Raw genomic sequence first — 69,521 nt, forward strand, 5'->3', positions numbered from 1 at the left:
AAAATAATATTACTACGCCAGCATGCCCTTTGAAAAACAATACAACGAACAAGATGGACTGTCAGTGCAAAAGAAACTTCTCGGGAAATAACATATCAATTTCTAAGTAAGGTCTTATTTTAAAATATTTTGTTAGAAGATTTTTCACTTAATTCAATAGTTCTCATTAAGTCATTAGGTTTAACTTCTTGAATCTACCTCTGTGGTCTAGTGGTAGAAGCTCAGCTTCATCACCCGGATCACCAGGGATCCCGGGTTCGATTTCCAGGTAGGGCCATCAATTTGTGTTTCTATATTGCGGTTCCAAGTTAGGTTAGGACATTAAATTTAAACTTTTATCTCGGTTTGACATTATATAAAACCCAGACAGTATTTCGCTTCATTTTTTATGTCACACAACATCTAGTTCGTATATTGTTTATCAAAGGCTCTGTTCATTTTTCCATCTTGAATTCTTGAGAGATGTGTCAAAAGTCAACACCCGTTGCCTGGTTACCGGTCTTAACCAAGTCTTAGCGGAACCCCACAGCAGCAATCAAGTTTATCACCCGATCAAGGGAGTTAACCCCGTGATTTAGCATGGTGGGACACTCACTAAGCTTAACGGTCCAACACGTAACCAAACCGAGGTATTTTTAACCTAACCGAATGGCGTGAAATTAGGCCTTATCCTAGATATTTACTCGCGTATAATTTTAATCCCGGTATAGTTATTCTCGTGTAACGTGATGTTTGGACGAATTCACCCTTAAATATATTTGTTTGCCTTTTGAATCGAAGAACATGACAGACATGACATGAGCATGGGGTACAAGGGAAGCTGGTAAGAATTTCTAAGAGAAACCGCAGATCAAAGCAAATACTTACATAATTATTATACACACTCGCGAACAATGAAAAAGTTCCACCTGCCATTACCGTTCCATAGGGCACTGGAACGTTTTCATTGCTCGTGAGTGTATAATAAAAATCACAGAAAAAATGCTCTGTGGTAATAATTTGTAGGGGGCTCCAAGTTAATACCTACTTATACCTAACGATCCATAACATTAAAATCTAAGTCTAATCGTAGGTATATTAACTCAATAACAGGACAGGGACCGGACGGTACCCGAGTACATAATTAAGTAAAGCAGTACTTACTTATTTCAAGACCTTGCAGATATACCTAATAGTGAATAGTTATTTTCTTTAAAATACCTTCAGGTTCCTACAAACATTTTGCACTCATTGACCTATTTTCTCTTGAGATAAAATGAAATGAGCTGGATATAGATTTAAATGCTTTACAGTTTACATTATTTAGCTAATTTATAAATTTTGCATAGGTTTGCAGGCAACAAATATAATTCAAGTAATTACTCAAACAGGTTTAAGTTCTAGTTCGCTCACAAAAAGTAACCATGTAAGTAAAATAATGATGACACTTAAAACTCCAATCGTTTTACTCTATCCATCATGCATATTTTAAAGGATACCGAGAGCTCTAAGCTTGGACTACGTACGTATCGTGCGTCTGTTCCTGTGGTTCAACGGCGCGTGGCCGGGGGACGAGCTCGGGGAGCATGTTCCACTATTCATCCGCTACCACAAGTACCACGTGCTCGGCCAGTTCACGCTGGGCCTGGCCGGGGAAGTCAACTTCCTGCGCAAGTTCTACAAAGATATCTCCTTCCTCATGCTGGGACACGTTTATATTACGACTTTCTTGACTTTGGTTACTCTTGTAAGTACTTACAAGTGGCATTTAAAGAGTTCATATCGACTCTAACCAGCTCTATATAGGTAGAGCCAATGTGTGTTTATTGATTAATTGTTTGACTTAGGACTTATCTCCAGGTGCGGTCGTCATTACCACATTTTAGAGAATACAGGAACATCATAAAGATTTTTCTGACAGAATTTCATTTGTGCTATCACAAGCATAAGGGAAAATATGAGGCAAAGGTAAATTCAAGATCTTATAAATATTAATTTGTAATTAGGTAGCTAGGTACTTATTTGTTTGCACTCACTGTGCCCTCGCTACGAAATGAAATTATTGGAGGTAGTGTATGTTGTAGGCAGTTAAGTTGATCAAATCCTTACTAATATTATAAATGCGAAAGTAACTGTGTCTGTCTGTCTGTCTGTCTGTTACTCTTTCACGCCAAAACTACTGAACGGATTTGAATGAAATTTGGTATACATACGGTCTGGACCCTGGGAAAGAACATAGGCTACTTTTTATCCCGGAATTCCCACGGGAAAACTTTTTAAGGCGAAGCGAAGCGCGCGGGAACAGCTAGTATTAAATATTACTAAATCCTTAAATAGGTACTAACTTAACATTAGCTTAACATAAATTTTCAGTGTTTTAAAAATAATATATGCTACATGTCTTGCGCTACTCCTCTGTATGAAAGGCTAATGTTCCTGCGTCATCTACCTATATACTTACAGATCTGTGCGTTCTGGGACTGGCTCTCTTACTGGTTCGCGCTGTACCAGATGGCGCTGATGGTGCTGGGCATGACGCTGTTCAACGCGCTGCCCGTGTACAAGAGCATCCAGGCGGGCGCGTTCACCACCACGGACCTGCGCAATAAATCACTAGAGTTCGCCGTCTACTATACAACCCCACTATTTCACTGCTACGACCACTTTTACTTAGCTACAACGCTCAATTTGTACGTGTCTTACTTAACTTCATGTAGCGTCTGCGCCCAGGACTTGCTCTTGTCTTTAATGATATTCCAGATTATTGGTCACATTCAAATCCTAAATAACAGTATTGAAAATATTCCAATTGCAAAAGGATTGAAATACAACATGGAGGAAAATACGGAGGTTGGCATGAAGTTGATAGCAATTATAGATCATCATCGGGAAATAGTAAGGTTGGTTCACTTACTTCTAATTATATAGTTACCGACCATATTATGCTCATTACCCGTGCCAAATATCTATGTTATGTGATATGAATAGCTTCAATCAATTTCAGGTTTGCTGCTAATATATCTTCATTCTTTGGACCCATGCTGGCCATCAACTATATGTTTCATCTGGTCAGTGGATGTATATTACTTTTAGAATGTTCACGACCCGTAAGTTTGTATTAAGATTACGTTGTCGAATAATTTCTTTGGTTGGTCGTTTCAAAATTCTCGTTTAGAGTATGATCTTTTTCAGGATCCTGAAACCCTGGCTCGCTTCGGTCCTCTCACCGTTATTGTATTTGGAGAATTAATACAAATATCTGTGATATTTGAAATCGTCGGTTACATAGTAAGCACACACACATGCACTATTTGAGCACATGCAATATTTCAAAGATTGAAAATCATTTACATATACAATACCATTTGAAATTAAATTAGTGTCGCTTACAGTTCACTGGCAAATAAAAGAAATCATCATTAACTTGCGTATACTCCTCTTCATCCTTATATAGAGTAAGTAAGTATGTAGTAGTAAGTATATGGTTGTGTGATCGTACAGAGCGAGAAGCTGATCGACGCGGCGTACTGCATGCCGTGGGAGAGCATGGACGTCAGCAACCAGAAGACGGTCAAGTTCTTCCTGAGCCGCATCCAGACGCCCATCCAGCTCACCGCCATGGGCATCGTGCCCGTCGGCGTGCAGACCATGCTCAAGGTACATTCATACACAACCATTTTTTTTTATCTGCATATTTTAACACTCGTCCTCTGATTTAGTTTGATACGCTCAGGTGCAAAACCATGCCTCGTGCACAAAATAAGCGACTTACACATTTTGGGTAACATAAGGGAGTCTACACACCAAACCCGCCGACCCGCCGACACAGCCCGGCGGCTTGGTGTCGGCGACTTTGTTTCAAGAATCATGTCGGCGACTCGTACCCGCGCGTGCAAGTACTAAAAAAGTTGTACTGATTTCTTGCCGCCGACACTCACCGACACAGCCCCATGACACATGTTGGCGGGTTGGCGGGTTTGGGTCGCCGACACCAAGCCGCCGGGCTGTGTCGGCGGGTTTGGTGTGTAGACTCCTTAAGGCACTATTAAGGAGTCTACACACCAAACCCGCCGACCCGCCGACACAGCCCGGCGGCTTGGTGTCGGCGACTTTGTTTCAAGAATCATGTCGGCGACTCGTACCCGCGCGTGCAAGTCGGCGGCATGGCCGGCGACTTGCGTACGCGCACGCTCAGTTGCCCGCCGACACTCCACGTTCGTACACACTGCAATCACTAACTAAAAAAGTTGTACTGATTTCTTGCCGCCGACTAACTCACCGACACAGCCCCATGACACATGTTGGCGGGTTGGCGGGTTTGGCTCGCCGACACCAAGCCGCCGGGCTGTGTCGGCGGGTCGGCGGGTTTGGTGTGTAGACTCCTTTACAAATATATTTTTTTGTTGCAGATACTGAAAACAACTTTCTCTTATTTCGCATTACTGAAATCAATGAACGAATAATGTCATTCTTCATATATAGGTTATATATCCAAACTAAACTTTTTTTTTCAATAATTCATATGTCATGTACTCGTAGCTCATGTACGAATGTAAGCCAAATTTTATAGATCATTAAATATACATACTTAACCGGGAACCTGCTATCCTTTCTATTTGTATATTTATTTTTCCTGAGTACTTTAACTAAATAAACTAAAAGAGGAGTCAGGATCATCGTGGCATATCGTCCACCAAGACAACTGCACCCTGCATTGGATAGTACCGCTCGCCAACTGCTTCGCCGCGTATAAAATACTTGAGTGGATGAATATCAAACTGCCATATGTCACGTCCACGCAAAATTTGGGAAATGGAGGTTTTTGTTTTCTCTATTATTTAATGGTCATAGAACTTGCCCGTGATTTAATCAGTTGACTTGTGACCTTAAGAATGTATTTTAATAAACAAATCCATTATAACACTCATAGAAAGGCGTAAAAGTTAATAAACAGTTTGGACTTATAGCAGTTTGATATGCCCATACAAGACTTATGCTGTTTTGATATGAGTCATAAGGACTTATAGTTGTTTGAAAAATACAAATATCATGGGCCAGACTCAGTAAGACTAATATGGTCTATATTCTATTAAATACAATGAAGTTAACCAACCAAAATTTATCGGTAGAAGAGTACCTACCTACCGTATTATATTCTAGCCGATACGGCCCTGTGTTTACTACGAAAATGCTTTGTGATTGACACGTGGGTTGGAAAAAAAAGAGTTTTAAACTTACTTCGCCATAGTTTTCTGTCGTTTTTTTGCTACACTCTTCAATCTGTTCCTTTTCCGAGCTTTATCAGGGTCCACAATCACAATTTCCTCAACATTTTCATTCATATTCGTTATAAAACACTGGGAGCACACACCACAGCCTCGAAATTCTCACCAAGACTGACGCCATGTTGAAAAAATTACGCTCTGTGATTGGCCGGAATGGACTTGTGAAAATTTGTAATGCGAAACGGTTAGACTTAAAAGGATTTGAAAAAAACTTACTTTTTTAACGGCCTTTTTCTCATGGATGCCTTGCACTTATTGGAACTTGAAGGGCATAGGCAAACTGACATTTCAACGGAGAACACGACCAAATCAAAAAGTCAATTTTTCGGGTAGGTGGACATATGGCAGTTTGATATTCATCCACTCACTTATACTACGTCTTCTTCAGATTCAGATGGGGCCCTATAATTACCCCTAGCATAATGACGGGTCGAGAACCTATTTAATTAGGCACCTACTTGTATATTTATTAATAAATTAGAATTTTACTCATGTGTATATTTTTTCCTACCAATTATGTTAATATAAAAAATTTAGTAACCACTACCACAACTTGACGAAAATTGCACATTAGTCAACTTATTACATATTCCTATAATCTTAGGACCGTTAACTCTGATAATGTTCAATAACATCCGTTGTGTTAACTGCTCGTTCCTTATTTAAATTAATAAAAAACATGCGATGGTGACAAGTGAATGTAGGACTAACCTAAAACTTTTATTTATTGCTTATTACTTAAATATATATTTTTATGTATGTTTGTACATTCTAATAAGCGTACTATGATGAAACATAACGCATATAGACATATAAAGGCTCTCACAGTCTTTGATAACCACAAAGAATAATAAGGGCTATTATTTCTTTGTGTTTGTAATTAAATTGGCACTAACTACGCAATTCTGAGTGGAGCCCAACCCAAGTAATAGTGTATCCATTGTGACCTTGTAAAGTCAGGGTCCAAACGAAGCAAGTGATACGTAAGAGGCATCTTCACCATTCAAATATTTTACACCCTGTCCTTGTACCGCTATAAAAAGAGCTGAGTAAGTATAAGTACCACTGACTGTAACTGATTGTCATCAATTTTTTTTAAATTCATTCCTTTTTTTTGGCAGTTACTTAATCAGATTACTAATCATTATACTAGCAAAAAAAAGTGTTAATAGTTCATATACTGCTGTGACCGCGGTATGCGTTCGGTGTTCGGATACCGACGCATCCGTTTCTGTCCGATGCCGAGTCGGCCGGTCGGTGGATATTTCGCTTTGATGGCGGAAGATGAAGTAGAATTGTTAAACACATTTTAGTTAAACACATTTATTTACAAAAGCACAATACAATTTACAGACACATAGATTTGCCAAACCGTGAGGTTTGTTGGCAGAAAATCCTCTCGTTTACAATGCGAAGTTTACATTGTATTGAGCAAGTATGTAAGTACACAAATGAACAATATAAGAAGGTACAGATCAATCATAATCATCTTGATAAGGCAGAAGATAGGTAATTGTACATGCGTAATGAGATTAATGAGTCATATAGGTATTCCATTGACGCTTTCATGGTCATCGGCTAGAGACCAATGATGGTAAACATTGGGGAGTGAAAACGGAAAGACCAAGAAGGCTGAAATGACGGGATCAATTCCCAGGTAGGCGGATATTAAAATTTGTGCAAACGCAGAAAATTTTCTAGGGTTACCCGCTTCTGTGATGCTCTGATGAAAGGATAAGTGTATAAATATTGATAAATCCTCAGAAGGTTTAAGTACAGTCCATCTATAAAGTTATGAAAATAAAGAGTGCGATTACGCAAAGACTTTTTGTCATTAACTTAAAGATACGACAGTCGATTGTTCCATGAATCCTTCTATTGGTGAAGTATTCGTGGGACAATCGACTGTTTATGAACCATTTAGAATCTGTCAATAGTATTCTCTGGGATAAAAAAATACTTTAAATACATTATAAATAACAATTAAATAACAATTGATAATTCCTTTTTAATTTGCCTATTAAGGTGTTTAGATCCATTAAATACCGGCTTAAGCAATTCGTAAAGATCTATTCCATTTTCAGGAATTTATAGATGGACTGTAAAATCGTGTTTCAAATAATTGTGCATGTTGGCGCTACGGGCTACGGGGCTACGATTGCTACGGGCTACGGGCTACGGCGTAGCGCGTAGTAGCAGTTTTGGTAGCTCGTAGTAATATGAAAATTAGTAAGTATCTAAATAATTAGTTATTCTTTTCCGTATTAATTTAACGATAATTCTATATCAATTATTACAAGGTACTAGGAACTGTCTTTAAAAATTTACCCTGATGTTCACTAACATCTGGCCCAGTGCATGCTTAACGTGGAACATGACTAAGCATAATCATTATAAATCACAATTCACATAAGGTTTAATTAGGTTTGGTCGTAGTCTCTAATTACAATTGAATGTACTTTAGGTAGCTAGATATGTGGCAACCCCAACGCAAATAATATGACCCTAAGACTCTTGGGTAAAAGACAGATGAATCACATTATAATTTATCAATACTTACCAACAATCTGTATACGTTAAGTTCTTTTTTTGTCAGGTAGTATCAATCATATATAAGCGATGGTATACATTGTGCTTCAATTCCAAAGAACGTTCCAATTCCAATTCTGATTCTGATTCTGATTCAGATTCCAGTGTTACCACTGCTTCCGTGGATGATAAAATTTATCTATTTGCGCTGCAATAGCCTATACGTGTCCCTCTTGCTGACTGTACATACAATACTTTTCTGCATAATTTAATATTGATACTAATAGGTATACGATAAGGGTCGGTGAAACATAAAGGATAAAGGCAGACAAAGGCTCTCACAGTGTTTGATAATATAATCATAAAGAATAACAAGGGCTTATTTTTTTGGTTCCGTACCTCTAATGGTAAAAAGTAAACCTTTTATGGGATCATTTTTTCCGTTCCTCCGTCGATCTGATTGTCTGTCACGATCACGAGCCCTTTTTTCGGGAACGCATGAATTGAGTTAAAATAATATATTTCTTCGTTTCTGGAAACTATGTAAAAATCACCTTCTATGTTAACGGAACAAAAAGATACAGCCATTTGTTTTCAAGAATCGCTCTCGTGTAAATCTAAATTCATAGGGTATTTCCCGGTAACCTAGATATATTTTTCGGCTTACTATACCCGTCGTGCGAGTCTCACACGCACCTGAAGGTTCTTAATTGTCACTGCGCAACTCCAGCGGAATCCTAGTAAAAACTTACCTACTCCTAACAATAAAATATAGCAGCTGGTGTATTATATTATATCTCATTCACATCGCATGCAGTTGATATTGCTATTGGTAGTTGATGGTGTATACTTGCCAAATTAGATGGGTTTATAGGACACTTTAAATGATGAAAAAATGTTTGAAATGAATTAGCTTCGAAATGTAGGTATATTGTCATTATTTATAACAGTTTTATCTGCAAAGGACCTCCCATGTGAATTTGATTCATACGAAAAGCTTTGACAATGTAAGTGCATAAGATACTCAGATAATATGGAAGTAAATAAAACTATCAATTCAGTAGTATATTATCTTGCAATAAAGAATCTAAATGTAAATATAGATAAAACGACATAGGAAGTCACAGTTTCAGAAATATAATAAATCATCTAGGCAAAACACAAAGGTAAAGTTCGATGGAGTTAAATTTCGTGATATCAATATCAATAGACATAGACACTGTAACTGTAAATGTTTTAAATATTTTATATAGAAAGCGTTTGCAATAATAATTATAGATTTGTGTACTTACATACTTACACGTGTTTTAAATAAAAATAATATATCCAGTGTACATAGTGTACAAGCATCGTAGCTACCGACATAAATAAACGAACTACATAGTTTAGTCAAAAGGTTACTGTACACACATAATTATTTATTTATAGGTAATATAATATCTTATATTTCTTTGTACATGCCACAATTCAATTTAATTAAAATTATTATGAAAGTTGATTATGATAATGTAATTATGTCTAATGGATATCTGTATAATTAATCAAAATGTTCTAGTAGTTATTTTAAAATAATTGTTGCATGCTTTTGCATACTATTGTGTATACCTACATACATATCTACATTTATTACCTATTTAGTTTTTGAAATCGAACCGTTGCTGCATACCGAATATTCGTTCGCTATAACTTGCCTGACACTAATAATTATTGTAAGAACAAATTTTTTCATGTTTCCCGGAAATAAATCCACTGCTGGGTACGTATAAAAAATTTGTTCGTCGTAATATGAAACCGGTAGAAGTTATAAGTTTGTTTCTAATGAATTTCGGGGTCGTGCTTTTAGGTAAGAAAATATCTTCTAAATCTTATAATTTGTAATTTTTTGTATACCTGCAAGTTTAGTAGATAGTACTTTTGGTGCCATTTTGTTGTTTGAAAGAATGTAATTTTTTAGTCATACGTTTAAATACCACCCATATTGTTCCATATGCATGTATAAACTTTGCAGTCCATACAGGAAATATCGTATATACTCGTACACTCGAGTGAGCCAACGTTCAGCCCGCCCCTCCATCCAGGTACATTTCCAGGAAACCTGGAGCTCTAAGCCTGGACTACGTGCGGACGGTGCGGCGGTTCCTGTGGTTCAGCGGCGCGTGGCCGGGCGAGGTGTTCGACGAGGCGGTCCCCAGGTTCATCCACTGCCACAAGTACCTCATCGTGGTACAGTACGTGCTAGGCCTCATCGGACAAATTAACTTCCTTTGGAAATTCAACAAAGAGATCTCCTTTCTAATGATGGGACACGTTTATATAACTACTTTCTTGACTTCGGTTACCTTAGTAAGTATTTTCCGACGGATTAGATAGGATGAGCTCAAGTTTTATATTATGGTTTATGCATACTTAGGAGTTCGACAAGACACATCCACTTTTTATTATGGAATCTAAAGACTTACTATATTGTAGAGCTAAGGAATAAACTAATCTATTTTTCACAGGTGCGATCATTATTACCATTTTTTCAAGAATATAAAAATATCACAGAGGAATTCCTGACAGAGTTTCATTTATATTACCACAAAACTAAAGGCAAATATGAGGCAGAGGTACCTACCTACATTTTTATTCTAACTACTTAACGATACAATTTTATTACTTAAGTATACGTGATGATTGGTAGGATTTGATCAGTGAAATATAGGCATATTTACTGGACGACGCGATTTTCAGAATCAAATTAATCTAGAATAACAATTCCTGAGTCACCCACTTTCAGCTTACTATACGTTTACCTTTTGCAACAGCTTGTATATTTTTTTACAGATTTGTGCATTCTGGGACTGGTTGTCGAGCTGGTTCGCTCTGTACCAGATGGCGCTGATGGTGCTGGGCATGACGCTGTTCAACGTGCTGCCCGTGTACAAGAGCGTCCAGGCGGGCGCGTTCACCACCACGGACCTGCACAACGTCACTGTAGAGTTCGCCGTCTACTTCGACATCGCCGGCTTCCACTGCTACGACCACTTCTACATACTCACCGCATTGAACTTTTACTTCTCCTACATCACCTCGTGTAGCGTCTGCGTTCTAGACCTGCTATTGTGTCTCATAGTATTCCAAATCAAACTCAAAACTCAAACTCAAAATTTTTTATTCATCGTACAAATATAAAATTTTCTGATGAACGTCAATTTTTACAAATTACTCTCCGTTCGGATAAGGGGGGGCTCTTTCTGTCTAAGGAGAAGAACGGAGGCAAGAAACTCCTGAGCCATCTTTTCAAAAAAAGACTTAAAACTAGTTGGTATACAATACATAATAAATCATTGGTCACATTCAAATCCTAAATTATAAAATTGAAAATATTCGCACGCCGGAAGGACTGAAATACAACGAAGACGAAAATATGCAAGTTGGAAAAACATTAATTGCAATTATAGACCACCATCGTGATATCGTAAGGTTTGTATTAGAGGATTAATTCTAAGTTGGTATTCTAGCATTTTATTAGGTTTGTATCTTCCAAATAACATAAGTACTGTTTCAGATTTGCTGCATCGATATCTTCATTCTTTGGACCCCTGTTGGCCATCAACTATATGTTTCATCTGGTCAGTGGATGTATATTACTTTTGGAATGTGCCCGACCTGTAAGTTTCCGGATAGAATAACAAATTAAATCGACAGCATCCTTCCCTTTGGTTAACTTTGTTACAAAAATTTGCTCTCGAGGTATACCTATTCAACGGAATTGTATTTTTCAGGATCCCGAAACCCTGGCCCGATTTGGTCCTCTCACTGTTATAGTATTTGGAGAATTAATCCAACTATCAGTAATATTTGAAATCGTCGGTTATAAAGTAAGGAAACTCACTTGGCTTAAGTAGATGAAAATACCATAGCTCTCAAAAAGATATTTCTATCCAATAAGTAGTTTAAGGTTTATACATGATTGTCATCCTCAACCGTCAGCCAGAAAATTCACTGCTGGACATAGGGCTGAAGACTCAGGAGAGTCAGGAGTGTCAAAACTCTATCCAACTAACGGCCACCAGTCTAAGGTCGCGTAAACCGTTCTGTACGCTGAGCGGTGAAAGATAAATGGATTAACAAATAATAATAATAACATAGAATTTGAGGTGAATATGTTGTGCACAGAGCGAGAAGCTGATCGAAGCTGTATACTGCATGCCGTGGGAGAGCATGGACGTCAGCAACCAGAAGACGGTCAAGTTCTTCCTGAGCCGCATCCAGACGCCCATCCAGCTCACCGCCATGGGCATCGTGCCCGTCGGCGTGCAGACCATGCTGAAGGTCAGTCATGGTGTGGGTACCTACTATGTACAGGGCGACCTACTTATAAATATGTCCCAGATAAAATCCCGCGTATTCCAAGTTTCAATCTACCGAAAAATAATATACCATTTTAAAAACCCAATCGATTTTTCATATAAACTGATTTTTGTTACAGATATTGAAAACAACTTTATCTTATTTTGCTTTACTGAAATCAATCAGCGAATAATGGACAATTCTAGCTCAACAACAGAGAATACACCGAAAACCCAAATCAAGAAGAAATTGGGAAAATTTAGAGCAGTAGTAGGTATTTGTACGGTTCTTGTGTGTATGTAACGTTGATTTTGATTGTCTCTCAAATCCAAAGTTTGTAAATAGAATTATCTTATTTCATAACTTTTTCATTATTTTACTAGGAAAAACTACTTAGGTACATACAATAAAAACATCGACGCAAACAGTATATGTAAACCACTTATTTAGTATTTTGATAACCTTTATCGGGACATACTTATATACACCAAATAACTTCAGCAGCTAAGCAAGACAACATGTTTGACTACTTATACGTAACATTTTTATCTGGACTACTATCATAATAGAACTAACAAGTAGGTAGTGAACTACTGGAATAGACAAATGTCCTATATTCTTGGAAGTATGCTGAAGTACCTGTATCATGGATATAAGTGTTGTATCATGTATGGGACGGGGCTACAAAGGTTCCTCACTGAATGATGTACTTATCAACTATGCCCTAAATAGGTTAACAAATGCACTAAGGGCAGTTAGCAATACGGTAACACGACACAGCACTCTGTTACTTAGTTTCTCGTAAGGTAGAGTGAGCCCCATGCGCCTATTGGTCTCTGTCTCTCCTGTCGTGCGAGTCATCCGTCTCATTGGGATATTGGGACTGGGAGTGATGATGGAATAGAGATTGCTCTTGATAAGGCCGTTATATGTGAACTCATGTATATGTAATCTTCGGTTCTACGGTAATCTACGCCGGTTGGCAATCGTAATCTATTGACATTTATTGGCGATTCAAGGAAGCAGAAGGAAGGATCTAATAATAGGTAAGTATGTAAACGATGTACGTAAGTATAAATTCATGTATTTATTCATGTAACAAACAATAATTATGACTATGTATTTTCATAAATTTCAAAGTATAAGTACTTACCTAAGTATATTTTATGTTTTATTTAAGGATATAATTTTTCAGCCTATAATTAATCGGCACTAATCGATTTCAGCAAAGCGAAGTATGACATAGTTGTTTTCAATATCTGGAAAAATAATAATTTTCATGAATTATATATTAATCCTTTTATTCAAACTGTGACGATTTGTTGCACTAAACACTAACTAAGATCTACCATAATGACATAGTCTCACCTTCCACCTAGCCCTAGCTATAGGTATGTCTAAAGGTACATCGTCAGGAGATAGGCAATCAGTGACAGGCGTTAATATATGTCTGGCCAGTAGTGCAGTAGTTCCACCACGGTGACCAGCCTTATGCAGTCTAGTGTCTGTCACCGACTCACAATGAAGCGAATTTATTATTTTGTATGGACTGTATGGTGCCTAGGCCAAAATTGGAAGTAAAAACTTCATTTCCAAGGGTACTTATGTTTCGGCTGTTGCGTGTGTGACTGTGGAGTGAATGAATGTACCTTTAGCATGGTCTGCACGCCGACGGGCACGATGCCCATGGCGGTGAGCTGGATGGGCGTCTGGATGCGGCTCAGGAAGAATTTGACCGTCTTCTGGTTGCTGACGTCCATGCTCGCCCACGGCATGCAGTACACTGCGTCGATCAGCTTCTCACTCTATACACAACATACTTTCAGACAATGTACATATGTAAATTATTTTAAATAACTCCAATCGAGAAATTGGTTTGGCTTGGCATGGGCTCTAGAGTCCTGCTGTGCTACCATAAAAAACTTTGAACGCTGTTTAACTAGTGTTTAAAACGAAATTTGACATATTTTGTATGCGTTTGAGAGCGCTAAACATCTGTTGAACACTGTCTATAGAGTTTGTTTGTCATAGAGTTTGAGCAGCTCCTATAATAGCATACAACATGATCAATGAGTCGACCATTACTTACTATGTAACCAACGAATTCAAATATTATAGATAATTGTATTAATTGTCCAAATACAATAATGGTGAGGGGTCCAAAGCGAGCCAGGGTTTCAGGATCCTGAAAAGTATATTTCAATTCAAGTTCTTCTTAAGTATCATGGACATTTTAAGTAGATATGGTTAGAAATGTATAGTTTTTATTTTACCTTATATTTGTGGATCTGTTAAGTATAAAGGCAACAAAGAGATCATAGGTGCTCGAGTTTCTTTACGCTACGTAACGTTTATTAACATGTGATATTTGTACTTCTGATCAAAATACTTACAGGTCGGGCGCATTCTAAAAGTAGTATACAGCCACTAACTAGATGAAACATGTAGTTCATGGCCAGCATGGGCCCAAAAAATGATGATATCGTAGCAGCAAATCTAAAACCAAAGAAATACTTACGTAAGTAGTTTATTTTACTAGGTAATACTTAAGTACTTAGATAGATAAGTACTATGAAATCTCAATAGCACTGAAACCCACCAACCTTACTATGTACCGGTGTTGATCTATAATGGAAATCAAGTGTTTACCAATCACACTATTTTCCTCTTTATTGTATTTTAACCCTTCCGGCATCGGTATGTTTAAAATATTATAATTTAGGATTTGAATGTGTCCAATTATTTGAAATACTATAAGAGACAAAAGCAGGTCTAGAACGCAGATGCTACACGCAGTTATGTAAGAGAAGTAAACATTCAATGCGGTCAGTATGTAGAAATAATCGTAGCAGTCGATTCCTGGTACAGCAAAGTAGACGGCGAATTCCACATTGTCCCGGTCGATGTCCCTGGTGGTGAAGGCGCCCGCCTGGATGCTCTTGTAAATGGGCAGCACGTTGAAGCTCGTCATGCCCAGCAGCATCAGCGCCATCTGGCACAACGAAAACCAGTACGAGAACTTGTCCCAATACGCAGAAATCTGTAAGATTACAATTTAATTTGAATTTGAGTTTTTACTTATATAGAAATGGGCAGAAAATGTGTGTATATAACATAAATATTTCGTGTATATCGGTAACATTCACTGAAGAGCGATATTAATTATTTATAATGTGGTTTTTTTACCTCAGCCTCATATTTGCCCTTTTGTTTGTGATAATATAAATGAAATTCCGTCAGAAAAGTATTTACAATATTTCTGTATTCTTCAAAATGTGGCAATGATGATCGCACCTGAAAAACATCTCAAATATACACTCACGGGCAATGAAATAGTTCCATACAAAAAATACCGCCACCAAACAACCCCAATTTTTTCAAACATTTAATTTAAAATTTGTTGGTTATATCCTGATGCTCTATTAAATGTACTTCAATGTTGCAGAAGGCATCATTAGGCTAGCCTTTTCCGTTACAGAGTAATTTGGTGTTTTTCTCAGTGGAACCTTTTCATTCCCCGTGAGTGTAATAACCATCAGGAGAAAATGTGTGTGACTGTGTGTGTATGTTCTCCCAAAAATACATGATTTAGACAAAACCTTACTTGAATTCTGCCCATACATCAGAATAACAAAAAAGTAAGTTAATTTTTGTCCCGGATTTCCCAAAAAAATTCCGGAAATTTATTGAAAGCGAGCCAACGCTAGAAAATAGATCACCAATGAAAACGTGAAACTTACAGGTACACTTTGTTACTTTATTATTTCGATTCGAGTCTGTACAGAACTGCCGAACTCAGTATCTCTCACCCATATTCATTAAGATTAATTATTTTAATTTCTTAAATAAGATAAGTTTATTAAATAACACTGTTTTCAGTACAAATAAAGACGCCAGTTAAACCTGAGTTACTTACTAAGGACACCGAAGTTAAGAAAGTTGTTATGTAAACGTGTCCCATCATCAGGAAGGAGATATCTTTATGGAACTTCCACAGGAAATTGATCTGAGCCATCAGATTGACTGTGAACTGGCCAAGAACGTGGTACTTGTGGTACCGAATGAAGAGAGGAACCTCCTCCCCGAACAGCTGTCCCGGCCAGCAGCCGTTGAACCACAGGAACCGCCGCAGGATCCGCACATAGTCCAAGTAAACCGCCCCAACTGGCCTGCGAAACGAATCTTTAAACAATAGAAGTTGCGTGTTTTCGATCAATTCAATGTAGTGAATTTACAACTATTTCTGTCCAATTTAACTTAGTTTATAACACTGCTATATTTAAATATCTAATTATACTTATCGACTTTTATTTATCGAAATAAGATTGAAGATATATTATATATTATATATTTACTATATATGGCTGATATCCTTACAACTGCAGTAATCTTCGAGAGGGTACTCAGAGATGAAGCAAGCGAGCCACCTACGATACGCTGTACGATGTACAACAAATGTACATTTGTTGGTACTCCTTACAAGCCGTATATTTGAATGAGTTAGTTAAATTTATGCACTTAATGTCCTCGTCTAGAATCTAGATACGTATCTGTCGCATCTAGATGTGCAGGTTTCCTCACGATATGTTCCTTCACGCACATAATATGTAACTAAATGCAATTACCTTATCCGTTACGCTACCATAACTCTATTTAGTATAAAATCGAACTTTAACATACATGGCTAATAAATCTGTGATTGGCCGAGAGGTTCCTGTCTAGTAGGTACATGCGGACTTGCCATCAAGTTAAGTATCTATGCTATTTTAAAAATAAACTTAGAAGGTGGCGCAAATTCGCAAATAACACTTTCAAACGACCATCCTATAGTTTTTCAGTGGGTAAATGACGAGTTCCAAGTCACTTGATAAAATTATTATCTTTAAATACCTACTTATATTCTCTATAAATAACTTACATACAATTAAGAATAAGGCCGTGTCCGCACCGCGAATATTTTTCCGCGCGGAATTAATTCGCGCGAATTATATTCCGCGATCGAAGTTCGCCAGATGATTTTTTTGCGTTTTTTTTTCCGCAAGTGCGGATACTCCTATAGTATTCGATGTGTTACAGAATTGCGAAATAATTCCGCGCGGAAAAATATTCGCGGTGCGGACACAGCCTTATGTACAAAAAAATAGACATCTAATGTACAATCTGCAAAAGAGACAAGTATGCCACCCCGCAGCTTAAATAGGTTGAACCTAAGCCTCATGTGTGGAAGATAGATGAAATCGCTCCGCCTCGCTGCCCGCCGCTATGTCGTGTTATTATGTGCATCTCACTTTGCATCGGGCATCACCTTAAGGGCTTTTAGGTCTTTCAACCATCATCATCAACCCGTAACTCGTTCGCTTCGTGGCCTCTAAACTAGAACTCGACGTCAACCCTACCGGTTATCGGTTCTTCGGCATATATGGCCGGGAACACTGTCACTTCAGCTTACAGATTTCAAGAGTAACATAATTTACTTGAGTTCTCTTACGTCATAAAATTTCAGATATAATCTTTCAGAGAAAATTCGAGAATAACTGTTTCTTAAAAGTGGCTTTAGATAGGTGGTGCAGTCCAACCGACAGCGTCGACGTTTCTGGGGGTTAACTATGGAAATCGATAAACTAACGTACGAAAATTGTTATAGAGTTTTGTAAGCTTTAACCAAAGTAACGGGCAGTTTTAACCAAAGTACTCGTGGCTTCGGAGCACTGCGCTTACCACGTCTTAATCGCGTTACATTGTGGCCCGGTTTCGCGATACTCGGTTAGATCATAACAAGGGATTAGTCCATCAATCGTCATCTCAATAGTTTATTAAATGCTTAACAAATGTGTCAAAAGTCAACAACTAATCCTATTTGATTTGGTTATGATCTAACCGAGTATCGCATTGAGTATGAATGGTCCGGAGACGAAATAGGCAGACTTTCCCCTCTGCCGGGGTGGTAGGCCAGAAAGGCCCACCGATTTATAAAAACTAGTTGCAGTCTCAATTTTTACTACACTCAATCTAGTTGGCAAAGCGTTCGTTTCATAGAAAATTATTTGTTTACATACTAAAATGACAGCTTCAATTCATAGAATATCCGAATTCCGGATTTGTTCACAGATTTGGTCATGGTTTATTGTTATTAGCAGTTGACTAGCAACCAATGTCAAAAAAATGCAATAGTGATGTACCAGTAAGTAGATATTATGTATTGATCGACAAAAAAGGTCATAGTTAAAGGATCTCACAATTTATTTTATTTTGCAACGTAGGCGAGCGGGCTTCAGTAATCGTAACTAATCACTGAGGTTAAGCAACAACTGGCACGGTCAGCCATTGGATGGGTGACCGATTTTAAGTGGTTCTTTTCTAGACTCTTTCGTGCTTCGGACGGCATGTTAAGCCGGGGGCCCGGTTGCTGCATCGGCAGCAGTCGTTAAGTCTAGTCAGAGGCCTTCGGGCGGCTTGAAAACATCTGACAGTCACTCTCAGCACAAATCAAATCAAAATCAAATCAAAATCATTTATTGACACCATGTACAACGGGTAAGTATACAAGAAATGAACAGTAGGTAGGCAGTAGTGGAGTAGGAAATAGAATTAGTTAGGTAAGTTGGTTTATAGAGTAAAATAGAAAGCAGTAATAAGGAATCTCGCACTAGGCACAGCCTGTATCGCGAGAACCAGTAGGCAAAGTAACAATAAGGGTTGCAGGTGGTTAGACAGTGGTACATTTGAAGTTTAAAAGAAGGTAGGTAAGCATTAGGTAAGTAGTATACAATGTTAGGATTAAACTTAGTGAAAACAGGGGGGTAAGGTGTAGGTACATGACATTAGGATATAAGATTAGAGCTTTTTTACATAAAATTAACATTGGTTATAAATCCGTTGTCAATTATTTAAAAACTTAAATGTTAAAATCTTAAAAATTATTATGTAAGATTAGATACAAAGAAAATAATCAGTTAAAACAAAAACAATAGTTTAACCATTAGGTACTTCTCATATTGAGAATTAACAACAACATAAAGTTTAACAACAAAAACAAACAAGTAACTTCTAATTTATGAGGCAAAAATATAACTTAAAATATAAGTTTAGTTAAGGTAAGTAATTATAATTTAGAGTCTAAGGTAGGAAAATATATTATTAATAAATATAAGAATAATAGATTACAATTAAATAAATATGTAATAGGATAAACATGAATATAATAAATATATTATAGAGTATAATAAGTAAAGTATGATAAATATATAAAAAGTCTCTGGTCCAGAGATCAAAAAGGTACTTAGATGTTTTAATGGAAGGGAACTTTAGAAACATGTTATTTCCATAATTATCTATAGAAATTGATATTTAATTAATATTATTTTAGTAGGTCTTCTGTTTCCTCGTAGTTGAGGCTAAGCAGCCATTTCTTAATCTTTATTTTGGCTTCTCGGATGTTATCTGACTTCAGGTTGATATATGAAAGGATTTTGTTGTAGATATGAGGGTGAAGGTATTTACTAAAACGGTGTGCGAAAGTAGTGTTTGTGCGGATGGTAGGAAGATGAAAGGTTCTGCGAGAAAGCCTATTGAAGTAATCAGGGGAAGAAATAGAATGTCGATGCTGCGAGAGGGCCACCTTGTGGATGAAGAGTTTTCTGATAGATAGTACTTCGCATTCTTTAAAAAGATAAAATGTAGAAAATCTTCGGGGTTTTTTTAGCATTACTTTAAGAATAGATCGTTGTGCGCGTTCTACAGCAATCATGTGAGATTTAGCTGAACCACCCCAGCAGGAAATGCAGTAACTAAGCACCGACTCACATAAGGCAGTGTATACTTTTTTAAGGGTCTGTACGTCAGCACTATTTCGAAGAAGTCTCATTATGTTTAATAACTTTCGGGCACGATTAGAAAGAGAGGTAATGTGAGGGGAGAAAGATAGTTTCTCATCAATTATAATGCCTAGGTATTTGATAGAGTCAACCCTTTTGATAGATTGGCAGTCGCAGTTTCCGGATTGCATAGTGCAGGAGAGGGAGTGAATTTTAAGAGTTTCAAGAGAAAATTTGGGTCTGGAAGCAGAGGTTTTGTGGAAACATAGGAATTTCGTTTTAGAGGAGTTTAGAGTGAGTAGATTTTCGTTGAGCCAGTTTGAGACAGTTGATAGGCCTATTTCCGAGTTTGAGAGTGTGGACTTCCAGGTTTTATCGTAAAATATGATTGCTGTGTCATCAGCGTAACAGAAAACTTTGGCATTAGCGGATGTGTCAAGTATAGATCCTAACTCATTTATGTATATAAGAAACAAGGTTGGCCCAAGTATGCTTCCTTGAGGGACCCCATAACAGATTGGTAATGCATCGCTAATCGTCTCGTCACATTTGATACGTTGTCTTCTGTCAGAGAGGTAACTTTGGAACCAGTTTAAGGGGTGACCGCGAATGCCCATGCATTCCATTTTTCTTAAAAGTATTTGTATTGACACTGTGTCGAATGCCTTTGCCAAATCGAGAAAGGCACCGATGCAGTGATATCCTTCGTCAAGACGGGAGGAAATCGTGTTGATTAAGGAGGAGGCCGCATCTTCTGTGGATTTACCGTGCCTAAAGCCGTATTGAGCAGAGGAGAGAAGATTATTGGATTCAAGAAACTTAACAAGACGAATATTAATAATTTTTTCCAGGAGTTTAGAGAAGACAGGAAGAAGAGAGATAGGTCGGTAGTTACAAGGTTGACTTTTGTCTCCTGCTTTGAAAATAGGGGCCACCACTGCGGTTTTCCACAAGGTTGGAAAGGCGCCGTTCTTTAGGCTAAGATTAAAAACATGAGTGAGTGGTAAAATAATGAATTTACTTATATGTTTGATTAAACTATTTTGGATTCCATCTAGACCAGGAGCACTTTCTATTTTCAGTAGGCGGATGAGGGACTCTACTTCAAGTTCGTCAGTGGGATTTAAAAAGAATGAAACCGGAGGAGAAGAGATTGTAATAGATGACGCGAGATCGGATTCGGTTTTACTCAGTTTCTTGATAAGTTCATTAGCAAGAGTGGCGCCAACTGTCGAAAAGTAGGAATTACAGTGATTTACAGATTCTGCAGGGGTATTTTTACAGGTTAAGAGTTCGCTAGGAGATTTTGATTTACAAGAAAGTTCACAAATACTTTTTATTGATTTCCATAAGTTTTTAGAGCTGTGCATATTCTCTTGTAGTAGCCGTTTTTCATAGTCATTTTTAGTTTTGTGCAGAAGGTCATTGCAAAAGTTTTTGTAACGGTTATAAATAAGTTTAGTTGTGGGGTCCTTGGGTGATTTTCTGCAGGACATGTGGAGTTTATCCCTGTGTTTAATACACCTGATGAGTCCTGGGGTGATCCACGGTTTAATATTATGTTTGGACCGGCTAACAGAAACAACTTTAGAATTATTGTCAATAATTAGTCTGAGTTTTGCGGTAAATTTATCAGTAGCAGAGTTGAGAACATTTTCAGTTAAAACATCTGACCAGATTTCAAGAGCCAGATCTTTACCTACACCGGAGTAGTCCAGTATTGTTCTAGTACGTTTTTTGTTAGGTATTTTATTATGATCTGTGTTGATAAAGGCCATGGGTAAGTCATGATCAGTAACTGTAGTTGCACAAACACAACCTAGAGCCTTGAATTTTGTTTTTATGAAAATGTGGTCAATGCAAGAGGTTATTCGAGTAGGTATGGTGATAGCGGGATTTAGCCCATGTTCGGCCATTAAGCAGAGGTACTCCGATTTCCGAGTATCAGAACAGGTTGGAAGGATGTCTATATTTATATCACCGGCAAAGACTACGTTCGGACAGTGATCAACACTGTTCAAAGTGAGATCTAGGGAGGTTAAGAAATTTTCTGGGTTCTTGATTGATGGTGATCTGTAAATACCTAAGATTGAAAAGTTATTTGATAGTTTGACTAATAGGCAGTCAGCATCAGTTAGAAGGGGTTCTGTGACAACAGCATCAAGGGAATCCCTGATGTAGACTATTACTCCTCCAGCTTTGTTGATGTATCTAGAGGTGTGGTAAGATGAGTAGCCTTTCAGTTGCCTGATTACCTGTGAAAGTCCTAGGTGACATTCAGTGAGAATAATAACATCATATTCTATATCAAGCCGGTGAAGTAAGGTAGAAAAATTGTCAAAATTAGAGTTATGACTTCTTATATTGTAAGTAAGTATTTTAAAATCATAAGTATTTCCATAGGAAGATTTACAAGATTCCGCAGATTCTATCGCGTGACATGGAATTACTAAAGAATTGTCTATATCATCAACAGTATCTAGGTTGGCCATTTGATGTGATTTAAGTACATCATGTGTACAGGTTGAGGTATGGGGTAGTTGCTGTCACGCAAAAGGAGTCTAATGGATAGTTCATGATTAATTGAGAGTAACTGGACCATAAGATTTAGATGTATATATATGCTATAAGTTCTAGAAGTTAGCAGAATGAGTGAAGATATTATATTAAATATAAACATGATAAATAAAAAGAAAATACATATAAGATACAGACAGTTTAATAGATGAGTACAAACAATTTTATTAACACATTTTAGTAATTCAGAGCAAAAACAATTTTGGTAGTTCAATTGGTTATACAGACTAGATAGAACAAATAACAAATGAGATCGAGTAATGTTTGTGAAGTGTTGTATGGTAGGCGGACTAAGAGGGAACAGGGGCAGGACCCAACACATGATCAAGATCATGAGCACTGCGAATTGATTTAGCATGTTTTTCTTGTTCTTTGCGGACATATATGGTTCCATTTTTAATCCAGCAGTGTCTAAAACCGCATTGTTTAGCTCTGACTCTTGCGTCATGAAAAAGCTTTCTGTTTGCTTTGGTGAGTCGTTCATTAAAATAGATAGTTTTAGAGGGTCCATCAATCCCAACGTCTTTGGTCGAGAGGTTCCGTCTGACTTTAGCTGCTTGCAGGATTTCATTTCTTTTGCAGTTACGAAGCAGTCGGGCAACCACAGGGCGGGGTTCATGATTTGGTTTAGATGTGGGTCCAACACGGGTTACAAGGTCAATGTCATTTATAGAGATGTCTACACCAATTTTTTTGGCTGATATTAGCACTGTATGCATTAAATTCTCACTTTCAGTCTCTAGCAAGCCACAGATTTCAATTTCGTTGCGAAGATTAAACTGCTCCTGAGAGTTCAGTTGATCCTCCAGGGAGTGGATGGTGGTTTGCAAGGAACTGATGGTTTCAGTATGTTTCTGGGTTTTAATCAGGCTCTCTGTTAGCTCTTCCGATTTGACCTCCAGCTTACAAGCTTGCTTGTATTGGGGTCCACCAACCCGCACTTGGCCAGCGTGGTGGACTAGGTCTAAAACCCTTCCTTGATTGAAAGGAGACCCGTGCCCCAGCAGTGGGGACGAAATGGGTCGTGATGATAGTTACAAAATTTAGTAAGTATAATATAAAATTAATACATAAAAAAATATAAATAATGCATAAATGCTTCGTTTAATTCATAATTTAAATAATTTATAATTAGTATTTCCAACCCATCCTCTCGAATTCATCGATAACACTTATCGATAATTGTTACATCCATTGGCAATAAGAATGATGACACTGTGTTCATTATTAAATGTCACTTCACATAACCCTTATTGCTGGGAATTAAAACTCATAATGACATGTCAAATGGGACATATAATCCAGCTAAACGGTAAAATTTCCCCCCGCAAAAATTGGCAGACTTTTTTGTATCAAGAAAGATTGCTATGACGCTTCCCGAAGGTACACCCGAGTCCGCGTTGTTCTATTGAGTATCGCGATACCGGGCCTAAGTGCGTCTATTGCATGACAGCTATCGTTAGTTCGATTTAGATTTCTATAGTGACCGGAGTGACCCCCTTGTACCATACTTCATCACCGGTAGAACGCACTGATTGAAGGCTTTTGTATTTAGAATTTAATATCTTTCAATATGTACTGACCCATCTTAAATATTTCCTATTGGTGTTTTTTTTTTGAAATAGGTGTTTAGTAAATGTATAAATTTTCTAAATGTGTGTGATATAACTTACTTACTTACACCATACTATTGGACTAGGCCTAAAGCCCTTCCTTCATTGGAAGGAGACCCGTGCCCCAGCGTGATGGGTCGTGATGAATATATCTACATTTTTCTAAAGACATTGTAAATATAATCGGATTTCATACATTTCCTGTAACAGAAACATGCGAACATCTGTTCTGTATCACCTCGCGGACCTCTCTAACTATCATGTAATGTACGGTGGCCTGCGCCTAAAAGTATACAGGCGGAGTTTTTATAATAGCGATCTCAAGCTCACATGCTGCTCAAGCACATCCACATAAACACCACTGCTACACACATCACACACAACACGTCCCCGGATTTATAACAGATGTAGCTGGTCCCTTCATCATCTGGGATCGCTATTTTTAAAACTCCGCCTGTATACTTTTAGGCGCAGGCCACCGTACCTATCACCCGTCAGTGGACCATAAAATTAAAGAATTAGCGCACGTGTGGCATATTTTGTATCTCTTTTGCTGACTATACAAATTGACACGATACCTACATTATTACAGCTAATCTAGGATGTCTTCGTTCGAAGCTACAGAACCCTGAATGTACAATGTCCTCTGCTGCCGTAGGCTATTACTTATATGGATTCGCAATTTTATTTAATGAATGTTAGAATAGAATAGTACTTATTTACATAATTACAGCCACGGGCGCCGAAGGCTGTAATATTTCAGGAAAGAATAAAATACACATATTAGTACATATTCCTTTTTATTAAGTTGCGGTTATTATACATGTACAGTAAATGCCTAGTCATAATATTTTTAAGGACCCTCCTTGCTTCATCTACGGAGATTTTTTGCGGCAATAATATCGCCACTGTTGCGTGTTAGGTTACAGGCGAGGGCACACTATCACCTATGGACCGCATGGCTACTTTATCGCCATCGCCACACCATCGCTACAGTATCGTCGCAAAAAATAACCATGATGTATTATTCGCTTATTGATTTCAGCAAAGCGAAATACGATAGGGTTGTTTTCAATATCTGTAACAAAAATATACATTTGTTAGTATTAATTATTAAGCAGCTAAGTAATTGTACAAAATAAAATGCGTGGATACTGACCCCTAGCATGGTCTGCACGCCGACGGGCACGATGCCCATGGCGGTGAGCTGGATGGGCGTCTGGATGCGGCTCAGGAAGAACTTGACCGTCTTCTGGTTGCTGACGTCCATGCTCTCCCACGGCATGCAGTACGCCGCGTCGATCAGCTTCTCGCTCTGTGCACAACATAATAAGGGAATAATGAAAGGAGTGATGACATAAGTGTGGTAATTTTTTCTAGAGGATTTTCAGGTTTTCTAGACTAGTCACCGTGGCGGAAATTCAGATTAGTTGGCTATCACTGCCTACCCAGTGTACGTAAGACGTACGTAGACACAGTCAATACGTGACTCGGAAGGCTCCGTTCATGCACCTCCAAGTTTACAGGTGTACCTTTCAAATATTTACACGTTTTCTAGTCGATTAAAGTCGTGATCTATGAGATCTTATAGAGTGTGTTGTGATCTATGGGATATACTTTTTGGTTTATAGGTAGTAACTATATATTTTTTGTAAGAAGGTACTTATTTCGTTTTACTATCTTCCATTACATTCCATACAAATATTATACTGCTTACAATATAACCGACGATTTCAAAGATTACAGATATTTGTATTAATTCCCCAAATACGATAATAGTGAGAGGACCGAAGCGAGCCAGGGTTTCAGGATCCTGAAAAATGAAAATGAGTAGATAAGTAGGTAATTGAATACTTTGTGTAAATATTTTCTTAGATCAGGTAGATAATAATATTAATAATGTATCTGAATACTTACAGGTCTCGCACATTCTAACAGTAATATACATCCACTGACCAAATGAAACATATAGTTGATGGCCAGCATGGGTCCGAAAAACGAAGATATCGAAGCTGCAAATCTGAAACGATTAACAATATAGATGGAAGCGCACATAATACATATACCTAGATTACCTAGATATAGATACATAAACATGCATATGTAAGTAAAAATTTAATATTCTTGAAATATATGCCAACCTAACTATGTCGCGATGATGATCTATAACTTCAATCAACTTTTTGCCAACGGCCATATTTTCTTCTTTATTGTATTTCAAGCCTTTTGCTACCGAAATGTTTTCAATGTTATAAAGTAGTATTTGAATGTGACCAATGATTTGGAATACTATCAGAGACAGGAGCAAGTCTAGAACGCAGACGCTGCAAGAAGTGACATAAGAGAAGTAAACATTCATCGTCGTAGATATGTAGAAGTGATCTGCGCAATGATATACTGGCAGGGTATAGTAGACGGCGAATTCTAGTGTTTTATTTTGTAGATTCATGGTTCTGAATGCGCCCGCCTGGATGCTCTTGTACACGGGCAGCGCGTTGAACAGCGTCATGCCCAGCACCATCAGCGCCATCTGGTACAGAGAGAACCAGTACGATAGCCAGTCCCAGAACGCACAAATCTGAAATAATATTTTATATATGAGTAGTTAGGTAGTAATTTTTTAAATGTCTAAATATGCAAACACTATGAAGATTTAGAACAGTACCTCTGCCTCGTATTTTCCCTTGTGCTTGTGATAAAATAAATGAAATTCCGTCAAAAAGGTCTTTGAAATATTATGGTATTCTTGAAAAAACGGTAAGGAACACCGAACCTGAAATTCGAAAGGGTAAAATAAAGAGTGTCAATAGTTGGGTGACTCAGCTCATCATTCTAAACGATTGAACATAGGTGATGATTTCAAACGGCTGAACAAATTTTCATGAAACAAGGCTATGAAAACTTGGTTCAATATGACTTAGGTACCTACTATAAACAAATCGAAATCAGTTCATCCGTTTATGAGCTACGCTTCCACTGACAAACACACTTACTTCTTCTTCTTCCTTTCCTTATCCTTATTTAGGGTCGGCTTTGTTCGTCATGTCACGCCATTTTACCCTATCCTCTGTCATATCCTCATTTACTCCAGACTCTCTCATATTTTCTTTCACGCAATCAAGCCACGTCTTTCTTGGTCTCCCTCTCTTACGCCTGACATTCACGCATACATTCACGTTAAATTATAACACGCCTCTTTTTTCGTCGGGATTTAAAATTTGAACTTCACCTATACATAATATGCAAGTACCTAACTATGTAATCTCCAGCTACTTACTAAGGTTACGGCCGTTAAGAAGGTGGTTATATAAACGTGTCCCATCATTAAAAACGACATCTCATCGTTAAATTTCCACAGGTAATTGACCTGTGCTATCAGAACCAATATCGACTGAACTTGTATCTGATACTTGTGGTATCGGATGATCAGAGGGACGGGCTCGCCGAGCACGTCGCCCGGCCACGCGCCGTTGAACCACAGGAACCGACGCAGGATCTGGATGTACTGCAGGTCTAATGCTCCTGCTTTCCTGTGAAGACAATGGGCAGGCAGAGGAGCTTTTCAACACGATATCACTTAAACGTACCTACTTGAAGGAGAATTAGGTATACAAGTAGGTACACATTTAAGAAAAGGGTAGTGTAAAAGGAAACTTTGGTGACCACTTACTCATCTTCAGCAGGGATTACAATTACACGACGTATTTAAAAAAGAAAATTATGTCAACGTTTTAGTTACATAAAATTTTATTAGGTATTTAAGTACTTAATTAACAACACAAAAACGTCATCCAAGTTACCTACATATTATTATCTACGTAACGTAGGTATATGTAATTTAGTAGTCATCATCATCATCATCAGCATCAGCATCAATTTAGTAGTAAGATAATCATTATTCTTATGTGCATATAGCAGTCATATAAGTAGTTACTTAGTTCTAGTTTATGTACCTAAATAAAATGTAATAGGTACTTACCTCGACATATTGATTTAAACGATTATTGTAAGATTAAGTTTTAAATTAAGTATGGAATAAAAATATAATGAAATTAAATTCTACCGCTTTTAAAACCATCATGTGTCAATGGGTTATTGGGGCCTGAGATTTTATAGCTTATTTTTGTGTAATTAAGCAGTTGCCTATTTGAAATTACCTTTCGAATTATAAACACAAAGAGAATTCTCTCTTTCATTTTCTTTATGATTAACAAATACTGTGAGAACCTTCATTTGTCTTTCCCTTTACCATTTCTTTATTAGTAGTTTACTGGACAGGTAAGCATAAATTAACGAATTCGTGAATAATGACCTATAGCTACTTTGCTGTACCTATATCTATAGATAAAGGGTGAAATTATATCAGTGAGCGTCAGTGCATGTCAATGTAGCTGACACATGGCAGGTAGGAACTAGGAACAGACAGAAAGTCAGAAAAATAAGAATAAAACTGGTTTTGAAAGGGGGAAATGGGTTTTTGTGAATAAAACATCTTTTACATCAACTTTATAGGTTTTGTCTTAAAAGTATTTATCCAATAATGTATGTATGTTAATGTTAACTGTAAAACTCTAGAAGTCTTATCTAAGACTAACATTATTGTTTTTTTCTGATGTATAGCTATACATCACTAGATGACTCCTGTTTATGTAGCTGAACTAATGAAACCGAAAGCAATCACGGGGTACATACCGGAACCGGAAGTAATGGGATTTTGTATACAGGAACCGGAAATACTTAATGTGGGTAAAGCAACAGTACACGGTGTAACCGAAAGCGATAACTGGGAACATTCCGGAACCGGAAGTAATGGGATTTTGTATTCAGGAACCGGAAATACTTAATGTGGATAAAGCAACAGCACACGGTGTAACCGGAAGCAATAATAGGGACTACCGTTTTTTTGCTCACCAGTTGGCGCCACTGTCGACCGAGGTTAAGAGGTACCATAGCTGTCAAACTTATCAAAGGAGACTGTATCAAATTGGCGCGAAATAAAGTTTTAAAATTTTGAATCTTATAAGCTTATTAATTATAAAATAACTATCATCACATCGAGTTACTATGCCGCAATGTAGTGTAGATCCGTTATGTTCGGAAAGAAAAGGAGGACTTATGTTAACAAGTGATAAAACTGTTCTAAAACAGTGGCTTCATCGTCTCGTGTTCAGCATCTCGTGTTTGTGAAAATCATTATAACCAATTTCAGAAAGAACATAATGTAAATAAGGATTAGGCATTTAATAAATACAATAAAAATAAAAGAATTACACACTGATTTAACTTTTATTTATCCTTTCCGTTTAAACACACTGCTATACAAAAAATATAACACATTAGTAATCCACACAATGAATGCTGGTTGAGTTGTTAGTTGAAACTAAATAATGGTAGTATAGTATACTAAGTATTCTATTATTTGTGGGGGTGTCAGTACCTGCACCTGGCTCACTCGAATGGAGCCTTTGTGCATATCGCCTTAAGGTCTAAACTCCACTCCTAAGCTTGGACCATTTCCTACCACGCTGGTCCTCTGCAGGTTGGTGGGTTCGAAAATCTAGATGTGCAGGTTTTATCACGATGTTTTAATTAACCGTAAGAGCGATGGTATACATTGTACATAAATTCCAAAGTACTCATTGGTGACAATATCTAGATCTGGAGTTTAATTATTAGTGTTCACACTGCTATACAAAGTTTCTGAAGGCCACTCAACAGTAAGTATACACTGAATCATTTTGTTGTATGATGCTGTCCTCTACGTTTCCAACCAAGTTACTGTTACGGTCATAGTCTTGGTGTCTGTAAAAAGAAAAAACATAGCTGTTACCTAAGCAAACAAGCATACACTTCGTAAAAAATAAGTTTGTAAACAGTAAACAAGCTAACCTCAGAATTAGCTGCTCTTTGAGACTGCTTATTTTTGCGCCCCTTTTCCTTAATTATTCAGCTTTCAACGACAAATAATCCATATTTGCGATAATTTTGCAAAAAGAGATCACTTTTCAACAGGGAAATGAACGAAAATATAATTTATCACGAAGCCCGCCAAACAAATTATATGAAAAGTAAAATGTCACTTGACCTGAGGCAACACCAGCGCCCCTAGCGGCAAATTCACACGCGTTAGCCCCCATTGGGTACCTACCGGAACCCGAAATTATGGAATTTTGTATACAGGAACCGGAAATACAATATGTGGATAAAGCAACAGCATACAGTGTAACCAGAAGTAAGGTAGTAATAATAAGTACCTAACTATTATAGGAAAGAAGTAGTGGAACCGGAAATACAAAATGTTGGTAAAGCAACAGCACACGGTGCGCGGTGAAACCCAACTGCTGACATCTTGTGATGAGTTTTTGAAACAATAAAAGCGGAAACTAATCAACAGCCGGAAATGGAAAGGTTTTGGATCATAAGCAAGTATGATGAACCAATCACAGGCGACTCTATAAATTCAAATTCATTTATTGCAAGTCACATTGTGGAATTAGGTGGTAATGAGTTCATTAGTTACAAATGTGACACCCTGTAAGGGCGCAGCAACCAGAGGGGCTTAAAATTACTTAAGTACCTACTTATCTCACGTAAAAACACGTTCAAAAATATATTTTCAAGTCCAATGTCATTATTTATCGTAACTCAAAAGTTACGAGAGAAATACCGTAAACTAGGTAATAACAATAATAAATAAATAATAACAGATAAGTTTGTGGCACTACGTATCTACTGAATCGTGATCTTGATAGTATAAAACTATAATTGTTCATTCGAAACGTTCGTGGATTTGGTACCGATGGTGATGGGAATAGGGCCTAAAGGCCCTACTATTCATACATAGGTGCTTAAATATGCAAATACGGTTATCAGGGATAGAAAGGAAAAAAATATTACAAAAACTTTAATATTTTATTAAAAAATACCTAAAAATTAGATCAAGAACTTGATGAGTCAATAGCGTGAATAATTCGGCCACGGCGCGCACTCCTGGCAGCCGCCGCCGCCGCCACCGCGCCGTCGGGCACGTCCAGCGAGGCTGAGGGATGCAGCACTTCACCGAAATCTTTGGAGGGAGCCGGAGCTGTGCCTTCATTGGCTTTTATACAGACACGGGCGGTCATGAGGTCTCGCGCATCTGGGCAATTAGGTGCGTTTGTGAAGTCTATTGAATCTGGGCAATCACGTGGGCTTGTGGGGTCACCAGAATCGTCACCAGCGTCGTGAAACACTACCTTTTTGTTTCGTGATTCTTCAGCTTGTAGTGTATTAATAATGTTATCCTCTGAAACCGCTTTTGCGGAGGTAGACTTGGGCAATACTGCACCTTCATGCTGTTGCATGTTTGAACCATAAGAATCTTCTGAAGCCTCTTGTTCTTGATCCATGGAGCTAAATGAAATAAAAGCCAATATTAGTTAAAGTATAGATGATTGCTCATTCAAATTCAAATTATCAACATTTAATAGATATAGGGATAGGGATTAAAGTCTAGACGTTAAGGTAGATATTTTTACGTAGGCAGTAAGTATTATAGGCAGTAAACATTACCTATCCTGAATCAAGTTGCATTCAGGTTGCAGTGGCCTTCGTCGTCTGCGACGGCGGCGCGCGCGTACTCTTGGCAGGGGCTCATTTGTGGGCACTTGGTCCATTGCATATGGTGCAAGTGGGAGAGGGTCAGGCTCGGCAGCTGGTAGGATGGCCGCTGGAGGGGGTGGTTCTATGGGTTCCGGAGGAGCGGCTACGATGTCTGCTGGTGGTGATGCAGCAGGTACTAGAGGGGCTGCAGACACAGCATCCAGCAGTTCCAGAGCTCGCATTTTCTCACGCCGCAGTAGTTCTTCCTTCTCTTGAGTGTCATTCCGAGTGCGCTTGTGAGGAGGTGAAGCCAGAGTAGAGTCTGCTTCAGTGCCACTACTCCAACCACCCTCCTCCCCACTTGGATCCCACTTTCCCTGCACTGGTATCACTCTGGAACAGATAGAATACATTTATTAGGTCTTTCAGTAAACTTTAAAAGTTATTGATTGTCAGCCTGAAATAAGAAATTCAGTGCAACATAATACAATTTTCTTTATTTCCTATGCTATTCAGTAAACCATAGCACATACCTAGTTACATCGCAATGTAGTGCTTCACACTAAAAAATATAATATAGGTATGCTGTCACCAGTATCACTAGAACATTGTAAAGAGCCAGTCAGAATGAGGGAGCGGTACTAACGTGAGCTCGTCGCCGGGCCGCAGCAGCGCCAGCGGCTCGGTCTCGGGCAGCAGGTGTCCGTCCAGCAGCAGCGCCAGGCGCGCGGCGGGCCGGGCCAGCAGCGCGCGCACCCGCCGCGCCAGCCAGCGCACGCGGCCCCGCCCGCCGCGAGGCACGCCCAGCACCACCCGCGACCGCTCGTCGCTGCACACCCGCCGCAAGTCGACGCGCACCCGAAACACTTCGCTGTCGGCTTCCATTTCGATCGATTGCTTTAAAATTATAAAAGAAAACTGAATAGAAACTTCGGCATATCTTATCTCAATTAATAGTATTTATAATCATTGTAGAATAAGGCCAAAATAATTTCAATTCAAGATTTATTTCTTTATTTACGATTGCGATACGATACGAATAACCTCAAATAATAAATAAACATTACATTGTACTCATTGTAGAAATGACAATAATCACAGAGTAGAAAAAGGATATAAATATTGTATCATGACCATGATTGCGCTTCAACCATGATGAGCTTCAAGCTTTTCATCAAAATTATGTCCATCGATCGTGATGATGATGGGAAGCCAAGTTACTTCACAAGTCACCACTTTTGGTGGGGTTTGCTAAAAGCTGGCAAAGGCTGGCTTGGCTACGCATGTACATGATGTGTACATGTAAATGTTTGTATTTTTTTTTACCATTATACTTTTACGTAGTCTGTGTTGGATAACCCACAGACAGCAAAAACCTTCGAGACTACTACTGACATTTATGACAGTTTAAAAATAAAATATTGAGCTGTTTTGTATTTGGTTTGGATTTGGAGATTTCCAACTTTAGCATTATTGTTTATTTACAAGACCCGTGCAACCTTGTGAAGACAGTCAGTATATACCAGAAAGCGAATATAACCATTTCATAAAACCAATCATCAGATAAAGAATCTGGTGTGACAATTAGACGGCGCAGTAAGATCGCTGGGTGGTAGGCTGGTTATGGTGCAGGATGTCTAACGCGGAGAACGTGCCGCCGGGCGAGGGTGGCGCCGCGAGCGGGGCGGGCGGCGCGCGCTCGCTGGCGCGGGAGCTGGCGCGGCTGGCGGCGGCGCCCCCGCCCGGGGTGCAGGTGCAGATCAACGACCACGACCTCACGCAGTTCATCGCCATCGTCGACGGGCCCGGTGCGTATACTTTCAAACTTCTTGGTAGGGGAAACACACCTCATAGAGCTAAAGCTGCAGAAGCAATAGCTAGCCTTGAAAGAGTGTATTGATACAATCAATTGAAAATGTTAGTTTCTCCACTAAAAACACGAATCAATTATAATTTAAGAATTGACAGTAGGTAGATAATGCTCTAACGAAAAGCTGTAGATCACATCCAGTGGTGTGCTTTGGGAGAGGCCTACATCCAGCAGTGGACAGCTATAGGCTGATGGTGATGATGAAATGCTCTTACAACCATAATTCTATTTTGCCTTTAATAATGTTTCATCACCAACAAATTAAAGATATAAAACCTGGATGAAATTCCTGCACAATAAAAGGCATTTGATCTTACTACCCTCTTTTGTCAATTTTAGTTCATTAGTATAATACATATTGGAAAATGCTGTGTTTCTTAGCTGTCTTCCTTTTAAAACTTAGTGTGTTAACACAAAGAACTAGAATTTTAGCTCCATACCAGTTATTTATTACTATTATTATGAAACTATTCAACTAATTATAGTACTAATCGGGAACTGATAATTAACTAATTTACAAAAGACCAGTTTGCAAAGAAATTTTAAAATCCTATCCTAACTAATATTATAAATGCGAAAGTAACTGTAACTGTCTGTCTGTTACTCTTTCACGCCAACAGTACTGGACGGATTTGAATGAAATTTGGAATACATATGGTCTACACCCTGAGAAAGAACATAGGCTACTTTTTATCCCGGAATTCCCAAGGGAAAACTTTTTAAGGCGAAGCGAAGCTTGCGGGAACAGCTATTTGTTATAATTTTGTAAACTTTAAAATTGTTACAATGAAAAATAGACATGTATTAGCTTGTGTAGAGAACATTTTTTAATTGTGGAGCTGATTGGATATACTCAGGGTATTTTTATGAGTCCAGAGTTTCTCTGGAATAATAATCAGCAAATTCCAAGAAGTTAATGTGGATGCCACTACAGCCTACATTCTAATCAATGTTTAACTATTTTTTTTAATTCAAACTCTATTCTGTGTATTCCAGCGGGCACGCCATACGCCGGGGGAGTGTTCCGCGTGTCGGTGTCGCTGGCGGGGTGGCCGGCGGCGCCGCGCGCGCGCTTCCTCACCCGCGTGTTCCACCCCAACGTCTCCGCGGCCGGCGACGTGTGCGTGTCCACGCTGGCCCGCGACTGGCGCCCGGAGCTGGGCCTGCGCCACGCGCTGCTGGCGCTCACCTCGCTGCTCATCGCACCCAACCCCGACTCGGCGCTCAACGCGGACGCGGCGGCGCTGCTCGCCCAGCGCTACGACGACTACGCGCGCCGCGCCAAGATGCTGACCGAGATACACGCGCAGCCGCACATGCTTGTGAGTAGTTTGCCCTGTACAAAGACTACTCTGATGTCATTCATGATGTCTTGGGTTTGATTCCCATGCAGAAAGCCTCTTTCTTATACATGGATCACACTACGGTATCTGTTCTGTTTCTGAGTAAGTTATGGCACCACATTGAACACTATTCCCCACCAAATCTGCCACATTACCAACATCATGAGTTTAGATAAGAGACAGTCTCTTTAACCCGCATACCTAATGTGTGATCGTATTTGTTGCAGGACGGGTGCGGCAGCGGCGAGGCGGGGGGCAAGCGGCCGGCGCCGCCGCCGCCGCGCGCCAACAAGGACAAGCGGCGCATACTCAAGAGGTTATGAACAATTCATCCCTTTATTTTTAAATACTATTATCATAAATCATTAATTAAGTACCTAATCATAGATTTGAGCGAGTGACTGTTAGTTCTTAAATACATTATTTTTTTTCGTCAACAAATGCATTTTATTATTCAATGCACATGGAACAAGGCTTATGACATTGATGTTGGGTGACGATGTGAGGTTTTGGTTGTAGATGTGCGATACTTATATCCATGATATTATTAAAATTTCTGCGATAATCCTAGGTTGTCACACACACAGTGAAAGACAGCACTTAAAGTATGTAGTCAGATATACGAGGGTGCATAGGCACCTCGAGTTTGCTGTCCAGACAACTGGTCAAAATAATCTGAAATCCTAATCGGTGGATGGAACATCATATGCGTCCAATTAACGTAGTCTCAAGCACGAACGTTTTTTGCGAAGGCTCATCATAGCTCCAAAATGAAAACCCAGCATGGACAGGTAGGTAACTCGTATAATAATATAGCAATATGTACAGAGAGTGTGCAGGTCAGGGCTCGAGCTTGTCGTTGAGCGGTAAGGACTCGGGCGCGGGGGCGGCGGTGCGGGGCGCCGGGGGGGACACGGCGCGGTGTAGCCCGGCCGCTAGCGCCGCGCCTAGGAGGGGGCCCACCCAGTATACCTGGAATGGACATTGAGAGGTTTTAGATATTGATTACGTACTTGAAGCAACATTCGATTAGGTAAAAATAACATAGTCGGTCTACATAGCAAGGTACACTGAAAGATAGAATCCGATACAATAGGGTTCGATCGGGCCGGTCCTTTTATACAAAGTATCCTGGATGGTACAGACATTTGTTTATAAATTAAAGATGTTCTCTTGTCTTATAAATGAGTAAATGGTAATTTTACGGCACTGACAACACAGGCGCAGCAATGCACCTCTACATCACAACGAAGTGAAGTTTGAGGGCTTTACTAAGAACCTACTTTCAGCCTGGTACCTAGAGTTGTACAAGAGTGTAGCTACCCTATTGCATCACAATCTCTATGGGACTCGTGACTCACCCAGTGGCTCCCCCAGCAGCTGTAGAGCAGCGCGGGGCCGAGCGACCGCGCCGGGTTCAGACTGGCGCCGGTCAGAGCGCCCTGGAAACCAAAAAATACATGTTTTATTTGTTAGTCAACACTAAGGTTAGATAAAAGAGAAACATCAAAGTCGTAGAACTCAAATGCTCTCCGTTTCTGAAACTCCTTCCTGTCCACCTAAAATAGTGAAACTATGTACCTATTGTATGCAGTATCTAAAGGTTCAAACTTCAATTCGCGAATTTATTCTGATCGGTGTTTCCTTTCAAAAGCAAGGTTAAATAGTATTAAATATTGATCGAAATCCGTATCAAGTGTTATGCAAACTATCACATTAGGTGTGCGACATTCTCGCAAAATTAAATGTTGGCTTCCTTAAATGAATTTTCAGTATACATAACAATAAACTACTTTTTTTAAATAGGCTGCAGATACCTAATGCATTTCCGCCGTAATAAAAAACAAAACTACAAACCCCAGAGTAAACAAGCCCCGCGATGGCCAGTCCGACCTTCAGCGGCCCTGAATGATCTGGCTTCCCGTCATCATGAGCGGCCCACAGCCCACACAGCAGCAGACACAGCGAGCCGGTGAGCGTGGCCTCCACGGCCGCCGCCGCCGCCGCGCCCACCGCCGGCGCCGTGCACGCCGCCGCCGCCGCGCCGCCCGCCGCCCCGTGTAACATTACTGTGCCGAGGAATGCGCCCACGCACTGCGCTAGTACGTATAGGACGGCTTTCACGGGGGGCAGGTTTCCTGATAAAGTAGTGAATAGTAATGTTGTACTGGGAGAATTTTAAACATAGCTACTAGGTTCATAAAGATTAGGTAATAGGGATCTATCCAGGAATAGATTATAGTGCCCAAATGTGTAGGTACACAAGGGTATTACGTCACTCTCGTAACCCAATGGGACGGGTGACCGACACGAATAGAGAGATATAGGCGCAGGACCGACTGCTCTGCCTATCCGATAGCATGGATCATCACTTTGCGGACATAGGGTGATTAGACTGATTAGCCTTCTATAGTCTCTCAAACTTTGAGCCACAATGTAGAAATATAAATTCATGGTCTCACGCGGGGGCCGAACCCGGATAACAAACCCTCTGTTAGTTGAACCAAAGCTTCTACCACTAAAGCAAAGAAGCAATCCTACCTGATAGTACCGCAGCTAGTGAGACGGCTGGATTAAGGTGCGCTCCGGATATAGGTGCCAGCACCGTGGCCAGCAGCGTGACGGCGCCCCCGAAGGCGAGCGCGGGGTGCGTGAGGGGCACGGGGGGCGCGGCCAGCAGCGAGCTGCAGCCCAGAGCCACCAGCAGCGCGGTGCCTACCACCTCCGCGGCTAGCGCGCGCCACGCGCCCGCTAACATTGATACTGCTCCTGTAATATAAAGTGAGCGTGAGCCACTTAAAATCATACCATACCGTTGGTCGTTAGACGATAAGTAAAGACATGTACGTAAGGTATAGTTAGCTCAGAGTGTTAGGTACTACCACTATCTAAAATTAAAATCCAGGGATTGTACGTAATGATTCCTTTTGGTACGGTATCTACTTTGATTCTTTGGAATGTGATGTGCCAGTATCAACTAGGTATAACGATTTGCATAAGTATTCGACCGAGACATACGCAATTCTAAAGCAAATGAATTATGCAACATTCGTTGACTCCTCGATTCCTGCAAACGCCTAAACAAATAAGAATAATTTAATGTATTGATATTAACAATTCAATGAAGAAGTAAACTGAGCGCTTATGTTGTCATGTGGGCTTAGATATGCATATTTATTTTGTATTCAACGCTCTGACATAGGTATCTTAATTACATTAGACGGAACACCAACAAAAGCTTATCGGAAAGCAAACTGATTGCCAAATTGGTTTCAAATTACAGTAGCTAGTAATAGAGTTCGATTCACGTAACTTGAACAATTTCCTGACATTTTTCTCATTTTATTATGCTGTAATAAGCTTGTTTATTTCAGCTAACAGCAGAAGTAAGAATTGACAGTTGTCAGTTAAAACTTAAAAATCAAGCATCCGGAAATTGTGTGTTTGTATAATCAAATAATTAGGAACTTTTTATAAACCAATTCAAAGAGATTTGTTATAAGTTTTAAAATGTGTGTGCCACATCATGAACCTATAAGTATACTTATATAGTTCCGAAACTAAAATGTGACGGTTATTTCAAATGATTTAAAATAATTTATAATAATATCGTAATTTATACTAGTCTGATTTATATGAGTAGAATGAGAAGTACCTACGGTAACAGATCTACTTTGTAGGTGTAAATATTCGATATACTAGCTAGGGTAATGCGGGAATTATGTAAATTTAAACAACTATATAGTTGGATAATATTCTGAGGTGTTAGTTTGTTGTGCGTAAAGCTCGTCACCTCTATAACAATATCCATACGGGTGGTTATGGTGGTGACCATACACTCATAGTTTTTTGGGACTGCCAGCCTATATACAATGGTAATGATATGTGGCGTAGTGTAATGTATTGTGTTTTGTGAGTCGCGTAATTATATCCGTGTTCGCGACCTTCGTCTAATTAATTGTTAATTATCCAGCCAATGTGAATGTTAAGTAGGCAGTGGTAGCGTATATGGGGGATTGATAACTTAGATTTATAATTATATAAGCACATAATATTTATATTTATTATTTCTTAGTATAAAATAAGAAAAACTTTTATAGCCTGGTGGTACGCACAACATTCTTTGTCCTGGAACTAGTCAGTTCTCAAAAATATTTATTAAGTACCTACCTAAGTAATAAATATCTTGGACGGACACCCGGTAGTCCTGATACCTAAATATAAATTTATTGATTATGTCTAGTACTTATATTATCCGTAAGTGCCACCATCAGTGCAGTTGACAAAAATAATATTATTAAGTATAAATTTCACCACTAATAAATCAATGCAGAATCCATTAAACTTGGAACCGCATCAAGCACTTCCTCTAGGGATGCGCATTGCGCAGCCGCCGCCCGGCACCAAGCATAACGCACATTCACACACCACACCATTCACACTGAAAGTTCATTTTTAGACCAAAAAAGCGATCCCAAATTACTTTACTTGGGGGGGTTATTCCTATGAAAGCTCATTATTTTTAGATAACAGATGTTTCATCACCGAAATTTACAGAAACCGGACGTGGAAAAGACGCTTCAAAAGTTTAAGTTTAAAAGAGCGGGAAGACGGTTGGTGGGCGGGCGGTCGCGCGGGCGGAGATAAATGGAGAGCAATAGCGCATACATTGCTACACTACCCACTACCTACAACTGGTTGAACTGGTACATGGAACAACGGTAGGTACTAACGGAGCTACTGACCGTGCTGTGGCATGTCGTGTCGGCAGCTCGGTCGCGGCGGCACTGAGCCCGCTGCGCCCGCGGCTCCAGCGCCCGCGCCCGCGCTGCTATCTGTCTCCAGCCAGCACCACCATCTGTATCCTTACTACTCTTACTGTCAGTTTCAATAACTCTATCTACCCATGACTGGTAGTTACTTCCATACGATTTTGACAGGTTGTAACTTTTAATGTGTCAAAATAGTACCTATGAAGATAGAGTTATTGAAACTGGCAGTTAGTATTAGTATGTTTGGGATCAAAAAAGATGACCTAGAATTTCCGTACAGTGTTAGCGATTCTAAAGGATTTGATGCTGCAGTCTTTGTCTTCATAATTATCAGTCATTTCATTCACAATCATCCTCGCTATCAATCCTTCTGCTTATGGTATGAGTGTATGACGTTAGAATTTAGAATCTACTTTTGTCTTTAGACAAGTTATCTCTCGAACGGTACAAATAGTTATTTTAGTGAAAGTGTATGAGTAACGGATTATTTATGAACGAATAAAAATATATTTGGTCTCTCAAAGCAATCAAATTATCCTTTAATAGGTGTTTTTATGCTGTTTGGGTCCCAAGTTTTCTCGATATCCATGACATAATTATCCATAAGTTAACTGAAGATACCAGTGTGTATAGATTGTTGTAAAATATTTATGTTGTATGTAGACATTTACCTAATGTGTTTATTATGAATAATTACATTAATTAAATGGGAAGTATACATTTCTAAGGTGTAGTGTTTACCTGTACGACCTATCTTAGACAAGTAAACCACCTATGGATGCGATGTTTAATTAAATGTAGAATTGGGACATACGGGGCTGGCGATCCACATGTTCTCAATACAAACCAAACATAGTAGACCTACTTACTAATATTGCGAGAACCGTAAGGTAATTATGCTGCTGGAAGCTGGAATGCATGATGTACGATAAAGCTTAAAAATTACTGTCACTAAAAAAGTTTATAATGTGATAGGGTACTCAGAACTCTACAGCAAAACTTAGAGCTAGGTACCTAATAGTACCTATAAGTACTTACCTAAGTACCTACTAAAGTTTTACTACATACCAACAGAATATCGTAGATGTCTTTGACACTAGTTACACTATGTTGTGAGTGTAGGTAAGCGAAAACCTAGTTCGGATCGTTGGCCCTCGAGCCGCTGTGTAAACAACCAGTAGCAAGTTGATCGAGTCGTTATCTAGTGTTTGTTGGTAAATAAGAACACTTAGATTATGTTTAGGTACCTTGGTCGGCGAGGCGCCGCTGCGATAGAAAGAAGTCGTTTTAAACAAGTTGTCAGCTCACAGAAGAGTTTCGAGCTTTACAAAAAACGAACGAAAGAGAACAATGTCAATCGGTACGTTTGATGCATTGTCGTCGTAGACTCGCGGTTAGCGTATAAGTCAGAATATTAGGTACTTGTCTAATGCAGCGGTTAGGTATACTTACCTATGTAGGTACCAACTACCAATAGGCATGGCAGCTGTTGATAAATAATTGGCCAGTCATATTGGAGTAAGTACTTGGAAATTGACAATTAGTGGACAGTTGACCAGCAAACCGATAGCTCATATGCTCATTTGCATACCTAGTAACGTATTTACAGACTGTTCCACGGCGATGCTACATGTAGGGAAAGTAAGTACCTACAGTGAAATAGGGCCTTTTAACTACTTACCAATTTTACTTAAATTCATATCAGATAACCAAAACGTGTGACACAATATTGTCTATAGCAGTTCGCGAAACGAAAATGGTAAGTATTTTCGTGCACGCTATGTTGCATTTAGATAGTGGGTACAATATGATGCTGGCTAAAAAAAGCCGATTATAGCTTCAGTACCTACATACAAAAAAGTAAAATAACATTGAGGTAGGAAGTTTAGGTTCGTTCGCTGCACAAATATGTAGTTTAGCCAGGCTAGTCTTTACCACTTAAATTAAGTACTAGGTACTTACATCGTTCAGTTCAGGGGTTCCGCTCATCTCGCATAATCTTTATTGACCAAAACTCATTTCGCATAACTCGTATGGTCTAAACTTTTTTGGACGAACCATCACTTTGCCAAGACTTATGTGGCATAAGGCTCGTTTCGTCTAAAACTCTTTAGGCACAATCTTTAAACACCTAAGTTTCGTTTGCTCAAATTTATGTTCGTCTATACCTATGTATAATCTTGTTTCTCCTAATGTTATCTTAATAAATAATATATTAAGTATGTAGTAAATGTACAAATTGTGGTATTTTTCTCCTAACTACATCCCGAAAATCACGATATTGTATGATCAAAAAATCGAAAGTTAACGACCAATATAATTATTACAAACCCCATGAGATCGAAACCTAAAAATAGGTGCGACGACGAGCAAAGCGAGGAGGAGCGTGTTAGGTGCACATGTTCATCAAAACCAAAGCGGAGCGTTTTCCAAACAGCGCAAACAATACAAGGCACCAGTTTGCGCTATGTAGGGAGACTAGGGAGACGCTCCGTCAAAGTTAAAGCCAAACGAATATTATTACTTTGTATAAACCTATGCCATAGCATTATTAGGCTATTCAAGATTTGGCCATACCATTATTAGGCTAAACAATGTTATGCGAAATAACTTTTTACTAAACGAGATTTATGCCATACGATTTTCGGCGTAACGAGACTTTGACCAAACGTTACTATGCAATACGAGATTAGGCAAATAAATCTTATGCCAAAAAAGGTAGAACCTTCAGTTCAGACTACTCCCGGATTTTAATTAAGTCATCACATCGATCACATCACATAATTTTACGACTTATAATAAAACACAATCGTTAAAACAGTATCTTGTGTCAACAAGAACAATCTGGAGAGGCTGAAGTGTGGGGTCACGGGTCATCGCGGCTAGAGGTCACTGATAGCGGCGGCTCTATCAGCCATGAACAATACGCTGTTATCGGTACAAGCGTCATTATAGGAGCGGGAGTAGAGGCTCCTTGTTGCATCGGAGTCAATAAGCTGTTGATAACTGCGATGTCAGATGGACTAATTATCTTTCTGCTCTGCAATATATCTATACGATAATTATGAAAACCTACAAAGCAGATATTATATTTGCTATAGGTATTGATAGGACCTATTCGTACCTATGAGTTAAAACATTGATCACTGATTATGATTAGGTACTCTTTGTTAGAAAGGTAGGTATATAGGTAGGTAAATATTATTTTCGATGAAATTGACAATTTAAATGGCTGAAACTAAGATGGTGATGATGAACAAAGTATGCATTCATAGAGCAGTGTACTACAGTCAGTACAGTCGGTAAGTTCTATTAATGACTTGAGGCTTACTCAGAAACTGAAGATTGAAAGTGCATAGTTATTTTAGAGTTTAAAAGTTCACTAGATAACAAATTATTACTGCGGTATGCGTGCAACTACGAATCATCTACTTGTCATAATAATATTATATTATCTATCCTCAAACAAGTGGCGGCTATCAGTAAACGAAAATGTGTTTGGTATTAAAATAGCAATGACTGATAGCGGTTCGGACGGCAAGTGATGGACTGACGGACAGCGATTATGAAGGCGATTATTTATCAAGACTGATTCTTCTCTACCAGAATGTACAAGACCTTCCATGGTAAAAGGGCCGATCATGTGTATGTAAAGCAAATATAACTCTTATTTCAGTTGGGGAGTAGTTGAGAATGGCTGAATGTACAAATTAGGTACTTACACTGGCAGTTGATAGCTGCTAGGTCACGTCATAAAGTAGACGGAAGGGGCTTAGGAAAGTAGGTAGGTACTATCAAAAAATAAACATTGGTTTGAAGATCACTCTTTTATAATTATTAGGTAGGAAAACTATACTTAAGTACTTACCTAAATATTCAGAAATAAATAGGTTAAATTACTGGACTTACAGGCTACGAACAATAATTATTGCTCTAGATAAGCAATAATAAACTTTCTAGGTAATCATGTACTTACGTACTTAAATCTTAATAGTTAAATTGCAATATTATGTAAGTATTTATTTACCAATAAGTATGTTATCTACTCATTTTACGATGTTCAATCTAAAAGTTAACAAAACTGTACACTACACTTAAATTATTGCATTATGTTTATTGTGTGGAGTTTGGGAGTAATTCCATGCATTTTAATTCAATTTCTATAGTTAGGTATAAGTATTATAAATCTTAATTTATTTAATTGAGTATTCCCTAGCCCATCTGACACCTTAGCATGAATTTTCATCGTGAACGTGAAGTAGAATTCATCGAGTAATTTTGTATGAAAATATGAACAGCGCCCCTGTCGGTCGGTAGCAGAACAAAAATTTCCCTACAAAATTCATCGAGTAATTTCACGTCACGTTCACGATGAAAATTCATGCTAAGGGGTCTGAATAGAAAATAAACGCATAATGTAACCTAAACACGATTATCTATGGACAAAGATAGGTAATGTACCTATAGTAAAGGAGATAAGTAATTATATAGGTCCCTAACTATATAATTAGAATTTTGTTATCATGTTTGCATATCCTTAACTAATCGATAGTTTTACAAGTAGTTAGGTAAGTACTAATGATTTGTTATACATTATAATGAGATTAAAGATATCGTACTCTATTTGGATATTATCTTTCGTAAGTACCTATCTAGGTAGCTATGTTATGTACTATGTACCTACTGCTTCTGTGGGAAGATTCGTATTATTTAGAACTTCGTTTCGCTCTGGCTTCCGGGGATCGTACACCGGGTGGGATTATCAGTTGATATTTTTAAATAGATAGAGGTATTCCTAGTTTGGTTAGACATAACATAACACAGTAATCATCTCTTGTGAACTAGTCCTATTATTATTATTGACTTTAATGTGGTAGATTATCAGTGATTATCTCTCCCATTGGCTTATAACTTATAATTTGTAAAAGTTATGGAAAAGGGAGTAGCTAACTATAATCTTATATGCCTTGGACACACTTAAGTTTCGAATGCACACTTATGTGGTGGGTATGTGTAGTACTTAGTAGTAGACAAAAGCCTGCTTTTGCCATTTTATACATGTAACAACTCTGCGACTCTATACCGCCCTTTAGGGATCCATATACACATCTCTAATCATCATCAAGCACAGCCATCAACGAGCGCGTCGGCCTCCTTGCCGCAGGGCTCGCGGGGGGCGGGGGGGTCGTCCCCTCGCGCGGGGGGGTCCGGGGGGGAGTGCCACAGCCACGTGTAGAGGAGCGACGCCAGCAGAGAGCCGCCGAGTGGACCCAGCCAGTATAACTGGAGGGGTTATTAATAGGTGAGTATACATTGTGCAGTTTTGCAGTAGATTGCTGCTGCTGAAGGCCTTATATAAATAAAGAGTAAGTAGGTACATTATATCTAGTTGGTGAACTCATAAAATCACTCTAGGCATGCACAAAAGGAGCTTCCTCGAGTGGCGTGTAACCTGTTCTTTTACGCCTGGCGCAAACTGGACAGTCTGCGACTGACTGCATTATGGCGCTAATATGAATGGCTAGCCCTTTCAGCACGGTCTAGTCTAGCTTGTGTTTGTGACTGATACAATAAAAAGGTGAACTCACCCAGTGATGTCCCCAGGAGTGCGCGAGCAGGGCGGGGCCGAAGGACCGAGCGGGGTTCATGCCGGCGCCCGTCAGCGGACCCTGTATACAAACAAATGTATTTCATAATTTATAGAATATAATAGAATAGAATACTACTTTATTGACTTCGCAGGGCACAAATAACAATTTATACCTTCTCCGTAACATGTCCAATTTCCTATTTTATTCTGTTCTACCTGATACCTATCTAAGAAGGTTTTTAACAAGCATCAGCAGTAGCAACAAGTATGTTATGGACGGAAACAGCAACTGTCTCAGAAGCTGCTACTATAGCACTACTTTCACCATTTATGGTTATCTTCGAAATAAATTATTCCTTCAAAGGGAGCGTATATAACATAATAATATATAATTCCTTCCTTCCTTAGGACATTATGTATACTTCATAATTGGTAACACTTTAAGGAGTAATTACCGCGACAGTGACGAGGCCGGCCACGATGGCGCCCATCCGCAGCGGCCAGGAGTCGGGCAGGCGGCGGTTGCGCGGGTCCCACGACGCGCAGTTGGCCAGCGCTAGGAGTGCGCCTAAAAGGCCCTCTATTAGCAGACCCTGGAATTACACAAAATTATATTATTATTACATTTGGAATAGTAAGTGGCGACATCTATCAAGAAACCAATAAATTAATTTGTTCTCAGTCGAGCGGACACCGCAATGGAAAATGGTATAGTGGGAATGAAGAAAATTGGCTGGATAGAATCTAGTCCATTGGTACTCAACCTTTTTTATATAAGGGCCACAAACACGTTTAAGTCATGGTGTAGCGGGCTGCAAATTTTTTTTTTTTACTATTATAAAGCGATGTAAACTAACGAATAATAATATAAAAAAACACATGCATATACTACTTTGTTTAAAAAGTATCGGGATTACATCAATAAAACAAACATTTGCTAAGATTTTGAATTAAGTATTAGAAAGATTTTGCAAAGACTTTTTATAATTTTCAGTTATTTATTTACATTTACATACATTTTAAAAATAAAATACCGATTGATAATGACTTTTTAACGGATTTGTCCTAATATAAATATTATGGATCGATTAAATACGGTCTTAAACAATGAGTTATAATCCACTCCCGTTTTTGTACTTTACGCCATCACAAAAATTTTTTAAACGCTTTTTCCAGAGTTGTGTTTATTACTCGCGGCGAATTTTCGTTTTTGTCTTCTATCGATTCTTAGTTTAAGTCATGTTGACTGTTTTCTTTGACTATCGTGGTTTTGTGCACTCGGAATTCTTACTAGAAAGTCAAACGTTAGGAAAAAAATATTATTTGCGGGTTATGTAGAATTTAATATAGCAAATTCAACGAAGATGTGTGGAAAAAAAATCGAGAAAAGATTTTGCACCACGATAAATCGCTTTTCGCACAAGGATCATCATTGTAAATGAATTTTTGAGCAAACACTCAACAAATACCATCGGGTATCCACTATATTAACCAGATATGGCTGCAGCTCACGGCTTTAGCTTCTTTTTTTTCCTAAACTCAAATTACCACTTCGAGGCACTGTTTTCAATCGAAGACAATAAGGAAAAATCGCCGCGAGTACTAAAGACAAATCTAAAAACAGCGTTTAAAAAAATGTTGTGATGATTGGATAATTCGTTGGCGTATGTGTATCGTTTCTGAAGGAGCCAATTTTGAAGGTGATAAAATAAATTTGGATGAATAACAACCATTTTTTGGTTTATGGATATAATCGCGATACTTTTTACACATATTGTATATTCTCTATTATCTCTCAAGGCACGCGGGCCACTGATAAATGCTCGGCGGGCCACATGCAGCCCGCGGGCCGCAGTTTGAGTATAGCTGATCTAGTCCATCCAGTGGAGTGGCTTTGGACATGCCTACGTGAAGCCTTAGGTAATGAAGGCGGTATGATTTTGATGGATTGTCTAAGCGCCAATCATAGCACCAGCAGCTAGGGTTTACTCTGTGGTGTAGGCAGTTTAGTTGTCTCATTACTGAGCACTTGAAACAGCCCTCTCACCATCCACTTTCATAACCTTATATTTTACATGCCAGAGTACGAACCTGCATAGTGCTGACGTCACTCGCGAGCCTGGTGACACAGTTGCCGACCTCACCCCCCGCGCCGGGCGCCCCGCACACCGCCGCCGCCCCCGCACTCGCCCCCAGCAGCTGGGCCACGACATACATGGCCCCGAGGGTGGGCGGCACCCGCCGACGGACCACGGCGCAGAGTGTGACCACAGGGTTGAAGTGCGCGCCCGATATGTGGTCGAAACACTGTGTAGGATGAAGAGGGCATGTTAGGGAGAACTGTTTGTATGTACGTTCTGATTGAGTAAGAAAAGAAGCTATGGTAGTACCTACGTATTTACTTGCAGTTAGAATATAATTTCCTACATGAATCTAGGACGTTCAAGTATCTAGGTCATATTATAATTAGAGAAAAAAGATAAAGTCAAAATAATAGGTAGGTACCTAAGTATTCTTAATTAACTAGGTATGTAAACTGAATCATATATACGCAGTAGATTATATTAAAAGAGACAACAATCAACCGCACTGTACACAATTCAATTACTTTACACTTACGTGTCTACCTAATGTAGGTTTTGTACAAACTAACTGACAGTGAGTAAACACAATAATTAGTTCGCATGATCTTAGTAAGTAAGAAAATCAACAATGAGTTTCACATTAAAATATGAGGTAAGATTTTTCATATTATTATGGTATCTTCGACTCTACACACACATACGAGTAGAACAAGAGTCTCACCGTCCTTATGTCTTCAGACCCTTTCATGATGCCGGTGTTGACATATCGTATGGTGCAGTAATGTGAACATTGTCGGTTTCACTGGTCTATATGATCATATTGTGATGCGGGATGGCCTAAGAATGTCAGATTCTCACATTTTCTCAACCCTCACACCGTGTCACATTCACCTGTATGAGAGTAGCGACGAGCAGGCCGGCGGCGGCGGCGCCCCCCGCGCCCCCCACGCACTCAGCGCCCCCACGCCGGGTCACACTCACCTGTATGAGAGTAGCGACGAGCAGGCCGGCGGCGGCGGCGCCCCCCGCGGCCCCCACGCACTCAGCGCCCCCACGCCGGGTCACACCCACCTGTATGAGAGTAGCGACGACCAGGCCGGCGGCGGCGGCACCCCCCGCGGCCCCCACGCACTCAGCGCCCCCACGCCGGGTCACACTCACCTGTATGAGAGTAGCGACGACCAGGCCGGCGGCGGCGGCGCCCCCCGCGGCCCCCACGCACTCAGCGCCCCCACGCCGGGTCACACTCACCTGTATGAGAGTAGCGACGACCAGGCCGGCGGCGGCGGCGCCCCCCGCGGCCCCCACGCACTCAGCGCCCCCACGCCGGGTCACACTCACCTGTATGAGAGTAGCGACGACCAGGCCGGCGGCGGCGGCGCCCCCCGCGGCCCCCACGCACTCAGCGCCCCCACGCGGGGTCACACTCACCTGTATGAGAGTAGCGACGACCAGGCCGGCGGCGGCGGCGCCCCCCGTGGCCCCCACGCAGCTCAGCGCCCCCACACCCCCCACACCGGGGCACACTCACCTGTATGAGAGTAGCGACGAGCAGGCCGGCGGCGGCGGCGCCCCCCGCGCCCCCCGCGCAGCTCAGCGCCCCCACACCAGGTCACACTCACCTGTATGAGAGTAGCGACGAGCAGGCCAGCGGCGGCGGCGCCCCCACACCGGGGCACACTCACCTGTATGAGAGTAGCTACGACCAGGCCGGCGGCGGCGGCGCCCCCCGCGGCCCCCGCGCAGCTCAGCAGCACCAGCAGCGCCGTGCCCGCCAGCTCCGCGCTCAGCGCCGCCCACACCGGGTCTGACTGCATTTCTGATGGAGGAAATAGAACATCGGTACGTGATATTTATGAGGATGATGATGTCGAACTGCATTATTGTTAGTATGGAATGGGTAATTTGGGTAGGTATACACATACTCTACTCTAATTAATTAACTACTATTTCTCTGTCTCTAAAATCGATGTATCGTGTTTTTCCCCCTACGTCAACAATCCAAGTAATATAGGTACTAACTTAAATCTCTAGTCACTTTACTCATGTTAGATATTTAAGATTAGACGGTGTTTTCCACATTTCCACCCCGAATATGTTGTGCAATGTGCATGCAACTAAGCTAAGCTATATCATGCTATACTTATTATGAACAAAGTAAACGTGCCTACTGATTTATTTACCTTTCAGGAAATCTTATCACATCTCGCTAAAAATATATTAAGACCATTATCTTACTAAACAAGCAGCAATATAAATATCTAAGTAGGTACCTACTTAATAATAAGTGTGTATGACTTCAGATTATCGCAAATAATATATTACTTCACTGCCAAGTGGTAGATTCTCAGGAACCAAAGTTAACTGTGCTACTGGTTATTCGATCACTCGTAGAGCCTCTTGTATAGTACAGAATGTCTAAGGAGGCGTAATAGATAGAGGTATACATATAAGTACTTACTGCTCTACTCTCTACTCTGTAATAAACTGTTAATTTAATCAATCAAAAAATTTGCCATGAATTATTGGAGAAACATGAAAAGTTGTTATGTGCAGTGTATTGACTTAGGTACCTACCTACCTAGGCGCTGATGATATTGAGCGTTTTGAAGGGTTAAAATGATCGCGTTTGTGTATACGTACATATAAGACAACATACTTACAAGTAACAGTTAAATTAAGAAACTTATCGACTTAGCCAACAGGTATAATAGTTAATACTCACATATATAACGCTAGTTAGGTAGGTAGAGGTAGGTACTCACTGCTGCGCTTCCTACTGGAGTCCTTGTGTGTTGAAGCCATGGCGCAGTGCCCGCCAGTCAGAGTCACCTCACTGGACCACACCCACCGCGCATACCACCGTTACTGAAATGCCCAAAGACATAAGTACAAACTTACTGAATGAGCGTAGGCGGATACTGTTCACACTTCATGCTTAATTATTACAAATATATCGCTTATTGTATGTAATAACACTGTAAATCAACATGCCAAGCTGTCGATTTCAAAAGGCTTGAAAAATACGCAAAAAACGCAACAGAATGCAAGAAAATTAAGAGGTAAGAGACCTGGCAAGTGTGAATGAGCTGTCCCGAGATTGTTAACTGCGAGTGAGATCCTCACTATGACAACTATTGTACGTACGTTTTACAACTTGATGATATTGACACTGGTAGATACTACGAGCTCGTGTAATCTGGCATCATCTTTTACAGCCCCCACTATAATCACTTCCTACGTTACTAGAGATTATCTAAGAATACTTCATGATAGGTACTTTCTTAGCTTAGATCGTATCGAGAGGATAGTTAAAATAAAATGCTAAATGAGTGAAGTGCAGAGAGTATAGTGGCGATGGCAATAGTAATGATGTCACAGCAAGGAATCCCATATATTTATCACTAAATGCTTTATCTCGATTAGATTATTAAGTATCTATTTACCTGTTCAGATTTACTAGATACGATATTATGGTACCCATCCACTAAATAAGCTTCTATCTATATCTATAGGAATACCTACTATGTTCATGAAGGTATACACATAGTTATAAATGGTCAGTTTCGCAATGTTTATGATCCGCAATAAAGATATCAATGTGTGTTTGTGAATGGAGTGCATTCCGACGTAACATTCTCCAAATTATTCAGCTGAAATGTATGTAAAGTATGTAAAGTACCTACCTAATTAATATCTGAACAAACGGTAATTTAAGAAAATAAACTACCATTTGTGTTAGTGAAGTCCTAGCTACCTACTTTGGTTGTTGCCTTCTATTTTAGAGTTTTGTACTTTAATTATACAAATAAATAAATAAGTATGTACTTACTTGACTTCAAATTTAAAATCAGCGTCTCATTTTATATTGAATCCATTTCTTTTCTGATCTTCGAAAAATGAAACTGTTGAAATATTGTATAGCCAGAATAGGTACTTCCATTGTAAAATTTTGAAATAAGAATAAATATCAAGTTGAATATAACACTGCAAAGAAAAAAAGCACTGTATTAGTATGTAGGTTCTTATGTAGAGATATTCCATGAAAACTGTGTAATCATTAGGATTACCTGTTTGTTTTATGTTTAAACATGACGTACGGTTATTTCAGTCTGAAACTTTCAGACTTTATAAACAGAGATTATTGAGTTTAGTTTGTACTATACATTGTGTAATCATCAAGATAATATTATAGTACTTACCCAGATTTAAGCGAACGTAATAATAACGGAGGTCTTTGCCCAGCAGTGGGAAAACACATAGACTAATAAAAATAAAAAAAAATAAAATAATATTATAACACGAAATCCATTATGATAATTTCACCTAACGCTAAGATAACTAAATTAAATACACTACAGAGTTTTAAGATGATAGTTAAACATAAGTGTGCTGTGTAGCAATAAAACAGTTTACATTCATACTGAAATGATTTTATTATTAATACAAGTAAAAGTACATAATACAAATACACACTATCCTATAATTCAATTTATTCTTAGCATTATGTAATTAATTCATGTGCGACAGTGATTCACACAGTAAACTTTATAACTAATCGTCTTGATGGTAATCAGTAATCTTGTGTACTAAAGTTTATGATTTTGTAGTGTCACAACTATTAAAAATACAGTAAGTACAGTGCTCCAAAATTGATAATGCGCATAGAAATCTTTGACAGATCGGATGTTTTCGATTATGTGACACATGATATTGACTCCTATTTCTTTCAAAAAAGGTGCAAAATGCCAGTGTTTTTTTAAGGCTCTTACGATTTAATGATTCGGGTGTGAAGATCTGCATGTGCATTATTAATTTTGGACAAGTGTATTTATTAATCTGTAAATCTGAACATTATTCAAATTTAGGAAACATAAATCATACAATACAATCAACAGAAATGAGATGGCGCTACCGATTGAAGATGGAGCAATAATTAAACGTAAATCCCCATTCGTTAAAACTTCCTTCGTCAATCAACATCCAGACACCGATTGGCTACGACTTTAACATTCTAGTAGCAGTTTATCAGAATCCCGTATATGGTTTTACAACCGCTATCTTAAAGGCGGCGGTTCGCGCCCCCGACAGAGACAGGAGACCGCGACCCATGAAATGTATGAAGCGAGACCTACCTCTCGGTCTCCCTTGATGCATTTCATGTGTCGCGGTCGCGGTCTCCTGTCTCTGTCGCGGCGCGAACTCCCAGCATAACGTTTCACTCGGCATCTTACGAACAGCAGCAGCAGTATAGGTATAATAATGAACTATCCCCTTAACCCGTCTACAGGCGTGTGAGCGCGGGTCTCGCCGCCAAGTCCAGGTCGCGGCGACGGGCGGCGGCGCGCGACGACAGGTAGCGCGACACGCCCTCGCCGCACCACGCGCCGCCCCACCACTCCGCGCGCCGCCCGCCCTCGCCGCCCGCTGCCGTGCTGGACCCCTCGCCGGTCATCGTCTGTGGAGAAATGTGTATGATTAAAACATTGTTTTTGGTAGGTTAAGATTACCGTCTCTGTCTCATTAAAATCCATGATATAAGTCGTTTATACACAATTTTAGGCCATAAGAAGTGTCTTTTTAAACATTCCGGTTGCCGTGTAGGCGAATCGAATATTCATACGTTAAATTGTCTCAGTACGTGCGAAAACTATTGTACATGGAGATTTTATTCTCCATCGGGTTAACAAAACACAGATTAAGGCTGTCACTAAAGCTGGAAGAAAATCAGAATCTGTCAAATCTAGTGAGGGGGGGTTGAGGTATGCGGGGCGTTCTACGGACAATGACATGAATTTTTAACATAGTACTCGAAAACATAAAAGTGAAGACATGCCACTTTGTTAAAAATATACTAAGTAAGTAATATTGTTTTGTGATACGAAAATATTTATTTTTATTTGAAAGTATTTTTAATATTTAATAATTAATTATATATAAAGTCGTACCCGTGCCGATATTTATACAGGTTGTTGCAAAAAGGGTTTAATACTATGCCGAAACCTACGTGTGCAGCATGTTATTGATGTTATTTCTAAGCCAGGAAATGAAATCAGAATGTAAAAAAATCGCGAAAATATTATCAGAGTTTAATAGTTCAGGGTGTTGTATTAAACTCTGCCCCCGTGTAATAAAAAAAGTATAGTTAGCCGAAAGGGCGTTACTCAGGCGTCACTCTGAAAAACTTTTATCCTACGTAATTTTTTATATTCATGAAAAAAACGCTTCTTCATATAATTTTTTTTTGGTCACGTGACCTTTTAGTTAGACGACCTGTTTTTTTTTGGTGTTTCAAAAGCAGAACAGTAGTTTGCAGAACTCTGCATATACAGGGTGTCACAAAAGGTTACGTAGCTGGCAAAGGGATATGGGGAGGTCACCAGAAAAATAATAACATGTAAGTACCCCCGCAAGGGAGTACATTAGTACAAGGCGAGAGTGTGTATTTTTTTTTTTAAGTACTTATGTGTATTTGGGATATGATAGAAATAATATTTTTGTTTCTTAAAAACCAAAAAATTTACACCTTGCTGCGCTCTTTTGCTCACTGTAAGTACACCTACAAATATTGCTGTATTAAAAAAAACGGTTTTGTTATAACGATTATAAAAAAAAAGTTATTTTCATGTCAAGGAGTCATTTACCTAATTACGATTTCACTCAACAGCAGGTGAACTGAAAAAATAAGTTCTAGTTCTATCATCACTTTAGATCGCAAACATTGTAACTCCACTTTTCTCGGCGAAAAGTAATCTTTGGTGTCAATAGAAACGTTTTTTGAATTCACATGTTTTCCTCTTTATTCGAAAAAAAAAACTGTATTCCGCATTTTACCATTTGTTTTCCTCTAAACCCCAAACCGTGATTTTTAAACAAGAAAACTTAGTAATTATACCCTTTATTCTCATATACAACGTGCGATGTAGGCGAACGTGAACGAAAACTATGCAATAAGCCTTTGTTTTTATTACTACTTTAGTAAATTACAATAACATACTCAACAATGTTAATTTTTTTTTGCAATGTTATGTTGTTACATTAAGATCTAATATTTTATTAACATGAAGTTACTTTCAACTTTTTTTTGCATCTATGCGTCGAATCACAGCATGACGGCTGCTGCAGCTTCCTGCTGTCCTGTCCTCCAACCAATCCCACCAGTACTGCAGGTTGCGTCGAATACGAGCCATTCTCTTCGACTTGACAAGACAGGTGCTCCCGGAAGGATCATAGATCGCACGGAACCCGTACCGTATAGAGGCAACGGACTCCTTTGCAACAGCCCCCCAGATTCGGAAGTAGCCCATGCACTGCATGGCGAGCACAGCTGCAGCAATTTTTTCGTAATGAATCATTGGGATGTCATCCCCGAAGGAGGCTCTCAGCCTACCTCACGACCTGTGTGACATTAGAAAAATGCACTGTGCTAACGCCGTTTGCGAGCTTGATTTGCAGGACCGCGTTGTATGCCAAGTTCCACAGCAGAGGGGTCCAAGACCTACCGCTGTGGAACTCCGCAACTGAACTTCTTCAGTGAAAACAAACCCTCTCTTTTCGCATCCTTAATGTACTTGTTAGACACGTATGACCTCTGTCAATTTTCTGCAGATAAGAAGACAAGTGATGGTATACAAGAGCCGCCCTGAAGGTTCGCCCTCTAGGGGATAGAGTTGAACGCGGTTACTATTTTTAAGCAAACAGCCAGCGCAACAACTCGCCCGTGGTTCTTATCCTGCTCCGACAGTGAACGAACGCAAAGTATTGTACCCACTATTCGAATCCGCATTTCGGATACCAAACTGACTGTCCGAAAGGTCGAAACCGTACCACCACAGAGGTATGACTCGTTCGAAGAGCTTATCAGGCTCTTACAGCAATCAGATGTGTCGGTACACTGAAAGATAATCTACAGGCCTGCTTTATTTATTTAGGAGCACTAATGGCCTCCTTTCAGTCATTGAGTCACTGGCACTCAGGCTGCGGTTGAACAGGAAGATAGACTGTCTAAACAAATCATTTTTAGGCTAGTTAAAAAAAACTTTAGGTGGGTAGTATGCCAACTAGAACTACAAATAAAACAGTATTTTTGTCTCCTCTAAAATTTGGTCACGAGGAGTTACGATGATTACGATCTAAGGTGACGCTGACGATATTTTATACAAGGTATTGAAAAAAGGGTATAAAGCTTAGCCAAAAGTGGATTTAGGTGCCATTCTGATCCACTTTTCTTCTACAATTTTGAAAATTCACGTAACAAAACCGTTTACATAGAAACTTATTCGATCACGTGACTTTTTACTATAGAGACCGAATTTATTTTTCGAGAATTTCCAAAACTTGGAGAACAAAAGTTGTTCAGAATAACCCCCGAGTCAAACCCTTTCGGCACAGTATACCCTTTTTGCAACATCCTGTATAGGTAATATCAGGTTTATAAAAGACCTGGGCCTGTAGAGTGAGACTCGGCATGGGGAGTCATAATTTATAGATCTTTTAGGTTGCAGTGGCGAATGGGCACTGGTAGCCCTGCCCTTTTCTATAACTATAACTATAGGTAATTTTATGGCAATTTAAAAATGGTATAACATTTATCTATTTGAAAAAATCATTAAAAATATACATTACCTATCACCCTAATTTAAAAAAAAATTCAGCCCTTACTTTAAACTTATAACACCCCTCTATTTCCTTCAGGGGTTAAAAAACCTGTGTATTTAATATTTTCTTATGAGTTTTTTTTTTAAAACTAGGCTCTTACATAGTTGTACATAATATTATGCGGTATTTTATTCCACTTGTAACGCATAAAATTCATAGCTACAGTAAACATTTCATTTTTTTCATGGCGAGATACAGTCGCACTTAACCGCTTTTTTGCAAAGCTTGTTAAATAGATTTAAAAAATTATGTAAATTTTAGATCTTCAATTTTTAAAAATACTTACTTATTTTTAACAACCTGTAGTGTACAGACTACCACATCTTAAAATATATATATTTTTAATTAACTACGGTTTTTGGTTTCAAATAATAAAACAAATTATGAACTTACTTTTCAACACCCTGTATATTGTGTAGCTTACCTACCATACACAACCGTTAAAATAAAATAAATTACCCCTCAGAATATAAACAGGCTCGCGCTTTGGCATACTGCATTGACCGTATAGTTCTTATTCGGAGAATCTAATAAGTGTCATTATGTGCAATGTTTACCTTTATCTATGCATCTGTAACTCTATAGTAAAAAATGTAAACAAATCGAAAAGGCGAAATGTTTTCAAAGAATTTTCGGCTTTTCTGCATCTAAAATGATTAGAAAATTAACTTTCCATAGCAAATGCATATGTATTATAATACTTGTAGTCATAATTTGTTGATTTAATCAGTTTTTGTGAAATATTTGATAAAAAATAAAATGGCGTGGGTATCGCTCCTAACAGGCCGCCACCAGGGCGACGACTGAAGAAATCTGAAATCTGTCACGGTGTCATCATTTTTAAACCGGAATTTATTAGTTTTTTGCAAAAAAAGTTGACTTCTGGTCCATTAAATCCAACTCTTTAAGGTAACTTTGTTAAGAATTTAATTACCTACACATACATATAAGATTCCATGAAAATGGGCCCTCTGATTTCGAGGGTTTTTTCATAATAAGTCAAAAAATGGCAAAAGACATGGTGTGTTTGCAATTTTTTTTAACATACTTATTATAATCCTGCACCAATTTATAAGCAACTAACATGTTCAGTATACCCTCTGCTACAAAATATATTTTTATCAATGTGATAGAAGCCACCGTTTTTCCAATCTAATCAAGTATATCAAGCCGACTTTAGCATTTTAGCTTTAGGGATCCCCTTAAGGGCCACTTGCACCAACATATTAAATCTAGATATAGTGTTAAATCTCGATTTGGTGTCAAATTTTATATGGATTGACGTTTCTTAAATCGAGATTTGACCCTAAATCTAGATTTAAATGTTTGTGCAAGTGGCCCTAAAAGTGGCACCGACTACCCCTGAAAACTAAACTCGATGACGTACCTTGAGGTCCCGGGACTGGCTGACGAGCCACTTCTGCGTGAAGAGCTGCGGGTCCTTGCTGAAGCTGAGGAAGAACTCGCGCGACGTCTTCAGCTGGTTGATGGTGTCCACCTGCACGGAAAACAATATCTTAAATAATAGGTTCGCAAATTGAATTTCGTAAAATAAATCGAAGAAAATGCATAATTAACCCCTGTTATAGCAGCGCTACTTGTTTATTTATTTATTATTTTTATTTTATTTTATAATTGTCGGGTCACTAACAGCTATTCATTACACAGTAAAGTATATAATTATAGAATCAATAAGCCATTTAAAAGAGACCACTGATGGAATACAGAACAAGAAGAAAAAAAAAAGTGATAAGCGCTTACTTAGTAAAACACACTATTTACGAGAAACATAGTACATACTACTATAATATAGTCACCTACTATATAGTAAAGTAATCTACTGGTTTACAAAGTTTACAAGTTTAGACCCATTTAATCAATTATAGCATTTAAAAAACATAATCAATTATAGCCTTTCGTGTAGTGAGTATGAAAGCTTGCATCCTCATTCAACCAATGACAGCCTACTGGGTAGTGAGTAGAAAAGGCTGCATCGTCATTCAATCAATGACTGCGTTCTTTGTGTAGTGTAGTGAATAGTAAAAGCTATGGGTAAGTAACTCACGGTGTCGTGTATCTTGGTGTCGAGCTGCATGATCTCCTGCTGGTTGGACGTGTTCATCAGGAACGCGTTCATCTGGGCCTTCAGCGAGTCGTCCACCTGCGACACAATATCAACTGTATTAGTATTTAATTATATTAGGCTATATGTACTGAATATTATACAAAAGCAATAGTTGTAATGTGTGAACGATGCTAGGCAAAAGCATGGCGTGCACTTTATTACATGAAAGCCCTCCCACTTATCTGGTCTCCTCTCATAGCGCCTAGATAAGAAAGTCGGTCAGGAAATTGGTTTCAATATTGATCAGCTTTGTGAAATACATTATGACCATCTGATTGTTAATACCGAAGGCTAAGGCCCCAAAAAGATTTTCCATCATGATTGGTTGCGTGCATGTCTGTCTCAATCCTCATCATCAAGTCAAGATTTTGGCAATGTGACTAAAATCGACCCGTTTATGCAACAAACCTCGACATCGATGTCATAGCAGGCGGTCTGCTTGGCGTCGTGCGGCGCCTCCACGCCGATCACGTGGTTGATGACGATGGGGTCCGGCGCGTGCAGCAGGCTCGACAGCCGCCCCGGGATCTCCGCCAGCTGCGGGCAACGTAATAATTTAGCATCATGAATGATTGAATCTAGGTCGAAATGACGGCTATCTATGGATAGAGACGGGACAGGCATTGCCTAGTGTGGGGGTCAGTACATTCACCATCTCTTGTATATTTTTAAAGGAAATATACATTTTTACTTTACTTTTACTTTATTTTTGTAGGTATTCACTATTCCACGGGGTAAGACATCTGACAGAACCCTTATTACATTCGAATAAGGGTAGTTTTGTTTGTATCAGATGTATTTCTCCGTGGGATGGGATATAAGGATAGAATGATAAGAGAGTTCGCATATGGAATGCAGTCGCAACAATCAGCGGCTACGGCGCCGACGACGCTTGTTGCTGATATTAGGCCTCTAAGTTTCGATCACTAATTTCAGAGGCAGCCTCAAATGTCGTCTGTCAAGTTTCTACCATCAAAAAAACACCCCAACAAACCTTCATCCGCGAACACCCAAATATGTATCTGCTATAAAACCACCCCCACAAACCCACCTTCATCCTCGAACACCCGAAGATCTGCTCCAAGTACTTGTCGAACACCAGATACTCTCTCTCTCTAGGGTCCTGCAGGCGGTGCGTGCGCGCGTAGTGCCACAGCGCGTTCACCACCACGGGCCGCGTCTGTTGCTGATACTAGGCCTCTTTACGTTTGATCATCAACTACAGAGGCAGCCTCAAATGTCTTTCAAGTGTCTACCATAAAAAACAACATCCCAACAAACCCACCTCCATCCTTGAACATCCAAATATCTGCTCACACCAGATAGTCATCTGTCAAGTTTCTACCATCAAAAACAACACCCAACCCAACAAACCTTCATCCTCGAACACCCGAAGATCTGCTCCAAATACTTGTCGCACACGAGATACTCCCTCTCTCTAGGGTCTTGAAGGCGGTGCGTGCGCGCGTAGTGCCACAGCGCGTTCACCACGACGGGCCGCGTCTGCGTGTGCACGCCCAGAAGGCGCGCCAGGCGGGCGTCCAGCTTGAGCTGCAGAGGCTGGTAGTCGAGCAGCAGCAGGATCGTGCAGCGCACGTTCTTGTAGCCGGGACGTTTCACCTGCGTGTTTGGAGGTAGAATGGGATATAAGCTGTGGTGTTGTAAGGATCTATGTCGATATATGTTGTTAATTGTATACATATATGTGGGAGACACATCCGAAAGACGGATAGGGGAGCATTTTCAAGGCTCCGAATTATTAAAGTCTGTCAGTCCCTGCTTTTAGCTTACTTTACTACTTTTGAAACCACCTGTATAGCTCTAGTGTTGGTCACCGAGACGTTAAAAAGAGGAGAAAATGAATTATTAAAATTATCCTATCCTACTAATTATAAACGCGAAAGTTTGTACCTGACTATGGATGGATGGATGGATTAAGATTAAGAGGATTAAAGTAAGTTAAGTTAAGTACTCTTTTACAGGACATGGCTGGACATATTTTTCCCTACTTAGAAAGCTGATACCTAGATTAACTATACAAATACTTTTTATCCCGAAATTCCCGCTTACGACAACAGCTAGTTAGTAAGTATAGTGACCTGGAAGCCGTCGGTCTCCTGCGTGGTGTGCGTGCGGTGCCACTCCACCAGGTGGTTGTCGGGCCCGTACAGCTCCTTGTCCAGCTCGATCACCAGCGACTTGAAGAACGACGAGAACTTGCGCTTCACCTGTATGGAACATAACATATCGTGTTAAATTTAAACAATTACAATGCGCTGCTATGCTCTAACAAAGCTTGTTTTTAATTAATAATTATTAGTTTACTAGCTAAAGACTAATTAGAGTAACGGTTTACGAAAGATACTGCAGGGTAACATGGTAAGCTGCTTACAAAGGGCCGACAAGGCAGTGAATTGGCTATGACGAAGGGCAGTTTTTTTAAGTATTATGTATGTATATGCAATCACGACTGTAATCCCCGTAGGGGTAGTCAGAGGTGGCTCACAAGCGAGCCACCCACTTTTCGCAGCACATTTGTACTCACGTGATAGGTTGCGAACCATATCGCCGTTTTAGGTATTAGTGGTTTCAAAGAAATATTGAAGTGAAATACCTTGTTGGGATCATTCTTGGAGTCGTCAAGCAGGCGCCCTTCCACTCGCAGCTCCCACGACGCCACTGCGTTATCGCCTTGTCCTGAAATCAGCCAAACATTACAATTTTAAAGGCAGACTAAATAAAAACCCTTGGTAGAGAATGAAGACTAAGAAAGTAACTGTTATTGTTTACTTGTCTGTTGTAGCAATATAGGGTATTCATTTTTACCTATAGGAAGTGTGACTGGGAATTTAAATAGAAAATCACATGACAAATTACCTGGATAGAAAGTATTAGAGATGAATATCCTGAGTTTCCTCTTCTGCTTCATGGGTCTCTTGAGTGCCTCCTGTATGTCGAGTCTCTTGCGCATGATGGTGGCGTCCAGCTTCCTCTCGAAGGCCAGCAGGTCCATGTAGGCCTGCGACTCTGGCACTAAGTCACGAACTTTCTGCGGCAGAACTTTGTCTGCTAAACGCTTCTTGCGCTTGGCTGCTGCTCCACCGGGAAGGTAGCCATCACCACTGTGGAGCAAATGTATTGATCAGTAAGTCCTAAGCCAGTTGTTTACAGCCTTGGGGTAGTCCATAAGAGCCTCCAAGCATATTTTTTTAGTAGACCTATTTTATGAGATTCCCTTTTAAGTGGTGATGCATTACCTGGGGTACATCTGTTTGTTGAGTTGCGGCGGCATGGGCGAGCGCGCGTCGGGCGGCCTCTTGGCGGGCGGCGCGGGGCGCGGCGGCGGCTGTGCGTAGCCGCCCGGAGCGGGGCCCCGCGCGCCCAGGGCCGGCAGGGGTGCACTACTGAATCCACCTCTTTGTTGCTGAAATACAGAGATTGAAAGATTATTACACACATTAGAAAGACCATTGTCTAAAAACTATAAATTTATGACACGGACGCAAAGTATCAATATTCAATTGGTGTGATATTCATTAGAAGGAGACCCATGCTCCAGCATTGGGGATGTGATGGGTTGTGATATGGTGAGATAAAGCTATACCTATAATCATGGGGCATTAAAATGGTTCATGTCTATCATCGGCATTAGCAAAGCTCTAGTATTAAGTAACAATTCCTGTGTCAGGATCAGAAACAGTGATGACTGCAACATTTGCAGACGATACTGCTGTACTTGCTTCAAGTGGTAGTCCAGAGCAAGCATCAGCGACCTTGCAAACACACCTCAACAAGATACATGATTGGATGAAGTGTTGGAAGATCAAGGCTAGTGCAGCAAAATCCAATCATATCACTTTCACCCTAAGAAGGTAAGATTGTCCGGAGGTCAAATTTGGGAATGAGCAATTACCACATAAAGATACAGTCAAGTACCTAGGGTTTCACCTTGACCGGAGGCAAACTTGGAAAAAGCACATCCAGAAAAAATGTGATGAGCTGAACTACCGTTTTAGATCACTCCAATGGCTGCTCAGCCCGCAGTCAAGACTGTCACTAAACAATAAAATGCTTATTTACAAATCTATTTTAAAACCCGTCTGGACTTATGGTATACAGTTGTGGGGTACGGCAAAAAACAGCAACATTGAAATACTGCAAAGATTCCAAAATAATGCACTGAGGACCATAGCAAGAGCTCCCTGGTTTACAAAAACTGATGAAGTACATGCTTACCTAGAAATTCCTACTGTGAAAGAGGAAGTTAAGCATCTCACAAAAGCCTACAGAGACAGGGTAACAAATCATGAAAATGAGCTGGCGCGGATGTCTAACACAGACAGAAATGACCAGTCACCTTAAACAAAGCCACATCTGGGACAATTATTCAGTTGAATAAAACTGAATAAATTTTAATGAAGAACAGCCTATCAATGGAGAGGCCAGTTCTGCAAGTCACTCTACCGCTCAAAAGAACTGCTTATGGTCCAACTACTGATTGCATGTTAGAACAATCAAGGAACAAAAATAAATAAAGTATACAATTTTAGGAATAGAAGACCCAATAACCATACACATATGCCACAGCTAAAGGAAACAAGGAGTTGGTTTGCAACAACAGAAACTGTGGTCCAAGTGACTATGTTTTGAAGTAGATGTTCCAGTCAAGTCTTACTTCTTCTTTTTCTTTGCCTCTTCACATTATTTGGCATTGACTCTCCTCTTACTCGATGTCTATCCTGGGTTGTCTGGGGTCCAGTGAACTCTTACTTATTTTTAGTAAATTAAAGTTGACTTGATCAATCCAAAACTTGTGTTGTGGAATATCATACTATTTAACCTCATAAACCTTTCAGCATCTAGTTATACTTATGTAAACATAATTTATTACACCTAAATGCTGTAGGAGACTGCCACAGACTAAATAGTAAACCAAGAAATTGGTACCCTGCGAATTGGGTTTAGTTATGACTTACAGGGAAGTTGGGCCCCGGGTAAGGTCTGGGTGCGTTGGGCGGCGTGGGCGGCGGCGCAGCTGCATAGCGGGCAGGAGGACCTGGTGGCAGCGGGGCCGGCGCACCCGGGCTGCCGGCAGCAGGCCCCGGAAAGCGGGCCGACATCTCACTGTTTCTTCACGGCAGCTATCACAGTCGTTGTAGCTAAACACCACCTCTAGTAACCTTGTCTCGATACCGTCACTTGCTATGATATTTTCCAGTAGCTGAGGCAAGTCAATTGTAGAGTATTAACCAATAAATGTAACAAAATTCCTCAAAATACGCAAATAAAGCGAAAAATATTTGACCAAAGCCAGCCAAACAATTTTTGACAGTATTTTTTTTCAGGACACAGATTAATTATGATCACAGACTACTTTTATGATAAAGCTGCCGACACACAAGCGGACATGGCTTACGGACGCGGCTGACAGCCGCGACTCATAGTGTGCACGGTCTTTTGGGACAGTTCGTGCCAGATCACTCTCGGACGTCTTTGTCGTTCAGCTTTCAGACCGTAGACCGTATTGTTGAGAGACCACGGGGTGCATACCTACGGGGTGGGAGTCGTGGGAGACCATTTGCGACAAGTTTTGTCGCCGCCGCCCGCCGCGACGACGACGCTTTCGCCAGCCCAAGGCCAGTCCTGTGATTTTTCTAATCTGTGATCCCTTGACAGTACCATAGACAATAAAGTTGACAATCGTTGTCAATTTATTTGTTTTTGTCGGTTTGTTTGAAAAATTCAAATGTATTTGCGCAATTTATTGTGAAAATCAAGAGATTAACTACTTTATTAGATCAAATAGGAACCAAACTGTTATAATGGCGAATATTGATAACGATCCTATGTATATGCGGGTATCCGCGATGCTGGAAGGCCTGTGTAACCGCATCGATGGTAAGTTGTATTGATATTGTATTTGCGTTGTAAACAATAAATAGGCTCAACAAGCCGATGTTGTCCTGTTTGTTAATAGGGTTTATTCATAAGTGTTATAATTTGTAAATTTCAGAGGAGGTGAATGTTCAGGAGAAGCAGTTGGAGGCTAGCAAGAGGAATAATGAGCTGGAGACTCGCTTTGCACAGGAGTTACAACTTAATGTAAGGAAACACTTCTAATATCTTTTATAATATTATGCCTAAAGGGGGCATGGAATGTATTCTTTATAAACATGATGGACCCTGAAGCGCAGTGGGCAGTTAGAAACTCTGACTGCTTCGCCTGACAAGACACTGTAGACAAGGATTGTGGCAAATGGTAAGTTCACGAACTGGAGGCCAGTATGGATGGCTAGTTTACAGTTCTATACAAAAATGAAGGTAAATGTAAGGTAGCCATGCAGAATGAGGCAGTATATTATTCATAACGGGCTAGCACAGGGCTCATTTAAGATGTCTAAATAGATTTACCAAGTTCACTCACACCGCACAGCATCAAGAGCTAGCATGATGGAGAACTTTTCTCACGTCTTATTGTGGCCTGTGCTTGCCCTTCACATCTTGTTTAAATTGGCATTTCCCAAAGATATGTCCCAATTCACAAACTTAGTATAGTGTATTGACATATGGGGTATATTAGTATAATTTTTTGATAAATGTCTTCTGTGATTGTTTCCAGCGTGAGCTGCAGGCGCGTCTGGACGCAGCGGGGCGGCGCGGCGGCGAGCTGTCCCGCGTGTGCGAGCAGTTCCAGCTCAAGCTCAACATCACTGACAGCGATCGCATAAGGCTCAATACTGCTAAGTGAGTGGCTCTGTCTCTCTGCCTCATCGTTTCCAGGGTGAGCTCCAGGCGCGGTTGTGAGCAGTTCCAGATGAAGCCCAACATCCTGTGTGTTGCTGCTCAAGTTCACTATTATAAATATCTAAGCATAGAATAGATGCATAGGCAATTATGCAGCTTCAGGTCCACATCACTGACAGTCTCTGGCCCACATCACAAAAGTGTAGCCCCAAAGGTTCCAGGTCTTATCCAGGATTTTAGAAATATCTGTCTCTTCTGTATTTAAAAACAAGAAAATGCACCTATTTCTTTTTCATAAACTTAGTTTTCATTACTACAATAATTTAAATAATATTTTTTTGTTGACTTCAGGGAGATGTACCAGATAGCCAAAGAGTTGACAGGAATCCGGTGGGACTTCACTGCACCTCCCAATGTCGCCAAGGGATGTATCCTTTTACAACAAATTATTAAGTTTTTAATGATGGCATTTGCAAGTCAACCAACATAATTCCGTTTTTGGGGTATTGAGTAATAGATATACGATGGTAAATGGTAACCGTCAATACCTACCATATTTTAAGGAAATTTCAGGATAGCAATGGACAACATTTCATTTTCTTTACCCTATATTTTTATTAGCTATTCGGAAAGGTTATAAAAAATTAGAGGACCCGTATTTTTTTATTTTGTATATACATTAATTTTTGCATGTTATTTTTAACTTTAAAGTTAATTATTTTAAAACCGGAAGTGACAACACATATAAGGCTCAATTTTTATTTTTGTCTATTGTCTTAGTCTCGAAAAAAAACATAAATGACACTGACAAGTGACATTTATACTTTGTTTACATGCCAACCAACAAATGGGTCATTATCAAATGACATTGATATTTCTGATGATACAAAGTAGGTACTTATCATGTAAAAAAATAAGCTGAAGCATTTTTTCAGCTGTGTAGGCGGTGGCATGCTCAGGGACATATTAAATAGATGTCATCTCTTAATAAGTACTAACCATTTTATATGATAAATTAAAAAAATAGTTAGAAAGTGTCAGAACAGAATTTATGAAAATGACCCAAATAAACAACAACGACTCGATAAAACGTCAACGTCAATCAAAAATGAAAGTGACAGTTACTTTGTTTTTAAATCTATAGGCTTTGATCATCAAAATGCATCGCACCTGATGCATGACGTCATCAGCACTTTTTTACTATTTTATGATTTTCTCGAAAATGATACATCCAAAAAATACAAAAACATTTTTTTTGTGGCCTTTAGAGCTAAATCTCGAAATGGTTTTCGATTTATAGCAGCTTTAGTTTTTTGAAATGTTGTCCATTTTCCTCAGCACTCACGGATAGTATATCTTTATAATGGTTTAATCATTTTTGTCCAGTAGATTTTTTTTGGTGCCCATTTATTACCATAAAAAGAAGAAAAGCAGTCAATCTCTCCTCCGTACAGCTAGTGTGCCCATCATCGATTTCCTTAACCCCCAACCCTCAGACGTGAAGAGCGAGTCCCGGAAGCTTCTAGAGCCGTTCTCCATTACCCTGGACGAGGCGGCGGGCGCGGGGGCGGCGGGGGACGAGCTGTGGGCGCGCGTGGCCGGCGCCGCGCACCCCGCCTGGCGCCTGCACGACAAAGAGAACTGTCATCCGAACAACATGTAGATGTAAGCTAAGTAAGTTAGGTATTATACGTAATGAAGACATAAGTAAGTTAGCCATTAAAAGCAATGTCTAAGCCTAAGTTAGCTGCATAAAGGTATAAGCGTCGACCTTTCGCCATCGTACGCAACGGGCGCATCACTTTCAGTATTCTTTGTATAGAAATTCACACCAGTGCGTCCACTTCATGGACATTGGCATTGCCGACGCTGTTTCTCTTTTACATTTATGGATATCTGTTTGGTTCGCTACATACGATACCGATAGGTGGACGCTTACCTGAAACATGCTTTTTTGTAAATGTCAAAATCAGATCGCGATCTATTGGACGCCGTAGATTGTCTGGTGTGGATACAGAAGTCGATATGTGTTTATAGCGCTAACTGCTGTTGATATTTATGAAGGAATAGATGTCCAAAGCGGAGACGAGAAGAGAAGATAATATTATGTGTAGGTATACTCGGGTGAACCTATCTAGTAGCTATACATCTACCGATTTTCCACTGGAGCTTAAATGACGTAGAAACGAGATGTGTGAATAACGCCTCTATTGGTTGTTGTAAAAACATCTCCGCTCGTCTCGTCTCCGAATTGGTAGAGTGTGGCCTTATAGCCGTTACAAAAGTTACTTATTAAGTTCATATTATTATTAATTTTCCACCACTGTAACTAAGGCTGATGAATGGTATAAATAACTATTGCACTTATCGGAACATACACTAAGTCGGTCAATCAGGACTCATAGGTCAAAGAAGACGTTCTGATATCGGTATTTTATTATCTTCGCACTATACATTTTACTTTTATAATGATGTTTTGAGATTTCATGTTGTTGGGTCATCTTGTTTTGCACTTGTGCGAGTCAAAGATCATTGAAAAATCGACATAATTTTATTGATAAGAGAGTGAATTTATGATTCTTGTGACTAAGTACGCTATTTGATGAAAAGGACATGATTCGAAGTATCCAAGTGATTCTTACCTATTGTTATTTATGCCGGTAAGTATTAGATTATTAGGTATTATGCGTGTAATGTATGTGAGAGACAGATAAGTGTCGTAAATTTTAAAGGATACCTATGGTATAATATTTTAAAATAGTAGGTACTTATTGTAACAGAAGTAACACCTTTAATTTGTAAAAAATAAAAAGGAAAACTAAACTAAAATAAGCATATTTCATTTTATCCATAATCTACCTTGCACACGATACCCACCTATGCCTGATTCCCGTAACAGTCCACTGCTGGATATAGGCCTCTCCCAAGAAGTGTCCCAACACTCTGGGCTTCCTCATTCAGCCACCATCAGCTACTTATCTATGCTTAACTGTTTGTGATCTCCACTCTAGAACTCGTCTACCACACCTGTCATCGGCACTTGGGCATGTATGGCCGACCCATAGCCACTTGTGCTTTCTGACTGAACACAATGAAAGAAAATAAGAAAAATAATACTTTTGCAGTATTTGAGAGCTTTGTTGGTTACTTGAGTTATTTTGTTGATGTATCGAAGCTTTCCGTGTAAATACATATTAGTTTTCATAACGAGGTCGCCACATTAGCTTATTAGGTTTGTAGAGAAATTAACTAAGTAGTTAGGTGGGTAATTAACAAATGGCAACAGACCATACAATTAAATAAAACAATTATGCAACAGTCATTCTTCAATTAATATATGTAGGTAATTTGATGGTTTACGAAGAATATAAGGTCTAAAACTTAAATTAATAAAAAAAATACTAAGATACGAGTATAATATTTTGGAACGGCAGAATTTGATAGAATATCGATTACGTTCTAGGATTATTACAAGGCGGATATAATGTAGGTAGTATATAATGTAGTAGCTATCTATTTCAGAATTATGCTTCATCACGACCCATCACGTCCCCACTGATGGGGGACGGGTCTCCTTCCAATGAAATGCACTTGCACTGGTGGAATTTGCATCACTGATGTTGGGCGTACCTATCATGAGCTTCCTCATAGTCCACATGAGATATCGTTCTATACAATGTTGTACACTATCGGCAAAGTTCACCTAGGTCCTACTCAGTTTTTATCGGAGTCCCTAATAGGAGATCGCATTATTAAATTAATTATTTTATTAAAAAAAACATTACGTAAGTAAAAGTTAGGATTTATGAGCTAATGAGGTTCTCTCCTGTGGTGGTGGAAGTGGGTCGGTGGAGTGGTGATGTCCCAGTGGGTGCGCGGGGCGCGGGGCGGCGCTGCCATGAGGCCATGAGGCTGGAGATAAGGCGGCGGCGATAGCGCGCGGCGCGGGGCGGGCCGGCGGCCGCCGCAGCCGCGGGCGCCCCGGCCAGTCCGCGCGCGGCCGTCGAGCCCGCCGCACCACGCGCACCGAGCCTCCACACGACACACACCACGCAACTATCAAGCACCGGAGTTGCGGTTCGCATCTTACCGGGCAGCATTAGAGTCGTTTCGTTATTTTCTAATACTGTCAGGTAAAGATGTCGTCCGCGCTCCACGTTCGTCGATAGCTGGACTCCCGCCGCTGCGACCTGCGACCGCGCCGGTTAAATATATCGGCGCCTACGACGAGCGGAGACGACGTTCAGGTAACCGACGGCGCCGCGTGGCTCGCGGACGCTCCTCATTAGCATTGAATGGCGCTGTCACCTGTGGCCGGACCCTTGACTCCGGCGACGACGGAATAATCATCAGTCATCGCGCCAGGTGTGACGTCACGCGCCTCGTGGAGCAGCAGCAGCGGCAGGTGGTCCCGTTACCGGACCGGTCGCCGGCTGCGCTGGAGCCGCGCTCCCGGCCCGCCGCTGCCGTGCTTCCTCGGCTCACGTAACCCACTTAACTAATTAAAATTCCTCGCGGTGGTCAGCGCACGCATGTTCTACTCATTAACTCCGGGAAATGGTGTTTTGCCGAATGCTTACTGCTTAGTTTCGTTACGTTACCTCTGGATTATGATTCTATAA

At 39.7% G+C, this 69,521-nt stretch overlaps 9 protein-coding genes across 14 annotated transcripts; 3 read left to right on the forward strand and 6 right to left on the reverse strand.

Moving 5' to 3' along the window:
- The first annotated feature begins 1,556 nt into the window (after positions 1-1,556).
- LOC105389680 (odorant receptor 13a) lies at positions 1,557-12,556 on the forward strand. Of its 2 annotated transcripts, XM_048623675.1 has the most exons (9): positions 8,693-8,800; positions 9,884-10,136; positions 10,295-10,402; positions 10,620-10,916; positions 11,119-11,258; positions 11,344-11,446; positions 11,561-11,656; positions 11,955-12,110; positions 12,268-12,556. In XM_048623675.1, coding segments are annotated over exons 1-9 (1,209 nt in total). In that variant the 5' UTR covers positions 8,693-8,798; the 3' UTR covers positions 12,322-12,556. The 2 variants fall into 2 exon arrangements, with proteins under 2 accessions (XP_048479633.1, XP_048479632.1); XM_048623676.1 differs by lacking the exons at positions 8,693-8,800; positions 9,884-10,136; positions 10,295-10,402; ... (2 more) ...; positions 11,344-11,446; positions 11,561-11,656 and adding exons at positions 1,557-1,726; positions 1,840-1,947; positions 2,443-2,879; positions 2,984-3,086; positions 3,172-3,267.
- Positions 12,557-13,199: 643 nt separating this feature from the next.
- LOC105389679 (odorant receptor 13a) lies at positions 13,200-16,977 on the reverse strand. 2 transcript variants are annotated; one of them, XM_038118155.2, is made up of 8 exons: positions 16,809-16,976; positions 16,045-16,297; positions 15,315-15,422; positions 14,732-15,168; positions 14,522-14,624; positions 14,218-14,313; positions 13,778-13,933; positions 13,204-13,387 (listed from the first exon to the last, which is right to left on the reverse strand). In XM_038118155.2, coding segments are annotated over exons 1-8 (1,212 nt in total). In that variant the 5' UTR covers positions 16,811-16,976; the 3' UTR covers positions 13,204-13,330. The 2 variants fall into 2 exon arrangements, with proteins under 2 accessions (XP_037974084.2, XP_037974083.2); XM_038118156.2 differs by lacking the exon at positions 15,315-15,422 and having other exon boundaries at positions 13,200-13,387; positions 16,809-16,977.
- An 8,179-nt stretch (positions 16,978-25,156) lies between these two features.
- On the reverse strand, positions 25,157-28,119 carry LOC105389678 (odorant receptor 13a-like). Its single transcript, NM_001309108.1, is given in 8 exon segments — positions 25,157-25,210; positions 25,292-25,447; positions 25,850-25,945; positions 26,050-26,152; positions 26,274-26,710; positions 26,798-26,905; positions 27,410-27,662; positions 28,112-28,119. Coding segments are annotated over 8 exon segments (1,215 nt in total).
- Positions 28,120-31,025: 2,906 nt separating this feature from the next.
- LOC105389668 (DNA translocase FtsK 1) lies at positions 31,026-32,961 on the reverse strand. The gene is made up of 4 exons (XM_048623677.1): positions 32,781-32,961; positions 32,360-32,610; positions 31,684-32,106; positions 31,026-31,524 (listed from the first exon to the last, which is right to left on the reverse strand). The coding sequence occupies exons 2-4, from the start codon at positions 32,596-32,598 to the stop codon at positions 31,071-31,073; spliced, it is 1,116 nt and encodes a 371-aa protein (XP_048479634.1). The 5' UTR covers positions 32,599-32,610; positions 32,781-32,961; the 3' UTR covers positions 31,026-31,070.
- A 155-nt stretch (positions 32,962-33,116) lies between these two features.
- Positions 33,117-35,367, forward strand: LOC105389667 (ubiquitin-conjugating enzyme E2 S). The gene is made up of 3 exons (XM_038118166.2): positions 33,117-33,521; positions 34,580-34,905; positions 35,154-35,367. Exons 1-3 carry the CDS (start codon positions 33,347-33,349, stop codon positions 35,247-35,249), a joined length of 597 nt encoding a protein of 198 aa, XP_037974094.1. The 5' UTR covers positions 33,117-33,346; the 3' UTR covers positions 35,250-35,367.
- Positions 35,368-35,712: 345 nt separating this feature from the next.
- LOC105389676 (probable aquaporin TIP4-2) lies at positions 35,713-39,800 on the reverse strand. 2 transcript variants are annotated; one of them, XM_038118136.2, is made up of 5 exons: positions 39,672-39,800; positions 37,468-37,695; positions 36,784-37,064; positions 36,288-36,368; positions 35,713-35,898 (listed from the first exon to the last, which is right to left on the reverse strand). In XM_038118136.2, the coding sequence occupies exons 1-5, from the start codon at positions 39,682-39,684 to the stop codon at positions 35,767-35,769; spliced, it is 735 nt and encodes a 244-aa protein (XP_037974064.2). In that variant the 5' UTR covers positions 39,685-39,800; the 3' UTR covers positions 35,713-35,766. The 2 variants fall into 2 exon arrangements, with proteins under 2 accessions (XP_037974064.2, XP_048479638.1); XM_048623681.1 differs by having other exon boundaries at positions 39,660-39,740.
- Positions 39,801-44,698: 4,898 nt separating this feature from the next.
- LOC105389675 (aquaporin-like) lies at positions 44,699-50,699 on the reverse strand. Its single transcript, XM_048623757.1, has 7 exons — positions 50,520-50,699; positions 50,138-50,240; positions 49,058-49,191; positions 47,380-47,595; positions 45,744-45,881; positions 45,287-45,367; positions 44,699-44,981 (listed from the first exon to the last, which is right to left on the reverse strand). Exons 2-7 carry the CDS (start codon positions 50,175-50,177, stop codon positions 44,820-44,822), a joined length of 771 nt encoding a protein of 256 aa, XP_048479714.1. The 5' UTR covers positions 50,178-50,240; positions 50,520-50,699; the 3' UTR covers positions 44,699-44,819.
- Positions 50,700-52,636: 1,937 nt separating this feature from the next.
- On the reverse strand, positions 52,637-63,513 carry LOC105389666 (brahma-associated protein of 60 kDa). Of its 3 annotated transcripts, none has more exons than XM_048623671.1 (11): positions 63,132-63,513; positions 61,413-61,579; positions 61,033-61,277; positions 60,770-60,852; positions 60,255-60,383; positions 59,658-59,775; positions 59,207-59,334; positions 58,564-58,692; positions 58,096-58,191; positions 57,418-57,528; positions 52,637-52,830 (listed from the first exon to the last, which is right to left on the reverse strand). In XM_048623671.1, exons 1-11 carry the CDS (start codon positions 63,273-63,275, stop codon positions 52,657-52,659), a joined length of 1,524 nt encoding a protein of 507 aa, XP_048479628.1. In that variant the 5' UTR covers positions 63,276-63,513; the 3' UTR covers positions 52,637-52,656. The 3 variants fall into 3 exon arrangements, with proteins under 3 accessions (XP_048479628.1, XP_048479627.1, XP_048479626.1); XM_048623670.1 differs by having other exon boundaries at positions 59,207-59,323; positions 59,647-59,775; positions 63,132-63,511; XM_048623669.1 differs by lacking the exon at positions 59,207-59,334 and having other exon boundaries at positions 59,530-59,775; positions 63,132-63,511.
- Positions 63,514-63,613: 100 nt separating this feature from the next.
- Positions 63,614-67,034, forward strand: LOC105389665. Its single transcript, XM_011560817.3, has 5 exons — positions 63,614-64,053; positions 64,169-64,257; positions 64,775-64,899; positions 65,251-65,327; positions 66,396-67,034. Exons 1-5 carry the CDS (start codon positions 63,978-63,980, stop codon positions 66,560-66,562), a joined length of 534 nt encoding a protein of 177 aa, XP_011559119.3. The 5' UTR covers positions 63,614-63,977; the 3' UTR covers positions 66,563-67,034.
- The last annotated feature ends 2,487 nt before the right edge of the window (positions 67,035-69,521 follow it).

The sequence above is a fragment of the Plutella xylostella genome, chromosome 10 (genome assembly GCF_932276165.1).
Source record: "Plutella xylostella chromosome 10, ilPluXylo3.1, whole genome shotgun sequence".
Classification (NCBI taxonomy): domain Eukaryota; kingdom Metazoa; phylum Arthropoda; class Insecta; order Lepidoptera; family Plutellidae; genus Plutella; species Plutella xylostella.

Coding starts and splice junctions, on each gene's coding strand:
- LOC105389675 (XM_048623757.1), bottom strand. CDS start 50,177: ATGGCTTCAACACACAAGGACTCCAGTAGGAAGCGCAGCA. Junction 47,596..49,057: donor TCGTAGCTACTCTCATACAG/GTGAGTGTGCCC, acceptor CATCCTACACAG/TGTTTCGACCACATATCGGG. Junction 44,982..45,286: donor ACTCCTGGGGACATCACTGG/GTGAGTTCACCT, acceptor TAACCCCTCCAG/TTATACTGGCTGGGTCCACT.
- LOC105389676 (XM_038118136.2), bottom strand. Junction 37,065..37,467: donor ACTAGCTGCGGTACTATCAG/GTAGGATTGCTT, acceptor CTACTTTATCAG/GAAACCTGCCCCCCGTGAAA. Junction 35,899..36,287: donor GCTGCTGGGGGAGCCACTGG/GTGAGTCACGAG, acceptor TGTCCATTCCAG/GTATACTGGGTGGGCCCCCT.
- LOC105389667 (XM_038118166.2), top strand. CDS start 33,347: ATGTCTAACGCGGAGAACGTGCCGCCGGGCGAGGGTGGCGCCGCGAGC. Junction 33,522..34,579: donor CGCCATCGTCGACGGGCCCG/GTGCGTATACTT, acceptor TGTGTATTCCAG/CGGGCACGCCATACGCCGGG. Junction 34,906..35,153: donor ACGCGCAGCCGCACATGCTT/GTGAGTAGTTTG, acceptor TATTTGTTGCAG/GACGGGTGCGGCAGCGGCGA.
- LOC105389665 (XM_011560817.3), top strand. CDS start 63,978: ATGGCGAATATTGATAACGATCCTATGTATATGCGGGTATCCGCGATG. Junction 64,258..64,774: donor CACAGGAGTTACAACTTAAT/GTAAGGAAACAC, acceptor GATTGTTTCCAG/CGTGAGCTGCAGGCGCGTCT. Junction 64,900..65,250: donor ATAAGGCTCAATACTGCTAA/GTGAGTGGCTCT, acceptor TGTTGACTTCAG/GGAGATGTACCAGATAGCCA.
- LOC105389668 (XM_048623677.1), bottom strand. CDS start 32,598: ATGGAAGCCGACAGCGAAGTGTTTCGGGTGCGCGTCGACTTGCGGCGG. Junction 32,107..32,359: donor CGGCCCGGCGACGAGCTCAC/GTTAGTACCGCT, acceptor TATCTGTTCCAG/AGTGATACCAGTGCAGGGAA. Junction 31,525..31,683: donor TGCAACTTGATTCAGGATAG/GTAATGTTTACT, acceptor TATTTCATTTAG/CTCCATGGATCAAGAACAAG.
- LOC105389666 (XM_048623671.1), bottom strand. CDS start 63,275: ATGTCGGCCCGCTTTCCGGGGCCTGCTGCCGGCAGCCCGGGTGCGCCG. Junction 61,580..63,131: donor ACCCGGGGCCCAACTTCCCT/GTAAGTCATAAC, acceptor TCTGTATTTCAG/CAACAAAGAGGTGGATTCAG. Junction 60,853..61,032: donor CTCTAATACTTTCTATCCAG/GTAATTTGTCAT, acceptor GGCTGATTTCAG/GACAAGGCGATAACGCAGTG.
- LOC105389679 (XM_038118155.2), bottom strand. Junction 15,423..16,044: donor TCTTAACTTCGGTGTCCTTA/GTAAGTAACTCA, acceptor GATGTTTTTCAG/GTGCGATCATCATTGCCACA. Junction 15,169..15,314: donor AGGGCAAATATGAGGCTGAG/GTAAAAAAACCA, acceptor GTAATCTTACAG/ATTTCTGCGTATTGGGACAA.
- LOC105389680 (XM_048623675.1), top strand. Junction 10,917..11,118: donor TGTGTCTCATAGTATTCCAA/ATCAAACTCAAA, acceptor AATACATAATAA/ATCATTGGTCACATTCAAAT. Junction 11,259..11,343: donor CACCATCGTGATATCGTAAG/GTTTGTATTAGA, acceptor GTACTGTTTCAG/ATTTGCTGCATCGATATCTT.